General features: G+C 38.1%; 4 protein-coding genes and 1 non-coding gene across 6 annotated transcripts in view; 3 read left to right on the top strand and 2 right to left on the bottom strand.

The window, feature by feature from the left end:
* The window catches only part of crn (pre-mRNA splicing factor crn), a 10,918-nt gene extending 10,851 nt beyond the window's left edge, over positions 1-67 (top strand). The window contains exon 13 of the mRNA XM_071585179.1: positions 1-67. This exon is cut by the window's left edge and continues 179 nt beyond it. The gene's annotated coding sequence lies outside the window, so the exon portion shown is untranslated.
* Positions 68-4,201: 4,134 nt separating this feature from the next.
* On the top strand, positions 4,202-35,699 carry LOC139688396 (zinc finger matrin-type protein CG9776-like). 2 transcript variants are annotated; one of them, XM_071585948.1, is made up of 12 exons: positions 4,202-4,499; positions 10,676-11,837; positions 12,453-12,931; positions 13,262-13,396; positions 14,126-14,219; positions 19,985-20,050; positions 20,374-20,552; positions 23,238-23,366; positions 27,322-27,513; positions 27,894-27,990; positions 30,558-30,676; positions 32,855-35,699. In XM_071585948.1, exons 2-12 carry the CDS (start codon positions 10,679-10,681, stop codon positions 35,258-35,260), a joined length of 5,055 nt encoding a protein of 1,684 aa, XP_071442049.1. In that variant the 5' UTR covers positions 4,202-4,499; positions 10,676-10,678; the 3' UTR covers positions 35,261-35,699. The 2 variants fall into 2 exon arrangements, with proteins under 2 accessions (XP_071442049.1, XP_071442050.1); XM_071585949.1 differs by lacking the exons at positions 4,202-4,499; positions 10,676-11,837; positions 12,453-12,931; positions 13,262-13,396 and adding an exon at positions 13,627-13,870.
* A 2,273-nt stretch (positions 35,700-37,972) lies between these two features.
* On the bottom strand, positions 37,973-42,591 carry LOC139688209 (metalloendopeptidase OMA1, mitochondrial-like). Its single transcript, XM_071585639.1, has 4 exons — positions 42,564-42,591; positions 42,308-42,447; positions 39,382-39,489; positions 37,973-38,227 (listed from the first exon to the last, which is right to left on the bottom strand). Exons 1-4 carry the CDS (start codon positions 42,589-42,591, stop codon positions 37,973-37,975), a joined length of 531 nt encoding a protein of 176 aa, XP_071441740.1.
* A 4,240-nt stretch (positions 42,592-46,831) lies between these two features.
* LOC139687851 (probable methylthioribulose-1-phosphate dehydratase) lies at positions 46,832-50,604 on the bottom strand. Its single transcript, XM_071585180.1, has 6 exons — positions 50,344-50,604; positions 50,149-50,243; positions 49,873-50,033; positions 49,674-49,780; positions 47,225-47,427; positions 46,832-47,115 (listed from the first exon to the last, which is right to left on the bottom strand). The coding sequence occupies exons 1-6, from the start codon at positions 50,380-50,382 to the stop codon at positions 46,998-47,000; spliced, it is 723 nt and encodes a 240-aa protein (XP_071441281.1). The 5' UTR covers positions 50,383-50,604; the 3' UTR covers positions 46,832-46,997.
* Positions 50,605-50,726: 122 nt separating this feature from the next.
* On the top strand, positions 50,727-50,808 carry TRNAS-CGA (transfer RNA serine (anticodon CGA)). The gene has a single exon. It is a non-coding gene; the product is annotated as a tRNA-Ser (tRNA).
* The last annotated feature ends 21,281 nt before the right edge of the window (positions 50,809-72,089 follow it).

Consider the following 72,089-nt stretch of genomic DNA (forward strand, 5'->3'; position numbering starts at 1 on the left):
GGTTTTGATACATGTATATAAGGATTGTAAATATTTTATTTTTATATTAAAAATTGTTAATAATTGACTCTTATAAGTGTTTTAACTCGAAAAATAGTTTTTCTTTAGTAAGTCTTCCTATGGTGTAGAAAGCACAATTTGTTTTTGCACAATGTCTGAGTAACGACAAAAATATACCCAGATGTTTGTTATGCTTAAATGAAGTTATGGTTGCAGGATGGAAAGACATTGTTCAGTTGAAATGCTTTGAAGGACATCAACTGAAGAAGGTGTTAGTTGAAAATAACAATACTAAGTAAAGTAATATTCACTTGTGTATTTTGGTAGTACTTAGAGGTGTATTTTATGCAAAAGTAATTGCACCAGGCAATAAAATCATGGATTTTGCAAGTCCATTTGGACAAAGTGTCCCTGATCGTATTCACTTGAGTTCATTGACTATGTTGTGGGAGAATTGAATTGAACAATCATGAACTAATTGCCAACATAATAACCATGTTCATTTGAATTAATATGTTACACTAATGGTAGGGGTCAAGGAATAATGATTGATGTGGCATGGCAAAGGCTAATTGAATTGAATGATGACAGTTGAAATAGTACCATTATTAATTTATTCATTTTTACAATAAAGCATTAGTATTTAGTTTATTTTCAGTTTTAAATGATTATGCAAGACTACTAAAAATAATTTCTCAAAACAGCAAATTAAAAAGGTATTGGGTAAAAATGGAGCCATGAATAGACCAAGGAGGATGAAAATGTATAGGAGAGGAAATCTTTTGGCATTATCTTTAAATTTTTCGGGAAAGTAATTACAATGAGTTCATTGTAAATTACTTACTCATCATTATAATAAGCAAGTTGATATCACATATTGATTCATTGACTTGCAAATGTACAATATTGATACGTCTGAAATTAAACAAAAGCTTATTGAACTCAGCGCTACCAAAATCTTTACTCCTATATTTATGTTGTATTGATGGTGAGGAGTGATTATCTTTGTAGGAAAAATATTGAATGACGAAAGTATATTAAAATTTTATTTATTTCTGGACAGAGGAAAAAAAACCCCTTTCTATGTGTTTCAGTCTTTTTATTTTGTTCATATATATCAGTCACTGAAATAAATCCTAGGAAGTTGCAATATTTAAAATATTTTTAAAGATTTGATGAAAAGTATCTCATTCCTTAGAACATACTTGGAAAGGCATATTTCCTATGATGTCAGTATTTTTAACAGTACCTCCAAATCAACCAATAGCAATTATGAGGGTAAAAATAAACTTAACATTTCCAGCAGCAGCACCTGAAACTGTTATGTTTAGTACCAATTTTATTTTTTACATATGAACATGTCCCCTCATATTGACACTAACCTTGATGTGGTGGAAGGGCTTGTGCATTCTGATGACCCCTAAACCTGTGCTGGCGGGAGAAGTGATATTTGCTCCTGGTAGGGTCACCCATGCCAGATAGGTCGAAGGTTAGTAGCCAGACGATAGGTAGTCCATGCGGCATCTGTTCCTCAGGGAGGCGTCTTGACCCCAGTGGGGTGGCCATTGAGTGATGGTGTCACTTTAAAACCACTATTGAGGAAGACAAACCAAAACCACCTCAATTATCATTCCCAAGAGCATAATCATGGACAATATAGAGAGTATGAGTCCTGGCAACTATGGGACTCAGCCGTGTGGCATGCCCGGCAGCGGGACAGGTAAGGCTTCCATGGTTGTCATCTTCAAAAAACCTGGCAAAGCAAATCGACAGCGTAGAAGAAGAAGGTCAATTCAGTTAGAATAGGAGCTTGGAATGTTGAGGAAAGGTAAATTAAAGAAAATAAAGGGAGGAATGAAAAAGGGAAATATAGATGTTTTTAGGGCTATTGAGGTGGGATGGAAGGATAGCGGTAATTACTGGAGTGATAGTCATGGAGTAATACACTGCGGAGGGGATGAGAGCCAGCGAGGGGTTACCATAATATTAAATGAAGAGGTAGGAAGAACTGTAGTCAACATAGAACAGGTAATGGATTGAATATTACTAGTAGAGATAAAAGCATACCGACTAACTTTGTTATTATTCAGGTGTACATGCCACTGGGCAACCATAAGGAGGAAGAGGTCGATAGGATATACAATCAGTTAAGAGGACATCATTGCGTGTGTTCCTGCCGGGAAACATTTGATAGTGATGGGGGATTGGGATGCGACGGTAGGCGAAGGAAGAGATAGAAAGTCCTCCTTATTTTGGGGCGAGATTGAGACAATGGAGTCTCTCCTACTGCCTAGCCCATATGGTGATGAGGTGGGAGATTATAGTTTAGGAACAAGGAGTGACCGCAGGGAGAAACCTATTGAATTCTGCAAGAGACAGGGGTTAGTAATCACCAATACTTGGTTTGGACACCACAAAAAGCATAGGTGTACATGGAAAATGCCAGGTGACTCAGGCAGATATCAATTAGATTATATTATGGTTAGGCACAGATTTAGGAATAGCATGATGAACTCAGACAGCTTCCTGGGAGTGGATGGGGACTGTGATTGCAATTTAGTAGTCTTATCAAAGTGTAGCAACCAATTCAAAAAGATAAGGTAGGGGTGATGGAGTAGGACTTGGAATTTAGAAGCATTAATTGCATTGATGAGGATGAATTATCAGTAGGCTGTAGGAAAAATCATGAGTGAGGGAAAAGAGCTGAGTACTATTGAAGAAAAATGGACATATATCAAAAAGGGGTATTGAAAGCTGAAAGAGAAACTATAGGAACTGCTAGTAGGACAAGGAAACCATGGGTGGGATGATTAGAAAGATAGATGAGAGAAGAAAATATAAACACAGAGTTAGGCTGACGGAAGTGTGAAATTAGTGCACTATGCAAGAAAGTTAAAACTCTATTGAAAAGTAAGAAGGAAAGATCTATGTAAACAGTTAGACAATTCAGGTAAGACAATAGCTGTAACAGAAAAAATTACAGTGAGATGGAAGAAATAAATAGAAGATTTTAATGGTAAAGAATTCAGGCCAAGAAGCTTAAACAGAAAGAGAATATGACGTAGATGAAGGCAGCTTAGGTCCCAGTATACTCAACGATGAGAAAGAAAGGGCATTAAGGGAGCTGAAATCAAATAAGGCCGTGGGGGTAGACAACATTTATCTCGGAAGTGTTTTGGACCAAAATGGTGAAACTAGTTGCAGAAGAAAGGATGTTAAGAAAAAGCTAGTGAAAACTTTGTCATAGAGAGTAGTTATTTAGATTGAGCCAACATAATCACTGAAGCAGGATGATAGGCATAGATGGAGGCCTTTGAAATGTGGGTGTGGGAAAGGTGAAGTGGGCAGAAATGAAAACAAATACGAAGCGCTAGGTATAGCAGGTGAGGAGAGTTGATTGTTGGGATAAATCATAAGGCTGCAAGTAAAATGGACGAAAAGCATATTGATCAGCAGTGGTATATTGAAGACTGACAGAAGGGAGAATGTTGGGCAAACGAGGAACGGGAAGGAATAGGTGACAGGGATGTTGTATGGAATGAAGGGAGGAAGGAAGTATACGGAGATGAAGAAGGATTTGATGTAGAGTAGGATGTTGGGTTGTTTTTTGCTAGAAGAAAGAAAATAATTATTTGGCAGTTGTGTCCATCACAACCACCTACCTTCACCGATAGATTACCTGATAATAATATATGCACATCAATTTACATGCTTGTAAACATTGATTCGCCAATAATGCGATTTTTAAAGGAAATCTTTAATAAACGGATACATTTTGAATATTTACATTTTTATTTACATTTTATTTATAAATTTTTTTGTGTTCGGAACCTAACGTAACAAAATTAATATTTCACTTCATATTGGCCTGTATTTAACAATGAACGTGTGAATACCTATATAGAAATAAAGAATTCATGTAGCCCTACGACTTAAATAATCAATTAGAAAGAATATAAAAAGTTCATATTTTATATACAATCGCTATTGTTGACTATTCTTAGAACGTGAGTCAAATCATCTTTTACATTCACTGCATGTAATTCATATCCTCTTTTGTTCATTCTTTGCTGAAGGCATACAATTTTTTTTATTTATACTGATGTTGGTTATTGCTATCTCGGAGAAAGTAACGGCTTGTAATAGATTTTTTCGAGCATCTGACTAGGCGGCAAATTCACCCCGATACACTCAACAAGAAAGATGTCCTCCATGATGCATTCGCAGGAGAAAGATTAGGGAGAAATATAAGAGGATATTGTGCATTTTTTGGATCAGGGCGCCAAAAGTTTTCTTTTAATTTCATTAGAGTGAATTTAGAAATTGTCGTCGAGGTGGCGAGTTATTGTGGCTAAAAATGTTTTTGTAAACAGTTGGTTTTCACGCCTACCGAAAATTATTTTCAAGTTGGAGACTTTTTTAAGGATTACCGGTAGATTTACCCAAATTGTTGCTGAAGGAGTTGCTCCCACACGTGGTATTTCAAGAAACCGATTTTGGTAAGTGACACACATTACGTCTAAAGTTGTAGTTAATTTTTAGCGTCAAAGCCCCAGTCATGGAAGGCGGTGGTCTGGTTGTAGAAATATATAATCGTGACACACCTAAAAAATCTGGTGAAGTGGAAAATTTTCGTTTATTGTAACATTTCACGGAAATTGCGAGAATGACCTGTAAATTACAGGTTTTCGCTCGAATGTATTAATGACGTAGCCTGAAGTGCAGCAAATTTCACACCGCGGAAATGTAGTATGAGGATTGGGTGACTTACAGTTAATACATTTTAATCACCTCGTGTACGTTGGAAAGTATAGGACACTCGCAGCACAACCCCAAGTAGTTATCTTTTTTTATTTAGTCATTACATATGAAACTATTAAGCCTACATGAATAATGCAATTTGAAGAACCCTGCCCTTAACGAAACACGGTACTTTAATATTGCAATGGCATATCTTATGTTGGTTGGTGATACAAGCCTTAGCGGATTTAATATTACCTTCTCCTTTTAATTTCGTCACTAAATGTTTGAGTGCCTCTATTTTTCACCAATATCAAAAGTACTTAATGTAATAATATAATGGGTATTAATGTAAAATATGGAAAGCGGTGATGTATTTCATTAAACAAGTACAACAAATGAAAGCATACAAAAACGCAGTAAACAAGAAAAATATCTGTCATTCACATTGAGTAAATCCACAAACTTTCACCGCTAGCAATTGAGATGCCCATATCTTCTTTCTTCTGAAAATAAAACCAAAGCAGCATGGGAAATCATCAATAATAACTCTGTTAAATCACAGAGAAAATTTTCTATTGACTCTGTCTTCTGTGAAAAAGAACTGGTTTCTGAACCCAATGATATTGCCAACCATTTCAATCACCATTTTCTTAACTTCCTTGAAAAGTCATTGCCTCTAAATCTTGCTCCCCAACTATATAGAGGACAAAACTCCGTCATCTCAGTTTCAAGTAATATTTATTTTCGCCCAACATGTGAACAAGAAGTGAAACTAATCATAAAAAAAATTAGCAAAAAAGACTCAGCTGGATGGGATGAGGTTCCCTGCTCACTCCTTAAGGGGAAATGTAGCAATTATCTGTTAGCTCCCATTACTCACTTAGTAAATGCTTCTCTATCATCAGGTGTATTTCCTGACAAGCTGAAATTCTCAGTACTCATTCCGCTATACAAAAGTGGGAATCAGGAGGTAATGGACAATTACCGCCCGATAACAAAAGTTTCTGTGTTCTCAAAAATACTTGAATCTGTCATTGCAAACAGAATAATGGAATTCCTAATAAAAAACAGTATTTTATCAAAGTCCCAATTTGGCTTTATTAAAGGACTTTCTGCTGAGCTCGCTTTATACAAGTTTATTGACTATGTTCTTGATGGCATAGATAATAACGCCAAGACACTTTGTATATTTTATGATCTTAGAAAGGCTTTTGACTCTGTTGACCATGTAATTCTTCTGCATAAACTCCATTGCTATGGACTAAGAGGTATTGCAACCAAATTAATAAGGTCCTTCTTGACAAAGAGAATGCAATGTGTAACTATTTCCAGTGCAAATATGAAAAAATGGTCATCCTCCTACCAGGAGATTATTAGAGGGGTTCCCCAAGGATCCATTCTGGGGCCACTGCTATTTCTGTTATACATTAATGATCTGCCAAACTCATTAAATGGTGAGGTATTCATGTATGCAGACGATACCAATCATCTGTTAAAGCAGGCAGGAAATGTGGTGCTACCAGCTCAGGAAGCTGTCACAAACATGGAGAGTTGGTGTTCTAATAATAAGGTTCTAATAGATAAGAGTAAATCATCCTATATGCTGTTTCATACGCCACAGAAGAAAATTGACTGTAGTCCATACATTAAGTTTACAGACAACAGTCTAGGACGTACAACAGGTATTAAATTCCTTGGTTTGTTCTTAAATGAATGTCTTAGTTGGGATAGTCACATTGATAATCTTGCATCTCAAATTGCCTCTGGTTGTTATTTAATCAGAAGGATGAAAAAACTTACGAATACTGACACAGCCATAAGTCTATCTTATGCACATGTCTATAGCAGATTGAAATATGGCATAGTGGCATGGGGAAATTCCCCTCCATCTGAAAGAATTTTTAAACTCCAAAAGTGGGCAATAAGAACAATTAGTAATGCTAGTCAAAAAGAGAGCTGTAGAGGCCTATTTAAAAAGCTGAGGATTATGCCTCTATCCTGCATTTATATGTATGAATCCATATTATTTGTAAAAAATTTTGAAGGTAAATTTAACTTAAAAACAAATAAAAATGTGCATAACTATGATACCAGAAAAAAATCCAATTATGTAACAAGTTCTCATAAACTTTCTATGTTCAGCAATGGGCCTACGTGTATAGGTTGTAAATTATTTAAAAATTTGCCAATAGAAATAAAAAATAAGCAAAGACTGGTGTATTTTAAAATTAAATTAAAAAAATATTTACTTGACAATTGTTTTTACAATGTAAAAGAATTCTTGTTTAAATGATTGTTAATATTGCTGTATGATGTTTAAATCTTGTAATATGTACTACTATTTTAATGTATATTTGACAAGGCCTATATATGTACTAACATATCAACAGGACCAATAAATTTATTATTATTATTATTTGCCATGGTACCATAGACAGGACGTTTTTGCGCTGAAGAATGCCATGAGCTCAAGCAAGTCCAAGCCTGTACGCATTTTCCAATTCACCAACAATAATATCCATCTATTTCGCGCAAATGGCGACATTCACTCTTATTCAACTAGAAATCATCATAGCACGTGTGTTGTGATGATTAGCATAAATCAGCAATTTAATTTAAAAAGCCCAATGGCAATGGGTTTAATAATATCAACACACATTGAAAACGAGTCATGAATTATGCAGTTTCAAATTTGAACTTCTTTTAATGAACTTCTTATTAATGCTTTCTTAAATGACGAGCATTAAAAAAATGAATCTTGTGCTTATTACCCTTAAATGAAGACTCTCTTTTTTAAGTATGTTAATAGTGTCAAAAAATTACCTGTATTTTGTACTTCTCTTTGTATTTGATGACTCCAATACCTACGTAGTGGGTCGCGGTAGTCCAGGGGTAGACCGTTGGACTATTGAGCGGGTTCGATTCCCGGGCTGGTCTCTCTGGGCACCCTCAGCTATACCCTAGCTATGTGAACTTTCAAGTACCAGATCTTCCTGGGAAATCATAACTGGCACCGGGGAAGTAACTGGCCTCCATACCCTAATGTGTGATTTTCACACGTCTTCAGGTTTAGTACTAGGTGAACTCTACCATCATCTATCAAAGCGACCTTCGGGTTGATTACTGTGTTTATGGTTTAATCATACATGATATGTGTGGTCACTGGACAATAAAATATTATTATTATATTTTGCTAGTTACCAATACAATCAAGCAAAATGTTAAATGGTGAAAAGGTTTGTAAGGGTAAACAGAGTAGGCAGTGGAAACCAAGGGGAACTGTTGAAAGAGCATTAGTTTTGAACCAAGTTTAGGGTAATTACAATGCACAGTGAATAAAGGAAAAGAATGAGTTTTCAAAATTGATTTTTACTTCTCCCAATGAAGTCAGTTAGTAGGTGTATCTAGCTGATGTCATATTTGCAGTCATGAACCCAGAAGTTTATGTTGAAAATGTGAAAGATTCAATAACTAAGTCTCTGGTTATGATAATGATTAGTTGTGTGTGTTGATGTTGTCGACATTTGATCATTGCCTGTGATGCTGGTTGTAGTTCTCTTGCTCTTCAGTTCTCCATGCTAATTCCCTCTTCAATGGTTTAGTGACTCAGGAATAGGGGCACTGGCATGTAGGATTGATAGTGTGTCTGAGGGCAGATTTGAGAATAGAACGACATTCTTTGATTTGGTAGAACATTTTTGGCTGTCTCAAATGTCTGTTTCCTGGTGTGAATTACAATTTAGCCATTTTCCCTGCGAAATTCACTTGTTTTCTCTCTGAGCTAATTCCTTATTTCAAAGCTTACTCACCTACCTCACTTCCAGCTCTCCCCCACCCAATACCTTATTGGGAATAATGCGTTCTGTATTCCATTGACCTGGCCCATACACCTGTCATGTATTCTCAATGTTGTACACTCTGTCTGATGGTCAAGCAAATGTATTATATTGTTATTATATTATCACTATCAAGGGTTTACCTTCATGGGAACCCACAATCATTTCTGCAAGTCAATCGCATGCAATGTTACTCTTCCTCCCTGTTATTGCTAGCCGGTATGTAGACTTGAATGTAAACCATTTGGTTCACCTTTATCTAGACTAATAATGTTTTATCACTAACCTGATTTGAGTTTGCTACTCTTTTTTTCAACTTATTACGTAATATAACAATTACCATCTGTTGGCCCTCTTCCCCTCTGCTGTAAGTACAGTAATGGAACTCTGAGCTGTGATAGTGTTTGAATTGTATTTCATTGGATCTGTAACATTACAGAGTCAAGAGTCTTTGTCCTCTTCTTATCTATGGAGCTGTAATCAATGAAAGTGACCCACTCCATTCATGTGCTTAATGAACAGGATAGCAAAAAATGTCCATATTTTTAAAAAATGATTTGGTGTGGAAGATATCATACTTGCTCCCACTGAAATAACACGGCCTCTTATTATTGCACTGCCTTAAGAAGGCTCGGCTTTTTTTCTTCAGAAACTTTTAAGTATGGAACTTCACTGAACTTCTTCAGTCAGAAAACCATTTCAATTCAGTATTTCTTTTGAGAGCACTCACACATTTGTGTCCACTAAAATAAATGTATCCATCCACATGAGGTTTGAAATATGTAAAAGGCATTTCTCTATATCAAGCATACGTTGACACAGCCTCTGTATTAAAATCATCTACTTCTATGGCAAACCTTACCTGTTTAGCATGAAATAATATTAGCTTTTGTTGTTAGAAATGTGAAGGATGTTTTTGATCTATTATTTTGAAAGGAACACATTATGCTAGTCCTTTCAACTTTGGCTTAAATTTCTTTCCCAAATTATTTTATTTTGTCTTTTGCATGTAAGTGGTATGAATATACTGTGTCTAAATTATTTTAGGGAGTATTTTAAGTGGGTTGTGCTGTGAACAGAGGTAGCCGCCTAGTTTTGCTAAAGCACAAAAGATGATATATTTTTCAAAATTGCTTAACTCATGTGGGTTACTCGGTTTTTAACATTTCTATGGAAAAATATTGAAAGAGCTTGGTCGCAGTATATTGTTAATCAAGCCTTAAATATTAACACAAAGCAATTCAACTCTGGCCAAACCTGAATTGAATTGCATTGCGAAGAATTTTTTGCTAAGCGACCTAAAGGCTACACTTTCCTTTACTTAGGGTTTTAATTCTCTGAAAATATTCTTCACCCCTGGATGTTTCATATCACAAAAATTAATGCTGGTGTAATCAGAAACAAAAGCTGAAAATATTTTTGACAATATCAAGACTTAATAGTGTATATATGTTGTAAGATGGAACTGTTTTGGTGTTTTAATTAAGAGGTTTTAAACCTCGATTACTTTTTTAACCAATCTCCTTTTGTGTTTTAAGTACTGTATTAAAATCAGAAACATTCTCTTTGAACCATTATTGCCACTAAAGCCTGAATAAAAAAATTCTTGTAAACGCTTAATGGTCACATCAGCAGAATGGTGTCCTAGTATTTAATTTGCAATGCCCCATTTTTATTTTGTAGACAGCAGTTTCTTGGTGACACCAGAATCACAATTAAATTTAATTTAGCTGTATAATCCACAGTTTTATGAGGGACATTGCATTTTGTGACATCTGAGCACTGCCTCTGATTTACTACTTCCTGATGTGTTAATTTTAACGGCTTAACAAAAGATGCCCATAATAGTGACAGAATATTATAGTTTTTCTGTTTTTCCACAAAAATTTGCCTCCAAATTTTGTGCAGCTTTTAAGCTAGATAATTTTTAGTCTTTTTTTTTGGGCACCAACTGTAAAACACAAGTTGGAACCTTTTTGGAAAAATGCAGAATGAAATTAATACTGAAATTTGAAGTGTCACTGTTTATTACCCTCATTTAGCCCTGGTGAACTCTCACTTCATGTCATGTGAAATTTCTTTTTTAAACTTTTCAGCTGATGGAAGAGCCAAATGAAGAGAGAATTGTTCGTAGAACGAGTTCAAAGGAAAAGAGAGGAGATATAGGTTCTCGTGATGGAGAAAAGGGAAGCAGCAGTGCACATGATGAGCTGTACTTTGATCGAGAAGATGATTACGGTGATGAGGTAGAAGATAAGCACTTGCACTGGAAAGGGCAGAGGAGGGGAGCTGCGAGTAGATATAGAAGTCGGTGGCCTGGTCGCAGAATGAGTTCATATGGGCGGTCACGTATGGGTAATCGTGGAAGCCGTCGGGAAGAATTGGATGAAGGTGAAATATTTGAGCTTGCCGCAGATAACGTTGAGGGGAATGAAGTGTTAGATGAGTGGGTTGTTGATGGAACAGAATTTGCAAATGACGGATCCTTAATTGTGGAAGAATATGTCCTTGATGATGAAAGTTTGCAAGCCGGCCTTCAAAGGTACAACTCAAAGTATCTGAGAGGGAGGGGTGGGTTCCGTAGGACTGCCTCTGGCAGAGTACGAAAGTCATACGAAAGGCAGCGATCTTATGAGAAATATGAAATTATCGATGAGAAAACTTTTGGGAATTACGCATCCCGTACTAGAGCCAGAAGCCCTGTGTATCGTGATAATGACAATTATCGAGAGTCGTATGACTCCGAAACGGCCCCTCATGGTTCACGAGAGTGGAGCAAGAGAAATTGGAGCCGAGATGACAATCCAGGATACCGTAAAAAGAGTCACTCGCCTGATAATTCTGGGCAGATAGAAGATGAGAGATATCGTGAACCCACTAGGGGTGACACAGGTAAACAATATTATGATCCTAGGTACCATTCCTTGAGTAAAACATTGGAAGGGGAAGAGTCACCCGTCATCAGGAGAAAGGTTGTTGGTGCTGATCGGAGTCACGGAAAGAGGGAAGAAGAGAGCCCGATTGGTGACTTAGATGAGTACAGTCCCATTACTTCTCAGGGTCGAAAGCATGGTTGGACAAGAGAACAGAGTTCACCCAGTCAACATCATAGCCAAGAGCATTCTTGGCCTAAAAACAGAAGGGAATTGAGCCCGCCTGCCGCCTACAAATTGAGAAGCCAATCTCCGTCTGATAAGAGAAGAGCATACAGCCCAGATCTAAGCGATAAGAGGGAAAGTACACCAAAGCGTTTGAGAGGTATTAATAATATTTTGCCATATTTGCTACATTGATGAATGACCTGTAATATTTAGATTTAAATACCAAAACAACATTGCCACTTAATGAAAATTGATGTTATGAGTATTCCTTATCTGTTTTTAACATTTTACCTTATGTGATTAAATTTCAGTTTATAATTATTGTATTTTGAAGTCTCTTTTTTTTATTAATCAAACTAGTGTAGAAAGTATCTCTGTAGTCATTTTATAATCCAGTGTAAATTTTACTTATTTTTAACCTGAAATAATGGATTATTTTGCAGTAGGGAACAATTTGTTTGTGATTAAAGGTTAGTCCAGTGATAATTGCTTTTAATTTTGGCCTCCATAAAGAATTTGAAGATGTGTAAACCAACCAAAATATTAATGTTTGAGGTGCAAAGTCAGGAGAGGGAGAGAAAATGGAAAAAAAAGGATGTGGATCTGTAATAACATGTATTTTTATTTTCATGACAGAGGTGCCTATGAAAGAAAAACTTATTAAGTATAATTGATGGATGTATTTGTGAAGTGATTAATGGATCATGGGAGCATCGTGCACGGAACCATTTTAATTCCTGTGGTTGCCTTTTCTTTCCTCCTCGTGCGTCAGGCAAAGAGGTGGGCTCTCCCAAAAAGAGGGGCAGGAGTACCTCCCCTCACCAAAGGGGGAGCACGGCGTCCAGTGGGAAAGGGGGCCATTCTGTCTCACCAGTCGGGAGGAAGTCTGGAAAGGCTTCTCGGAAGAGGGAAAGGACTCCCCCTGCAGGGTCCAGGAAGAGGGGGCGAAGTTCATCGTCATCTTCGAGCCAGGGAGACGGAAGCAGTCGCTCTGATTCCAGGGACAGTCCAGAGAGAGGGGGTGATAGTAGGGAGGAGCACCCCGCATCTTATTCCTCCAGGGCAGGTCATTCGAGAGATCCTAGGCGAGCCGTTTCGAATGTGACGCACCCCGTGCAGCATGGTCAAGATGGATCGTGGAAGCAGCCAGTGGAGGCCACCCACGAATACGCTGCTGTGCACCAACAGCACCAGCAATTCGGGATGGAGTCTGGGGGAATGGCACCTGCTGCGGCGTCTTCTGTCTATCCGGTTAGATGCTATTGTCCATAATGATTGTGATTCTTGAGTTTATAATTACATGTGCTTTGTTCGGATAATGATCTCTCTAGCTTAAAATTCTTTACAGGATAGCTTATTCAATTGTGCTATTTTTATTCTTTGAATGCTTTCTTATAATCTTGGTCTGCATCATGGAATGGAAATTATAAGGGACCAATAATTCATGTTAGCATCTGACATCATGGAATTGCAATGGCTTTTCATTGTTTTCATTGGGTTTGTACCCTTTGTTTTATAGTGTAAAAATTGTTATGTGAAGGCATCACATTAAACGTTATTGGTGAATTTTAATGTATTCAGGGGACCTACTCTTCTTACGCTGCTCAACCTGACATGTCAGCATCGGCATATCATCAGGCAGGCCATGCAGGATATGATATGTACAACTATCAAAATTACTACCAGCAAAGTGCAATGCTGCTCTCATACGGTGGAGTAAGTATAATTTGAATGAGAAAATTTTAATAGCGGAAAGATTGCATAACGACTTTTCAAGTATTGATCAGTAAATAAAAAAGAGTTTTGAAAATTACTGAGGAAAACAATGCCGAGGAGAGACCTTTTCATTTTCAGTGAATTTCTTCTTCAGAATTATGACACTGCTGATCAGCATGTCCACAAGTCTGTTGACTGATTATTTGTAGCAACTCCAAGATAATGCTGGAATGGTGTCTTTCTGCCCGAGTGTGAGCCAACCACTGATTTTAATGTGTGCCTGTGATAAGATGCAGTGCAAAGAAATTAAAACTTTTATTATTGATATTGACACATTTAATTTTAGCTATACCTATCACTTCCTGATGCTTTTTGTTTCAATACTGCCACAAAAATGGTATAATTATATTTTGTAACTTAAAAAGGAATGACAAATGAGTCAGCATTAAAGTGGTTATGGCCCATATTCTCAAGGTAAGTTTTGGTCTTAAAACTTGTGTATATATTTTTAAAGAAGTGATGTAGCTTTGTTTTCTCTTCAATATATTGGATTTGGTTATGGCCATAATTTCTCACAAAAACAGTTGATTCTTGGAATTTTTTTTCTTAAATTCTCAGATCCATAAGAAAAAGTATGAGCAAGATCTTAGATGAAAAATTGTATACATACATAAGTATGCCATGTTCATGACCTTTGGGATATGAAGAAATTGGTGATTTGTATTTCAGGAGTTTGTCCCTCAGCAAGTTCCACCCGATTGGAGTGATGCTGGGCTTGTACCAGACATGGCACAGCCACTGCCATTGCAGCATCAGATGCCAGGTATTGTGGGATTTTTTTGTGACAGTTAATGCCACTGCTTATTCTCACGACTACACAAACTGCTATTTTTTGGCTATTTTGTAATGCCTTCAGTAGTAACTAGTTACAACTAGACCATACCTGAAGATGAGAATGCTTAATCATTAGCATTGTGTCATGACATTGCTTCTGCAAGGATCTATCTATCAGCTCATACTTTAGCCTGCGATGTTACAAGTTTAATATTCCTGCACTATACATGTGTTCGACAAAAGGCTTTCTCTAAAGCTTCACGACATGGAAGTATAGTGTACTTTGAGAGGACTTTATTTAAGTTTTTGTGCATGTACGTGTAAAATATTAATTTTCATATCAGTGAAGTACATCATATGTCTAACGTAGTGTATATGTACTTTCATGTACTCTATCCATTTGTAATTGTTAAAAAAATCCGTGGAAGGATGATCTTGATCAGTTGACAAGCACAAATAATAAGTGTTCATATTTGCCAACAGAAATAGATTTCTTATCAGGATTGTGCTGATCGATGGTGTCAGAGATCTATGCCATTGCTTGGATCTTTGGGGCTCCCAAAATGTTAATACGTAAATGCATTTAAAAGTTCTTGAGTATTATCCAGTAGAATTAAGAGTGAAAACCAATATTTATTTTATATGCTGATGTACTAACATAATAGAGCATAGGTACAGTATTTTTTTTCTTTTTTAGAATAACTGAATGAAACAGGTAGTTCTTTTTTCATCTTTAGGCCTTGTTTGGAAATGAAAATAATCTTCTGAGTTCCCAGCATGTTAACATTAGCCTGTTCTGTAACTCCCATGGTATTCCTTTTGTCATTTTAAAACTAGTTTGTGGGGTATGCAGCGGAATAACATATGCCATGGCATAACAAGCCACCCTATTGAGCCTAGAAGTAATTCTAATCGAAAGACCCATTCATTGTTTTTATTTTTAGACAGCCATTAAAAACATTTATTGAAAAGTTAAAATATTCCGAAAGATTAAGCTTAGTTTGTTGCTTATGCTCAAATTTTTGGATAACCTTCCACAGTTATTTATTTACTTTATATTCATTAGCTATTTGGAGAAGTGTTTAGTGGAGCTATCTAAACTACTTTGAAATAACAGCTATTAATAAAGCAATAATAAAAACTTGCTTGCATGGAACTCAGTTTTTATAACTTTACATTGTACCACAAAAATTCCTCCTCACAGAAACTATTAAATGGCATATTCTTTGGATGGGTAATTTGTGCAGCCTAACCTGGTGATTTGAAATGGAGAGTGGATATTACTCATGCTGAAAACCTTTTCATTGTTTTTTCTAATAATGCTATGTAGAGAATCTTCCATGTGCGATGGTTAAGAAAATTATAGTAATTGAGAGTGGAAAAGCGATGCACTCTTGGATAGTCGGCAACCAGCTCTCAAGAGACCTTGGTAGAATGGCAGAGAACAGTGTTGCTCCCCCTTCGTCACAATGTTCAGTGAATTCAGTTCAGCCTTCAATTAGGCAAAAACAAACTGTTCCCAATAGTTTATAAATCTGATAGAAGTCTTTGATAGTGGGTGCTGTTTTTATAGTTACATTTTACCAACCAATAGCTGTGTACGAGAGTATTTGGACATTGCAGGGAAATAGTGTTGGTAGTTGCAATATGGGTTAAAAAATCGGAGGTAACCTTATGCATGAGAGCATGATAAATTTCCATCAGCTAATTTCCATTGTTTTTTCAATGGAAAATGAGTTAATGTAAATTGACAGTTTAATTTTTTTTTTCTGAAGTCGGTGATTAATAATCAAAATGAAAGTATGCCTTCAAAATGAATTGATTGTTCAAAATCCCCTTGACAAATAAATGTTCAGGGCATGCTCTAGTCTGGTTACAAGGCCAGATTAAGATCATAATTGAAACCTAATTCAAAAACTGCACTGCCATCTTAGGAAAGGTTCATGAAAGTAGGTTCTTTTCCAGAGATATTTTTGCCGAATAAATACTTCAATTTTTCCTTTTCCATGTACATTAGATTGATATTTGGCTAACTAGTTGGATGCGCTATGTTTTAAAAACAAGTGTCTCTTTGGTCCCTTAGAAGATGATTGATAAGGTTGGAATTATTATTCATATAGTTTCTCGTGTCAAGTAGAATTTCTGCTTAATGTTTCCATTGAAACAACTACAGTGACCCAGCATATAAATAATAAAATATTTCTTCAGAGCATTACCATTCATGAAATAAATATGAATCACTTTATTTACAGACTATAGCTTTAGGTGATTCCTAATAATAATACATTTATTTGTCCGGAGATTTGTTGCATATTCATACATACACAAATATAGGACACGTCAGATATAAGGGGAACTCTTTGCAACTGACTATTGATTGAAATAGCTTGGGCAAATTAAATATTTATATGTAATATTTAACATAATGTTATGTGATATATTTACAATCGGTAATACCTGAGAATATAGAAGCAACTGAAAAGTATGTTACTTGTAGCTTCAGTGACCATCCAAGATTTAAACAGTCTGAGAAATGAGAATGACTGTTTCTATCTTTTTAAAATTCAGGGGATTACATTATAAACTTTTGATTTGATGTGCAAGAACACCTCTTGAAAGTTGTGAGTTAATGTGATATTTGTATGATTTAGTATTACTGGGTGTGATTTTTCATTCAAGGAGGGAATATTATCACTTACTATGCACCAGTCTGCTCTCTGTCTTGCAATTAGTCGGTGGCTTGCATGATCTTATTAAAGTTCAAAGGGCATGCAATTTTTCACAGTGAATTATCATAGTGCAAAGTAGGTAGTGGGCCATTAATTTCTCAGTGCGGTGGAAAAAATATTTCAGACAAGTTTTCTCTTAACTATTAGTTGTTTTAGGTGTCAAGCTAGTTTTTTAATAACTATTGACCTATGAACTATACAATTTGGTCTAACAGTTAATTGTGCATGTGTCCTTTGATCATTGTTGGTTGATCTCTAGCATTTGGAGATTATTAATGCATGGTTTTCTAAAGCTGCTGCTTCTCACCAAGTGACGGAAGTGCAAGTGTGATGAGAGTAAATTGTGCTGGTGTGGAAATGTGTGTTGGGACTCCTTTATTCCTCGACCCTTCGCAGTGAGCATTCCTTATCTAGCCTAAAATAAATGTTGAGCAGCCTTGCAAGGATGCAAATTCTTACTTTGTCGGCATGTTTTTTACAGTAGGGGAAGGTGAGGTACATAATGTTTCCTATCCAAACTAGGATCAATATTGACAATGTATTGGAGCATGCTAGTTGCATTATATGTGTAAGATTTTATTTTAATCTACCTTGCTCCTTTAATTCCTCTGCATCTATAGTGCATTTAATCCTTCGCTCTGTAATTGCTAAGCCAATATGGCCCAACTGACAAAATTGCTTAGATTGATATTCCCCATGGAAATAATATGTATCTATAAATGAAGTTTAATAATTTTTAATCTTTATGAAAAGTTGAAAAACCTGCTAAATCCAAGTTTCTTTAGGATATGCTATTTCTGTTAAATGTGATAATGTAAAGTGTACAGTGAACTTCCTTATTTTGACATTTCTTAATTTGAGAGTTTCTCATATCTAGTCGAGTCTTCAGTATTATTTGAGAAGTGGTATGTATTTGGCAATGCTTTATTCCACATGATTTGGGATCCTGGCAATAACAGGATATGAATGAGGCAGGAAAGTGCTAATGTATTCCCAGAGAATTAGTCTAATGATGTTGGGCTTATAAAAATATTTAAAAATGTATTTTGTCAAATGATGATGCCTAATGCAAAACCTATTTCTGATTAAATCTATGGTTGGATTTCCCTGTACTTTTGTCCTCCATCATGGAGTTCCTCCTCAGAGGGATTTACCTGTATTAGTTTGTAACATTCTCACAAATTGTAAAGGGCTGAGGAAAATGAAACCACCGTCTCAATTTCCAAAAAAATAAATTTTAGAGAAGGACAAAATGAAAAAAATTAAAGTAGCAATTCAAGAATTTTGGCAAAGGAAATTGTTTCGAACGGGAGAAACTTGTTCGGGTATCATTGACGCAGTTTATGGCTGTTCTCGTATTTAGAATGGAATGCTGCTTTTTGGGAGTTTTTGCCATGAACTGCATCATAAAATGAGATTTGGTTGTCCTTCATGCTTTATTTCAAGTAGATATATAAGCTTCTATAATTTTGATGATCATTCGGCAAAAAGAAATTGGCTGTGGCATTGAAAATAGGAGTTATCTTTTTGGTTTGTAAATTGGCAACATTTGCCTGCATTCACTAACCCATCCGGCCCCTTGATCCTGTTATGCTCAAATGGCTCTTCTCTTTTGCAAGTCATTGGACCAAAAAGCTTTCGTTCCCTATTTCTGAAGAGCTAATTTTCATTATTAGTTGTGTGGATCCACATTTCCTTGCAAATCTGTGTAAGGAGGGCATATTAGAGGCACCATATGACAAGTTAGGGAGGCTTAGTGAAAAATCAAATCAGCAATGCCTTATTTGTTTTTGTTGTGTCAAAGGATGTTGACTATTCGCTTTAAGATTATTTGCATGAACTTTGGCTGAATTGCAAGATACTCTATTGTCAAATTATATCAAGAAATAACATTTGAAATTTCAATCCTGCAATTGTTACTGATAGTTTAAAAAAATGATAATTGTGACTTCTTCAAATTGAACTTCCAAATGTGAATTAATATTGATGAAATTTCTTTAACTGATATTCTTGTCAACCATAAATGACTCTTACTATTAAGATTAGACATTTTTTTTAAATGACTACCTTTTTGGTGCTATGAAGTTTGAATTCAAATAATTAATGCATCGATACTTAGATGCCTGGGCTTCTTATTGCATCAGGAGATAGAAAGTCAAATGATAGTGGTCTAGCCTTGTGAAATGTGTCCACAATAAAGAAAGGAGCTTCATGCTTTCTCTTTAATTTTAATTTATACTACTAGTTTCAACCTCTAGGCTGTCATCAGGTGGTTTTGATTTATGATGAGAGCTTAACAATAGAAACTGTGTATATATATGTAAAAATGGTGAATGCAGAACATTTATTTTTTCAGCAGAGATGTGGTTGGAAAACATAATTGATTATATTGTGATGTACAATGATAAGCAGTTTCGATATTATTCAGTTACAAATGAATTATTGTAAATTTACCAATAGTTACATGGGATTATCAATCCATTAATATATTCTATCATGGCATGCAAAATGGGCTCTTCTTCATCTTCCCTCCCTTCATGAAAATTTCTTTGTTCCTCTATAACATTGTGGGCTTTTCATTTTTATTTTTAAATTGCAAGGGAACTCCAGCTGTTCAATTAATGGTAGTCTTCTAAGCTCTTAAGATTTTATATCCCTTGGGTTGTAGTTTTTTTACAACTTAAGTGTACAAACATCATGATTGGATTAAGATTTTTAATGTGGCAAGCCTATTTGTTTAAAGGTTAATTTGAACTAGAATTTTTCTTTGCTATAAACTCAAAATAATGAATGATTTTGTTAATGACTTCCAAGTAATGTAAATGTATTGATTCAGTTGAATTTTGTTTCTAACTTGCTACCAGTAGTCACTGCTAATCTCTTTGCATGACATATCTGTGGCATGGTGACTTCATCACCTTCGGTAATACCACATTTTATACTGCACCAAGTTGTAGTTTAGAGTAATAGTTTATGAATTATTCATCAGCCTTACATATTGTAATCACTCCACTTCTACATCCAGGGTCCCACGAAACTGATCCTGAGTCGAAGGCTGAAATGAAGAAAAGTGAGGAGGCTCGCAAGGAAGGTAGGATATATTATCCATTTCTTAAATATGCATTTGAATTTTAATGTAAAAAATTGTGATTTTCATTCAAATTAAAATATCATTTCAGTGTTGATATTTACCCCAGCCTTATGTAGCTATAGGTTTCCATAATAATATGTTTAAAAATGAATGGGAATTCGAATGCTCTTAAATTCCTTAGCTAAGAATATTACTTCTATGAAGCTTGTGAGTAATATTCATTCTTTCAGGTCAGTATGATTTAAAGGACGTTTTCCTGTGTAGTGTGTTAAATTGTTGTATTGGGAGTGGCTTTCACCATGGCCGTTGCTTTTTATTCACAGCTATAAAAAAGGAGCAGAAAGAACAAAAACTAACTCTCATAAAGCAGCGGGAGGAGTATTATAAGAAATCCAGTGTTTTGATGCGGGAGTTGGAGCTATTACGTGAACAAAAGGAGGAGTTGCTGAAAGAGAAGTCTTGTGACAATGACAGAATATTAAAGGAGAATGGAAAACTTCAGGTTATTATAATTTTTGTGTTTTTTTGTTTCAATCAGAGTTTAAAAAATTTGTGTGATTGGAAGTTCAATTATTTTCTCTGAATTATATGCCTCATTTTAAAGTCACCCTTTCCTTACTCCTAATTGTAATCATGGGCACCAAATGTTATTTAAGCCTATCATAAGAAAATTATATTTTTAAATTACATATAGCTTTTATCAAATGTTGAACAAGCATGCCAACCTTGCGTTCGTCCTGCAAAATTCAAAATAGCTTTACTGTTGTGTCATGTGCCTTAACATCATGTGAAGCTTTTGAAGAAATAAGGAAAGCTGAACCAGTGTGAAATTTTCTAAACTCCTGTTTTTTTTAGTATATTTCTAAGATCAGTTGTTGATTGCTATTATCCAGGAGCATCCGGAGTAGGTTTGAGTAAATAAAACAACATTATCTTCGTGTGATATTTTTTTGTATAGGAGTATTTATTTATTATATGATTGATGTGCTTGAATTTCTGTTAAAAAAATACATTTTCCTTTTGCTGTTTTGAATATGAGTGTCAATCATTCATAATTTCATTCAGCCCCTATATGTATATATACACGTAAATGCATTATTGTTATAACATAGGGAACTCCACAAATAATTGATCATCAAGGGGCCGAATGAAAAAAAAAAATATATATACACACACACACATATATATATATATACACACACACACATATATATATATATATATATATATATATATATACACACACACACATATATATATATATATACACACACACACACATATATATATACACACACACACATATATATATATATACACACACACACACACATATATATATATATATATATATTATATATATTTATTTATTTATAGTATACCTCAAATAATAATATTAATTAAATTAGCTTAATTTAATGCCTCCAAGATTAATGAAGGGGGTTGATGATGAAATTTGGGAATCTCTGCTTAATGTATATGTTTTTGATGCAGTGAAGTCCTGCTTTTAAACCCAGAATGAAAGCTTCCACTTTAACATGCTGCAGAATTCTTTGAACTTAGAAATGAGATGTACTGCTATCTCTTTATAGCTTTTCACCAGTTAATCTAAACATCTTCATCTTTTCAGGTTAATATTTTATTAAGAAAAGTATGGCCTCAGTTTAAGAAGTTGATTTCTTTCAGTGTGCATTTAGAAAAATTGGCATTTATGCAAAATTCTTTGCTTGAACTTCATTTTTTACCTTCTGTGATTTTTTTCTACCCTAGGAATTTTTACTTTCTTTATTCCAAGATTCTTATTCATTGGTTTCAAAAGCAAATGGCTGTCACTTTGTTTGTCACAAACGCTGGGGAAGAAGTACCAGTAGCAGTGGTTATTCTAAAGCAACATTTCTTGATGCAACAATTTCAAACTGTAGAAATCATTTGCCTTGACCGGAAATTGAACCGAGTGTAAAAGGAGCCTTGGTAGCTTAGCTGGCAGTAGTAGTAGTAGTTTTGAGGGGAGGCGACCGACAGCTAAGGTCATTTGCGCCATAGGGGAAGGACAGGAAAGGATGAAGGGTGGAGAGAAACCCGGCGTCGGCATTAGCCTACTCTTTACGAAAGGCGCCAAGGGGTCCGCGGCTTAACGTCCCATCCGACGGACGGCGTACTCACTCAAAGTGCCCTCCACAAAGCACCTCAAGTAGGGATCGAGATACCTCTGAAAAATATTCAACACCGCCGGGATTTGAACCCGCGCCCTCAGGGTGGGAAGCCAGTACGTTAGCCCCCGCACCATCTCGATCCCCAGCTTAGCTGGCTTATACACTTGGCCGGACATCAAGGAATCTGGGTTTGAATCCCAGTCATGGGGAATGAGTTTCACACTTTGAAATTGTTGCATTGTAATGTGCAATGGTGGATGACTCCATTAAAAGTTACTGTCCTGGCATCTCCCTAGTGTCTTTGAATTTGCAAAATGTCGTCATAATAATTCTACTGAAGTTACTGAAAGAATACTTGTTAAGTTACCAAAAATGTACCAAAATGAAAACTAGTAGGTATGTCTTTACCAGTTAATGCCCAATTCCAGGTTATAAGTTGTCATTTGTCCATCTATTATAAACCTTAATGTTCAAATTGAGTGGCTTCAGGCGTGATGTGGTGGAAGTCAAGCATAATTAATCATTGATCGTAGCACTTTTCCACCTAAAAAATGGAAAGTGGAAAAGTGCTTCAATCAGTTGTTCAACCTTAATGATATTATAGGAAGAAATGAAAATTGACCTTCATCTATGTACATAGTAGTATTTTGTTAACAATTTTTGAGGATGTTTCTCTGAAAACAGAAAATTTTGCATTCCTAATTCTTTCTAAGAGCCCTTTCATAACTTATTCTTTTTTCAAAAACATCTCGTTAACTACATGTGTGAGTGGAACAGTAGATTGGTGGAGAAGATAAGTCACTCTGTCGCTATTGTGGTGTTCATTTTTGTTTGAAATTAAAATGTGGTAAAATAATTTTCCAACCAATTGTAAAAAATCTTTTACTTTCTTAATTTGTTTTATGAATTGTTTTCTACGTGACAGGGATGTATTTCCATTGATACTTAAGCAAATAAGTCGTTTCTCACTTGAAAAAAAAACGATCCTAGTTTTACCCTTTGAATGTATCTGTAATAAACCTTTTTTTTTCCAGCTTGAAATTCAAAATAAGCTGAAGGCGATCAACAATGTGATTGATATGCTCACGGGCATAATTGGCGATAAAAAAGACAAAAAAGAAGAGAAAAGAAAATCCGCAAAGGAGGAAGGGAAGACAGAAAAAGTGAGTTTAATTTTCATTGAGATAATTACTTAATAATATACCCAATCCCAAAGGGAATCGTGCCTCACTCTCCATTGTCTCGGCAAAGCTAGGTTTATTTCTTAATTAACTGGTTCAATACCCCTTTTAAAATCAGTATTTAGGTACTAATTGCTAATCTTTGTGTGTGAAGTGAATGAGAATAAGTAATTCATTTTGAACTAGCAAAAGATTTTAAATGGCTCTCCTTGATGCATAGCCTGCCAAGTGAATAAGGTATTTGTATTCTTTTTACCTTTCATTTTATTATTACTGATGTTTCCAGAACTACCTTCCAGTCCTGTGGCTGTTATCAGTTTTAACTTTTTAATTATTTAGTGGACTTAATAAGTTAATCAATGTGGTGTACCCTGTCTTTTACTTATTTTTGTAGATTCTGCTCTCTGTAATTCTCCTGGTTGTTTTTTTAATATCCGACTTAAAAATTCTTAATATTGTTTGACTGAAATGCATGTTTATGTATTTCACTGGTATGCTGTTGGTATTGGTATTCAATTTAATATCTTAGCCCAATTGAGTGGTTTAGAAATTAAAAGCAACTTGGTAAATGGAAAGTATTTGGATCAGAAAGTAAAGTATTTTTAGGTTAACCTATTAAAAAGAAAATTGAAAATAAATTATTATAACAAAAACATTAGCAGCTACACACATATCAATGTTTATTCTTTGGTAGGATCCCAGAAATTCCTCACCATTGGGCCAAAATGCCCTTGTTTCCATGCCCTGAAGCATAATTCACAGCTACAAGTTTAAATGCAATATTATGAGGCTAAAAGCAACAGCATTTGCTCCAAAAAGATTATTTTTAATATTAAAATCTTTTCTGTGGAAATGCCAAGTTCGCTTAGTTAAAATGCTGTTTCTTTTACCCTCATAATGAAGGAATTCCACAAAATTAAACCTGAAACTGTTATGTTTTATGCAATAATTTAATTTCTATGCCTTTGTGACATTCCTCGTATACTTCTAATGGTTGAATACTTGTAGACTCCGGAGTTAATGGGAAGAGATACAATAATGTATGTATTAGCCCAATGAGGGGTGGCATTCCAGTTAACCCAATACATATTTAGCCCAATGCAAGTTTAGTAGCAGCACCTAGTTTAAGTTGAAGCTCAATGAGCGTGCTACTTGGTATAAATTTACAATTTATTCAGGAATTTTCTCAGGAAGTGCTTTCTACGAAATATTAAAACTCCGCTGCTAACTACTGACTCGAAAGTGTTATCGTAAAATTAGTGATCAAAGCAACCATTTTCTATGCCTGATTTGGGAAAATTTACTATAGCTTTTGTCATGCATTCAGAACTTCTTTCACCCTTTCTTATATTTGTTTGTTTTATCGTCCACGAGTTTATTTCTGACTTCTTTACACCATAACAACATTCCTATTCCCTTCTTTCAAATGTTTTCCTCCTATTTCCTTGTAATTAAATTATAGGAGTTCTAGATTTGTGCTGACAAAACACATAACCCTTTAAATCTTAATCACAGCTCTCATGGCATAGCAAAGTAATGGACAGAGATTTGACAGCACAAAAGATCAGAGAGCAAACTGAAATGAGATGTCAATGCCTTAATATTTTATGACTACTTTTCATCTGGTAGCTTTTATATTATCCCTAAAATCTCAACAGATAACATTTTCATGGACATGTATGTGTACACTTTATTTTGAATTTCAAGCACCCAATGAGTCTAAAAAGGAAATGAACGCAACTGTAGTATGAATTTTGACATCTAAGTAGGTACACGGTGTGAATTGTTCCCTTTATCCTATTTGATTACAAATAAATGAAAGGACTAACTTTGTAGTTCCACACGAAACGTGTGGAACGTGTTTTGTGTGGAACTACAAAGTTAGTCCTTTCATTTATTTACAATGAATCAGTTCCATAAAGTTACGCCAGAAACCATTAACTATTTGATTACCTTAAATTACATAGTGGTTGATGAAAAGGCTAAATTAATTATGCATTTACCACTGACATTAAGTGGTTGGTAATGCTACATCAGTTGAAGATAATGCCTTGCCATTGTGTCTATGAAATCAAGAAGCATTTGAAGATTAATTTACACTGACTGTCCAATTGAAAAAATTGGTGTTAGAGAAAATTCAAGCTAAATTTTCATGATATTAAGTTCAGGTGGGGTGGCACAAATTGGAATTTTATGGAAAATCTGGCAGTTGTATACTCCTATTTATTTGATTTGCGAGGGAAAAGTCTATTTGAGACAGAGTAGAATTATCTTCAAACACTTGAGTTGCATTTTATCCAAACTTAGGGATCAAAGATGTCTTGATGTCTTTGGATCACCTCTGTTTGAAGACCTCTTCCCTCTTATATCAAAAGTCTCAAAAATGTTATTTATTCCATTTGGAAAGGAAATTTATCATGGGTAATAATGGATGACAGTCTCTTATGTATTGTGGGAATAGTGGTTTGTGTAGATAATTCATTGTTCTGCGCCATGACAGTACGAGGATTAGGTGAAAAGTTCTCTGCCTGACTCTGAGAGACTGATTTTCAGTTAAAAAATAATTCTATTTTTCTACATAATCTCCCTTGGCTTCAACACACGTGGTCCAACATCAGGATTCCTTCCCGGAATTGAGAGTCTGGAAGGCTGTGAAAATATCCATCAATGGCCCTGTCAACTTCGTCTTTTGACGCAAAGCGCTTCCTAGAAACAAATGCCTTCAAGTTAAGGAGCAGATGGAAGTCTGAGGGTGCTAAATCAAGAGAATAGGGAGGATGGCCGAGCAAATCGTACCCCAAATCCTGTAGTTTTCCCATTGCCAACGCACCTTTGTGAGCTGGTGTTATGTCCTGGTGAAAGAGATTTTTTTCTTCCCAAAGCCAGGCCTCTCCTCCTGAATTTTGCCATCCAGCTGGTTAAGATGGTTGGAGTAATATTCGCCTCTAAATGTTCTGCCTTCTTTGAGGTAATCAATCCACAGGATCCCTTCTGCATCCCAAAACACACTGGCCATAACCTTTACCCCACATATGCGATCAAATTTGCTTTCTTTTGCTCTGAACCACCGGTTTCCACCCCCTGCTTCGACTGCTGTTTTGTGTCTGGCGTGTAGTGGTGGACCCATGTCTCATTGATGGTGACAAATTGCTGCACAAAATCGGTTGGTTCCCTCTTTGAATCGGTCCGATTATTGCAAAAAGAAATTGTGCAGATGTTTTGATGGGCATTTAGCAAATGCAGCACCCACATAGTGCAGAGCTTTTGCATCCCTATTCTTTTGTGTAAGATGTTTCGTACCCTTTCTTCCGATATCCCCATGGCCTTAGCTATCTGATTCGCCTATTGTCCAATGCGTTATGGTGCACCTTTTCGATGGTTTCCGGTGTAGTTTGGGTTTTTGGCCATCCTTCATGTGGGTCATCTTCGAGGAATGTGCGACCTCATTTAAATTCAGCTGCCCACTTTTTAACGGTTGACATTGAAGGAGCAGAGTCCCCGTACACTTTTTTCAACTTCTGATGAATTTTCTTACGGGGTAATCCATCCAAAACGAAGAATTTTATGTCCGAACAAAGTTCAAGTTTTTCCATTCTAACGAAAAACACTAAAGATGTCTACTGCAACAATAGGTGTAAACAAACTACTGTTCAAGAGAACTAGTTGAGACTTGTCTCACGAACTAACTCGTGTACCCAGGCAGGAATGATGAATTTTCGCTGATTTGAATGCCATCTCTGTGTCAGACCGAGAACTCTTCACTTTACCCTCATAATCCACTTATCATAAATATAATGATGTTGAAGGTTGGATACATCCCTCAGTGAATGAGTGGTGCAGTAATTCAAAAAACACAAGCTTAAGGGTATATTTCATTTAATTATCTCAATGTCATGATGTTTTTTTAAATGGCTGGAATTTGTTTTCATCACCGCAGCACAAATCGGTGGAATCCAAATTAAAAGTAGCTGTGCATGAAGATGACGAAGAGGAAAGCGAGGATCCTGTGTACAATTACGTCTACTATGATCCTGAAGTGCATTGGTGCAGGGTGTGTGACGTCTTCCCAAAGACTGCCAAGGAGTATCTTCATCATCTGCATTGCTCAGAGCACAAGGAACTCACAGGGGTATGGCTTGGCTTTTTTATCATGTTTTATTGGCTCGGAAACATATTTTCAATGCTGGAGAATATCTTTGTATCCACATGAACTGTCATAAATATTCGGAGCAGTAAAGAACATTATTTTCTATTAATAATTCCTCCATTAATATATATGTTTGGCTCCACTTAAAAGAGCAAATGTATGCCTACTAAATACTTTTATACGAATTTAATTTTAATGCCTTATTAAAATAATGAGGTAGTTAATCGTGCATATTGATACTTCAGTTAAAGAGTAGTCATTTTGACTACCATTCGGTCACAAAATTTCCTAGTTACTAAAACCAAAAAATCAACTGTTAATGAATGTATTATGAAGTTAATTCCAATATTATGCTGTTATAGAAAAAGAAAATGGTGGACAAGCCGTGGCATAAAAGCAAGGCTGAACCAGAGGTCCCTTATTACAAAGGTGCCCCTACCAAAAGAACTTCTATCAAAGGTAAATTTATTACATTTAGTATGTATTTGAAGATGGTGAAATGTGCACAATTGTATTTCCGCTTCAGCTGTAGCAATAATGTCATTATTTAATTAATGTTTTTTGATAATTTGGAAAAAAAAGGATAAACCAAATTAGTTGTCGATAAATTTTAATCATTATCAGAGTTAATAATCAGCATTCTGTGCCAATGCATTGTTATAAATTTAGATAAAATTAAATAAAAAATAGAATTATGGTAATACAATTGCAAGTGAATTAGCACCCGAGTTCAGTAGTGCTTGTGTGCAGAACTCTATTAGTGTTATTATTCTTATTGTAGTAGAATGTAAATCAAGTTATTTCTTGCTCTTTTAGGCTAATGAAAAGATTGAATTTCTGTTCAATTTCTGTTCAAGTCAACGTTTTTGGTGACGTTTTAATAATTTGATCATTCTGTTGATTGCTAGGAAGAAAATGTTTCCTCATACTCATGTTGGTGGTACCAACTAGGAAGCGAGATCAGAATTTCCAAGTGACAGTTCTTTGTTGTGGCTATAAGTTAATTGTAGAAATAGTGGTGCTGGAGATGTTTAGATTAAGTGGAAGCTCTTGTGGGAAATTAATAGTTAACCCTCTCTCCTGCATCTTGTAATTATCAAATGATCATATTTTTAATACTACATTTTAACTCTAATGGCCTGAATTTAAAATGGCCCCAAAAATTATTCACTTTGGGTATTTTGCTCTCATTATAGCAGGAGAATTTTTGAAACCCAGGAATTTTCTCAGAAGATTCAGTGTATTTTATATCAACATTGCAACATTTATTGAGATAAATATGTTTTCATCAAAATTACACATTCATCCAATACTAAGACTTGACATTAAGTTGATTGATGTACGAATAGTTCTCAATTGATAATAAATACTAATAACCATATGAGATGAATCACAGTAAGTTTTGCGGTGATAATGCATTTCACCTTCAAGTCCCATTACACTCTCAAACCGTTTTAAATTCATGTTTGTGTTCCAATCGTGAGCCTGATTTCTCAAAGAAACCCTTATTTCACCTTCTATTCCTATTCTTACATGCACAATGCATGCCCAATGAACATCATCCTCGGTGACTGTTGCATTGTTCCAACGTTCCAAGACCTTCCATGGTCAACTGATGCCGTGGGTGGCAGTGAATGCTATGCATCAGTCTCTCCACTTTCTCCATATAGGAGAAAGTATTGCTCACATGAAACTTGTGAATTTTTAAGAGAAATACACGTTTTGAGGATCCCTGGACACGTTTGGACCCTTCTCCAAGTGATGTCTGTGTGTGTATATAATTGGTTTTTTTTTCAGGACAATAATTTAAAAACTATCCCTGGGTAAAACATTAAAATTTGGTTTTTAACATCTTTATTACGAGTGAATGACTTGATCAGATTATGGCAGTGGAATCCATCCATAGGACATGAGCATCTCACCATAAATGTTCCCTTTGCATTACAAGTACCCTTGAGGGTTCATTAACCTTTCTCTTGCTTGCTCTTTTCATGACTCAGGGTTAACCCTCCACTGGTGATAAAAGTTCCACCATCCAGGTGTCAAGCTTGCATTAATGTAATGTTTTTAGTTATTATTATGTTGGGATAAAATTGGTATGGATTAAGTGATCATGCAGAATAAGTAGTTGCAAGTCAAACTTGTGCCTATGCGGGTTGGGTCGTGTGATGTTACTGGGGTCTCGAAAAAACTGTTTGTTATTTTTGAGTTGTCGCAAGTAGAAAAAGAATGCACGTCCAATGTTTAGGGCAAGTCTGGCACTAACATACCCTACATATCATTCCCTTATTGCTCAGACAAAGTTGAATAAACCTCATTTTAAGACGCATAGTGTTAATTATGTATATTTCTCTAAATGACACAGCATTTTCAGTTACTAACTTTGAAACTTGTTTTAAATTTGAGATGGTGGTTCTTGTGTACTAAATATTGGAAAGTATTTGAATTTCGTGGGTTGCGGTAGTCCAGGTGTCGGACTGCTGACCGGTGGGCCCGGGTTCGATTCCCGGTAAAGCTTCTCCGGACACCTGCAGCTCCTTCCAAGCTATGTGATTTTTCGGGTACCAGATCTTCCTGGGAAACCATAACCGGCCCTGGGTATTAAGGAACTGGCCCCCCTACCCTGGTGTTTCACTCACCGTATAGGGCTTAGTGCTGGGTGAACTCTACCATCACCTACCTAAGCGACCTCCGGGTTGATTACTGTGTTTATGGTTTTTTATTCATTTGCATTTCATGGCATTTCATTTAACAGAGGGAAAGTGATTTACTATTGAGTACTTATTATTGCCCCAGTGCCAAGTTCTATTGTGTGTGCTGTGCAATCGTCCTTCCATGTCATGCCACCTTTGATTGTGTAACTGGTGTGGACATCCCTTGAATCTAAGACAATTATAACTCTATGTATATCAAGGGTGTTATTGAGGGTTACCTGACTAAGTATGAGGCCCACCTCATAATCTTTGTCTTTTGTATTATGCTCCTGGATCAGTGCACCAATTTATCAATAAATGATTATATTTCAGGTCTCCAGTTCCTTATTTCTGTTTCATCGTGGTATTGTAAATTGTGCGATACATGGATTGGAGATCTTCATTGTGTCTCTCTGCATTTGAAATCGAAATTGCATCTGGAGAACTACAAAGTGAGTGTGAATATTCATTTTAATGATTGCACCTGATTCATATTAAATATGAAATACATCGTGTGGTTTGCCTTCGGGTATTGTTCTGAATTGGCTAGTGCCTGTTGTTAGTTTGTGTTTCTGAAATGGGATTTCATGTATCTTTTTTTCTTCCCCTTTGTGTCTCCTTAATCCCTTTAGTTTCTCATTATTATGCAATGATGGCAGTTTAGAATTACTATCTTTGACCCTAACATATTGCCTAATGTCCCATCAGAGTCTTTTCAAGTACAAAGCTCATATTTTCAATTTATTACATCTTATTTTCCGAAACCAATTGTAAGAATGACTGGCTGTTTAAAAATTATTTATTTATGCGGGAAACATTGCATCAAACCAATGGCAATTAACGAAGCTTATGCCTAAGTAAATTCACATTAGCGAGAACAAAATTTGAACTAGCTTTTTTACTTCATAAACCTTGACAGATGCTGTTGTAGGTATGAGTTAATTGTATCAAAAAATTACCTTGAAATGTGGAAGTTAGAAAAAATGGATTTCTTTGTAATGGAAGGCAGGCATCTGACCCGAATGGTTGTTTTAAATTTAAAGAGGCCAGAGAGGAATGAGGACAGTCCATCCAAAATGAATTTGGGTAAAAAGGCTCTTCTAGAAGATATATTCTTTCAACAAACTTATGTCCAGGGCCCAAAACTTGACAATTACAGCATTATCTTTTACAGATTATACCTTATGTTAGTATAAATCATTGCCACTTGTAATATTTGATCAAGGTCAAATGAATATCTGAAAATGCAATGAAAGATTAACTAAATGATATCATTATTGAAAGTAATGACTTCACACCTGTTACAAAAGAGATATATTGTGCTGTATTTAGAATTCATGAAATAGTAACGCTCTGCACATATGTGTCAAAGAAAAACAAAGCAGTAGTTCTGTGATCAATAATGGATGCAAATATGGCTGTTAACAATGATGCTCAAGGGAAACCGCCTACAATAACGTTATAATAAATATAAGCTGGTGTTGATACTGTGGACCAGGTGATTACCACACAATGTCACTCATAGAGATGGCCGGTAGTCAAGTTTTTCAATATGCTCGATATTAGATGTTAGGCTTCATGCATTATTTATAATGGAAATAATAAAATACTACCTAGGAAAACCAAACAGCGACTTTAAATGTATGCGGCTGCCGTGGGAAAACCTGGCATTGGGAACATCTCAAAATGTGTAAGTGGCACACCACTAAAATTGCAGTAATAAGGGTAATCCGGAGGGGAGATAGATCATTACTCAAGCGGATTTGAGCCGTCCAAATTCCTCGGGTGCATCTGGTAGGATCAAACAAAGTTGCTGGCTTCTGTTACATTTGTTCAAACTTAGCAATCAGAAAAAGAAGGAAAACTAGGAAAAGTTGCAGCCAATGTGCACATCTGGTTTGCGATTACGCTGTAAATTTCTTAAATTTCAGCTGGGTATTCATTAATGAATGTTTAATTAATAACAATTGTTGGTGTATGTCGTTGTTGAGTATCACCTCCCACTTATTTCAATCAATAACAGAAATTATGACAAATTTTGAATTCTTTGAATGGTGGGTACCCACCTGGTTTTGGCTTGGATGTTTAAAACATTTCAAAATTTATAATTTCAAGAAAAAAAAATTTTAAAAATTGTTCTGGGCATTTTCATCCTTCATTAAGGGATGAATAGCGATGAATCAGAGGCACAGGGTGGAATATTGCAATGTTTTTATCACAAATCTACTGTTTTGAGTACTTAGGATACCAGGTTTTGAACGAAAGGGTTAAGGAACTCATTATAAGCCTGTAAATGAAACTAAAGCCCATAGTTTCCAATGCCATCATTGCAATGAGGGTTTTCCACTGCTTAATGGAACTTCTGATAAATATTATTGAACTAGTGAGTAAATATTAATCACTAATCATTTCCATCCATGAAATTTCAGAATACCGGATGTGAAACCATTAAAATCAATTTTTCATACATGTGATCATAAGTTCATCCGTTGCATATTGAGAAACAGATGTGGGTACTAGTATTTCCCAATTGAAACCCCTTATCTGATCAATTGTTAGAGAATTAGTATTTAGTTATGTGCCCCTTTTTTCTTCAAAATTTCAATTTTTCTTATTTTTCATTTCCTTAGGAGTTCACTAACAAGAATCCAAAATGGGAGCTGGAGTGGCTTGCAGAAAGGGAGCAAGCTTTTCAGCGAAAGAATGAAGAGAAGCTACACTTACGAGATGGACAAAGTAAAGGTCATTTGCCTTTGGATTTTGATTCCAAAGTGAAGGAGGAGAATGATTCCGAGGACGAAAGGGGAGCCACGGTGGCTTCCAAGATGGCAATCAAAGAAAAGGCCAAGACGTCCGGGGGAACATGGGCTGAAGTTGTGGCAGCACCTGCTCGCACCACTAGGATACCTACGACAACCGCTTTAGGTGGTGTGGCACATCGAACCAAACCCAGAACTGTGTTAGGTGGAGACGATAGTTCTGAGAGCGAGGAGGGAGAAGTGAAGACCAGCCGGAGCATCCGAGTTTCAATGTGGAACAAGTCCAAGGCAACTGCACAAGGCACGACGGCTGACCCTGGCCGCAATTTTTGGACCACGCTGGAGAAGGAAGGGAAGGGAGCGACGAAGGCGAAAGGTGGGGTTGGTGAATTGGAGGAAGATGGCGAGGGGCAGAGAAATGCGTCTTCTCGCCGAGAGGAGAAGAGCTTCCAGGAATGGATGCCTAAAGCACCTGCAGCCATTTCGGATGATGATAGACAGTTGCTCAGCAATATCAAAGATCGTCTGAAGCAGAAGCAGGAGGCGGAGAAGGAGAAGGATGAGGAGAGAGAGAAGATAGAAGAGAAGGAGAAGAAAAGCGAACGTGAGAAATATGAACCCAAGAAGCCAGATGAAAAGAGCAAGGCCGAACATGACAAATACGATAGGGGTCGAAGTTGGGAATGGGAGAGGAGTCCTGAAAAGGAATGGTATCGAGACAGAGAGCGAAGGGATCGGAGCAGAGATAGGAGTCGTGAGTGGAAGAGGGGTCGCTCGAAGCGATACGGCTCGATATCACCCAGGAGGAGGTCTCCTGAGAGAAGAAGTTGGCATGACAAAAAGCATGACTCCTACAAGGATAGGAGAAGAGATAGGGGTGACTTCAGGTTAGATTCGAGAAATGAACGGGATGCGAGGGAGGAGAAGGTATATCCAGCTAAAGTTGAGGAAATCGAGAAAAAGTTTGATCCATTCAGCAAGAAAGAGAAGAAGCCCGAACCCAAGCCGCCGAAGCCACCCAAAAAACCACCACCAGATCCCAACTGTCCCAAGACAAAGTTACCGTTCATTGGGAGGATGCCCCTCTTGAAGCACATAGCGAAGAAGAAGGTGCCCGGTAGTGGTGGGAAAGGTGAGGACGGGAAAGACGATGGAGACGGAGAGGGCGGTGCATTGGGTGTTTCACCATCCCATGAAGGTGGCAAGGATGCAAGTATGGAGGAGGGGAAAATCGAGGGTGTTCAGGATATGGATATTGATGATGATAATTCAGATGGAGAGCTACCCATGAGTCAAGAAAAAGATAGTGCATATGCTCAAGAAGAGAACATGAATGCCTCCAAGGATTGCATGAAGCAGGATATTGTGACCTCGGCCGCGCCTGGCACCGAAATGAGTCCCCAGTTACTCATGGCTGCGTCTGAAGTTGCTACCACTGGTGCCCCCACTGTTACCAAAGTTTCTAGGTTTGGGCCATTAATGGAGATGAGTTCTGGACCAAAATTGATCACTAGTTTTGACCAACCAACAGGCGTGCAGATACAGTTGTGCAATCCGATAAGACTCTCAGCGGTTCAGCCCGGTACAGTCCTGATGCCCCCAGGTACCGTTGCGGAGGCTGGGCCCTCTGCTGGGGAAATAAGTGAGACCAAGCCCAAAAAGGTTGTCGATGAAATTCCCTTGCCCAAAGATTTCCAGGATGCCCTCAACATCTTGTTCCCCGAGAAATCTGCCATGGGTGACCAGAATCCCCTCGCTCCCCCTGGGGTGTCGACGCCACCTGGCGTGGGTGGCGATTTGGGTGACCAGGAGGGAGGCCCAGAATCCCAAGCCATGATGCAGCAGCACATGGGAATGCCCATGCCCCATGGAATCCCACACGGAATGCATGCCATGGACCCATCCGGTCACCATCACGTGTATTCTGCTCCGCCCATGCACCTCCCCCCACCAATGCACCAAATGCAGATGGGGGCACCGCCTGGTGTTCTGATGACCGGGCCCATGATGGCCATGGATCAGCAGATGTCGCAGCAGATGGCAGGGTCTATGGAGCAGCAAATGGTATCTATGGTTCAAGAGGAGGACGAGAATGTGGATATGTCAGTTCCTATGCTAGCGGATGCTCCTGAGGAACCAGAAGTGCCCGAGGTGGCACCTGAAAAGGTGACGAAGAAAAAATACATGGAGATGGGAGAAGATGAGTTGGCTATGCTTGGCATTGACCCAGAGGATATGGCTGCACAAACGTTTGCCCCAAAAAGACCATATCCATGAGCCAGCTTATTTTTTCAATGCTGATTGACTTTAAGAAAAAGTGAAATAATCATGTCTTCTCTTTTTCCCTCTGTCTGTGACTATTAGTTTATTTCATTCTTGAGTGAATACATTTTTTTATTAATAAGTCATCTGCATAGCTGTAGTGCAAACTTTATTTTAAGTGTACTCATCAGTCTGGAGCACAGTTTGACAAATCCCCTTTCAGATGATTATTGAAAATACTGTTTTGTTATTTGACTCAAATTTTATACTTTTAATCATTGAATTTCTGGAACTAGGTATTATGATTTATAAAACTAGGAAGAGCTCTGAATGTGTTATCCTATGTATATTTAGGATGCTCACATCATTGTCAGCATACAGAACTGTGGTATATTGGTACATATTTAAATGAAATAAATATGTTGTCTCCTCACTGAATCTAGAGTCAACTTAAGAGTGACTTTCATTCGTAGATAGTGGAAGAATCTAATTTATAACTTAAAATTGATCTCATATGCTACTGGAAAAGAGTTGGGTGTGGTATTAAGGCATTTGTGGCATTTGCTCGTTGTTGCTGTGAAACCCAGGTTTTCTTACACTCCCAGTGAAAGATGGTTTTTGTGCCCCCTGTGTCTCTTGGGGCAGAGATCAGCATTTCCACACTCTTGTAGACATTCTTTTGGCACCTTTATCTGTCATCATTGATCATTTTAAGCATTGGTACTTCCTCAGCTGGGGCTTATCTAAGTTGCCTCTCCTAGATGATGCTGGCCTCTGGCTTAATAATTTGTCAACCCAGTACCCATTTAAAATGGGTCACTTTACAAGTTATAGTGGCCTGCTTGCAGCAAGCAAGCTATTCAAGCCTAGAAAATATGAAATACCACACTGATTTATCACAGTGTCTCCATAGACCGCTGGACTTGTCACTTCAAAAGTTGGCATGAAGGTTAAGCTTAGGTTCTAGGTACCTACTAAGAAATATTTTAGTTAATCCAACTCCCTAGGAGTAGAAATATGGACTGAACTTATGTTGTTAAATCAGGCTCATGGCCTGGTTTGGATCTTAATAACCCTCAATTTTGTCTTACAATCACAGGAAATCCCTTTTTATGCAAATGGAAGTAAGGTTTGTGTATTAAATAAGTCTTTGAGTGTACTATACAGGAAAATTGTGAAATATATTTAAAAGTTTGTCAAATGCATGGGTATTGGGTTTGTCAAGCTTAGGTATTTTGCTGCCATATATGGAGCATATTACTATTGTGAGATACATTGGACTTGGTTTTCACAATAGCTCTCGTAGACATCCTCCCCTCAAATCATTTAGTGTGAAATATTGGACTCTCCTCGTCTATTGGGATTAGCGATAAGTTGATTTGGTTCCCAGATTGTGAGACCAGAATGGAAATGAAAACATCAGTTCCAGAAACTGTATAAAGGTTTGTACTGAGTTGGTCATTGCCCATAAAACCTGATAAATATCTACCGCACTGAAGCAAATATCCCGTTAAACATTTTAGCAATGGATTACATTCAATTGACCTTTATTTATGTTTTGGAACCAATTGGAAAATTGATGTTCCTGGTCCAAGTCCTGGTTGGTTACAACCTGTGAGATAGTTTAATATTTGTATAAGGAAGTAATAGTACTGCTGCTTATGCCGCGGTTGTTTTAGTGAAGTCTTGTGATGATAAGAAATGTCATGTTAAAAGTTGGAGATGTTTTCTAATGAATGGAGGTTTTAAGTTCATGTGCTGCGGAACTCAAGTTGAAATTTTGTGGGATCTACAAAACTTATTCATTTCATTTTGTCGGATTAGGAACTGGCACGGCACATTTCTCCTCTCCAAACTTTTGAGCATGTAATATGTATTACAAATTTGCATTATTTCTACTTCAATTGATAATAGTGCTGTAAAAGTGTGGGACATTAGCCATTCTTGTAAAAGCTGTAATGAAAATTTCCTGGGGTGCAGCTCAGGTGTATCTTCAAAATTTTTTAGACGTGTATAGTTCTAGAAACTGTAATTCTCGAGTGAAAACAGCTTCTCCATTATTTAAGCTGGAGAATTGTTTCAATACACTTACCAGCTTCTTTATTGGCTCTTGTGATGGTATTCGTTCCCAATGACTATTTTTTATTGCTCTTTAATAGAATTCGTTGTTCCGTGAAAGAAAAACGAACTAAGTTTTGGTAAACATGTCCTATTGCAATGGTTTTATTTTAATTTATTAGAAATTTGGTACATAGTTAAACAAACTTATTTCTCATGATTTGAGTGAATAAACCTGAGCATTTTTCCAAAGCCTGCTATTTGTAATTCTTTGCCAAGATAAAAGACTATTTTCTCCACGTTAGCTAGGTGACAGTCACTTATTACTCTTGTTGTCTGTCAAAGGAGAGCACTGGGGAAAAAACAAGATTTAATTATTGTGGTACTACCGATGACATTCGTGCTTTGGAAAAGGATTTAATGTCTTACCTTACAAAATTCCCTCAGCTTAATAGCATCGGGCATTATTTTATTTAAAAAATTTTCCCTCTTATTGTAATTAGGGTGGGTAGAAAGCCATTCAATTGGCTGTGTGGAGTAGTCCTTCGTTTTTTGCTCGAGCATATCATGCCAAAATTTACTGGCTTCTCGAACATCAAAGCAAGCCTGTTAAGAAATGTAATACTTGGTTATGAATTTGTTTGAATCGGAATGGATAATTGTATAAATTCAAGAACCACAGAGAAGATCATTCATGGGGTCAGATAATTCAGGCAAACCAACCTTGGCTATGAGTTGTAATGCAACATAGTCTGCTTCTATTTCAGAACTTCTGCAAAATGGTAATGTAATCATGATGTGATTCATTCTGTTTGTTATCCAGTGAGATATTACAGCAACTTCTCCTGGCATTGTAGCCCAGAACAACAGAATTGGAATGAGCACCAGCATCTCCATGAAATAGCTCCTTGAAATGTGCTCCTCCTTGCAGGAAATAAGTTCAGTTTTTAAGCATCTAAACCGTGAGGGTAGTTTTTGTTGAAGGAAACCCTATTGTAATGAGTGTTTTCTGTGCAGATGGTGGCGTGTTTAAGTCAATGCAGTATAAGACCTATTATGCAGAGGGGGAGGGTTATTGTTCCTTTATGTCTTGGAGAATTATCAATTTTTTTCGTTTCTCAGAATTTTGCTTTGTTTTATGCATGAGTAAGTTTTGCTTGATGGACTATTCTTGACAGTAATAATTCTGGCTAAATGACCATGAAATGAGTGCTTATAGTGTTAAATATTTTTGTATCCAAACTGTTAGAAAAAGATAACAACTTATTCTTTCCAACTTCCCATTAGGTTCATATTAATTCGTGACCTCAAGGCACCCTCTGCATGATTGATGTCATGGGAATTATTTACATTCTTTGGAAGGATAAATAGTGTCTTATGTTATGAAAATTCTAGAAGACACTAATTTTCTGAATCCGGTATTAATAAGTGACTTTTCATGGATGGTGCTGGTGGATGTAATCAAACAGTGTAATTAATGTGGACTTAAAGTGGGAAGGGTTGAATCACTAAATGAACAGCCTGGAATTAATGAAATTATTCACCAAGGTAATATTGCTTTTGACAGAAGTATTATTTTTTGCCAATCGAAAGTTACTGTGTTGACCTCAAATTCACCTCTGAAGATAGTTGCATATTATTCTCTATTTTTACATGATTTTTGTTCATGAGTGATCAGTGATTCTTTTCAAGTGATAATTATTTTTTGCTTATGTAAAAGAATCATCGAAGTATCAAAAGGTAATTCTGTTCTTCAGTAATACTAAAGTATCAAGTGTGTCAATACATATGAATGTTGTTGGCGTAAAGAATTTTTCTTCTGAAGCCTACTGATTATATACCTCGAAATAGTAACATGAAATCATTGCATGATAGAATATTTGGAGTAAGAATGAAATGAAATAAGGGATACATTTTCCTTTTTCTCAATAACTCCATTATAAAATTGTTTCATTTTATAAAGAGTAAAAGAAAATACAAATGTGGCAGCTGATGGTTAACTCTTATGTTAACTTTTGAGAGACTTCATGATTTTCAGATAAAACCATCAAAATTTTAATAAAGAAATAAAAACTCACCACATGTGACATTATAACATGTGCTATTTCATGAGCCAAAACAAAGGCCAGTTGGTCATCATTTTTGCAAATGTCTGAGAGGCCCGTGAAAACATAGATGCTTCCATCCTGTAAGTTAAAAAGCAAAACAAATATGCATATTTAATTCACATCAACTGCAGTTTAATGACATTATCTCCTGTTCTTAGAATATCTTTGTAATTTGAAACGGGTATGGATTGAATGTAAAAACATGAAATTACAAATAATTAATATTTTTAAGACCAAATAGTGGACGGTAGGTAGAAGTAAGCAATTTTTACGGCTCCCTTATCTGTAAGTTTCCATGTAGGCTTTCCCCACCCAGCACACGGTGTGACAAATATAGGAGATTCTCTGCAAGAATTGGGGCTAATGTATGTGAACACAGCATATCCTTAGGTATTTGAAAGAAGTGGGGATAAATTGTGAATTACTTTGTATTAGTACTATACTCGCATTGAACTCTCTGCCCCTGAATACACTATGTGTTTTATAGAACATAGGGGAACCCAGCTGAGAAATATATAAATGTGCTTCGAGCATAGATATGCATTCAAAATTTAGAATATGGTGGAGTATGTGGGATCATCATGTAGATGGTTCAATTGCTAAATTGGATCGCATGCAGCATAGAGTAGTTAGAATTGTGAAATGCTGTTATGACAAACTGAGTAGCATATCAAAATAATCAGAGGGTCTATGCTGGGAATCACTCTTGGAGGAAAGGCTAAATTACAGATTACATCTATTGCATAAATTGGAAGGATGTCTCTTTAGCAATAATGTTGAAAATGTATTATTAGCCAATTTCTGCAATAATCGGCAGTTACACCACACTTGCTGTCAATGAATAATTTGAGGGGAAGTGAAAAAAAACTTGAGTCCGACATCATGAAACATATAATTCCAAAGGTCATCTAATTTTTGAAGGTACATATGGCTGCAAAAGGTAAATGCAAGCAAGCCTGAAGGTTAAACCCTTGCCAATAAGCCCATGGGTGCCAAACCTATCCTATGTCCCAAAAGTGACTGCTGCAGCCGAATCATTGCACATGGTATTGTCTCAACATAATAACAACTAAGTTGGTTTCACAAATCCAAGTTAAGTTTTCTCAATTAGTGTAATGTAAGGCTGCCTAAATGTTTTAAAAACATTTTATATAAAATGTTCATAAGATTGAGCAATAAATGGAGAGGAAATATATTCATTAAACTTATCATCTGATATTTATGTGAGTGAAGGCTATGCACACACTACATATGGGCTTTGCGAAAAACATAGTTTTTGAATTGCTGATCCAAAAAACATTTATGAATAAATGTGCTAAATGATTCTAGCTGGGGATTATCCAAGTTAGCAGGGAAAAAGAGTAAGTTAACACTCAATATTTGTCTATGAGGTTTCCGTCATGATAAGCAAATGTGTATGTGGACAGAATAGATTATGAGAAAACACTTTGTTTGGATTAATATCCCTTTTTTGATGCTACAAGTAATTAATGACTATTAAGAAAACAATGCCTCCATGATAAACTTTAATTGTGAGCTTGTTTTCTCGGAATATCTGATCATGCATGTACTGAAATAATAATTTCATGCATGAAGCAAGAACTGGAAAATCTATTACAAAAAGTGTAGTCAATGTAATTAATTCGTGCCTCTCTCCTTAGTCGCTTTTGAGTAATCACGATTTACTTTTTTCACATGTTATTTAATTTGTTTGAAAAGTGTGAAACACATGCAACACCATTTTGCATCAAGTATACTTACTGGAAGGACAAAAATATTTTTTTGAAATGAGTCGTTGATCACATATACAGACCAGGGAACATTTTTGATTTCTGGTATGTCCTGGTTTTTATCTAAAATTTGCGTAACTATTTTAACTATTCTCTTGTGCAGGAGACTGGAGGCAGGAAGAATATTCTTGCCGTGTATTTTATGTAGCTGTAAAAATAGAATAGTTGAAATTAAAAAATAAACTGAAGTAAACATCCCTTTAAAAAGGGCAGTGAGAAATAATTCGTGAAACAACACTCAATTTCCTCTTGTAATTTCATTTTCTATGACCATGGTTTTCTTGTGATTCCACATCATCAGTTGCAGGCTGATGATGTTACATTGGTAAAAAACGATGGTGTTAGAAGATAAAATTGCAGGGTTATTTCGCTATCTTTTTAAGTTGGGAATGTTCCTCCATGTTCTACTCTGGCAGTTCTTTCCTTTCCTTTGAATACCGACTGCTACCTTTGTAAAAAATATTACTTATGTTCTGGAATGTGTACATTTTCACCTCTCATGCCCTTCTCACCAAAAACATTCATTAAATGCTCGAATGGATTCTGGAAACTTCCTCTGCAAGAATATCCCCAAGTGCCAGCATTTGTATGGATAGCATTTTGTTGATTTCATGAGTTACATAATTTATAATATTATTGTTGAACTTTTACATTTTCAAATGAATACTTGCGAGTATCAATGGAAAAATATAAATGAATGATTTCTACCTATGACTTTTGCTATTTTAAAGAGAAAACAATAGTCTGTATTGAATGAGGAATTTTTCCAATAAATGGCATGATTAGAGCCCATACATGCCTGTTCCATTCAGATGTAAATTTGGAAGGTATGGTGTCAAACGTTCTTTCTACTATGAATCATTAACTCATAACTTTTACCTGCAATTTCATATTGGTATTTTGAAACTCGCCTCTAAACCTCAGACATTCACCAATAGAAAAACTCATTGATATTGAGGGCATTAGAATTCCATTAAGATTGAAAACCTTTGGTTTATGTTGACAAATGAATTACGATTGTATAGGTAGCTACACTCTAGATGATATTTTTCAAAATAAATTCAATACTTTCTTACAAACAGAAGGTGTAGCTTACACTCACTCACAAGATTGTTTTGCATCTCAGAGATTTGAAGCAGCTTCTTTTTTGAAAACACAATGAATCTTTTCCTTTTAGTTATTGGAGCTTCAGTGACATGGATCAAGTAGAAACCATAGCACCCAACAGCCAAAACAGTGGATCCAACTGAGACAAAAGAATATAATTCATGGTCATTTGACTAATCAATTCCTTCTACAGAAGATGTAATCACTACTGATTCATCACAATCACACTGGTACACTTAGCTATGGGTCACCAACCGAAAATAACTTGAGAATGAGATTTCATGTTATCTGCAATTTCTTTTTTCCTATTTGGCGGTAAAGAGTTCCACCATGATTTAAATCTGCGTCCAACGATGATCCCAAAAATATTAAGCAATGGTTTGAATAGCGCATATACAAAAGGTCCAATGGATTTACAAGGTCTTGTTGAGTGAAAATTGGCTCCCAAGAAGTTCGCAACCCTGAGGCCATTATCATCAAATGAGCGTATATTTTTGAACCTGGGAGTTGTTAAACTATGTTTTTGGGACTGAAATATAATACCTCTTGAGAAAACACTGTTCAAATTTTTGCAGTAACCGATATCTAATAGGGAATGCACACCATGAGAAAATTGCAGTGCCTTATTTATGTCACGGAATTGTAATGGAGATTTACTAAACATTATTTTAATTGAAAAAAGTTTATTTACATCGTTGAAACGTTAGTAACGTTAAATCATCGTTTGCCGTGGTCCAACCGTGAAAGGATGCCACCTCTCCGCCGTTGAACACTCACCGACTTCTTTAATCCCGAAATGTATTAAACTGGCTGGATTTAAAAGCGATTGATAAAGTGCGAAGCAATCGATGAAATTTCAACAGGAGACAAATGAAGACTGCTTAAAATAAAACCTGTCTTCACAGTGAATGCGTTTATTAAATGATTCGCGCCCTTTGGAAACGGAAATCTCACACTTGCGCCCGTTATGAAAGCTGAGATTTTAATGAGAAATATTGAATCTATGGAATAAAGAACGATTTAAGTGTTCCTGTGTAAAAATTAGGCGAAACAATACGTATCGTAATAAGAACGTCGAATTATATACATTGATTTAAGCAGGAGAATTAAGCAACCAAAGTTAGTTATCTTTTAGCTAATGCCGCGAATTTTGAAGCTTATATTTATTTATTTATATTTGATTTGTTTACGGGAATAACACTTTTACACAAAGAGAGGCAAAAACATTTATCAGTTCCACAATTATTTAAAAAAACTTTTACAAACGGGTACAAATCACTTGAAGTTACATACTCGTTATTGAGAATTAACATATAAGTTAGAATTAATGAAGAATTTTGATTTGCAAAGTATGAAGACATTTTCAGATGGTATAGAGGTAGGCAAATATACCTAGTTAGGCTAATTAACGCAAATAAATTATCAACATCATATAATATTCCAAATGAAAAAATGGAGTATTAGAAATATAGTATTTGTTACAGGCCAGATGATGGTACAAAAGGTTAGAAGTGGTTATTAACTGGACCTTGTAGCATCAAATAGGAAAATTTTCCCAGTGGGCATTAGGAACAACTAATTGGCATGTACAGATATCCATACAGCAATAATTAGTATTATAAAATTCTTCGGGAATTTTTAATAACATTTTTTTAAGGGATCCTGGTGAGATATAAAATCGGTCAATATCATCACAACTGTTGGCATCTCACATAATCTGGCTCCTAGGCGAATAGTAAGTGTAATTTTGTGCATGATATCTAATTTCAAAGAGTGCTTCATACCTTGTGTTATGTGAAGGTACTTGGAAAGATATTGTCCTTTGGAGGTCTAAGTTATCAATCTTGTAATGCAGTAATTCATAAAGAAAAGTTATGTTATTAATTTTTCTACGTTAACCCAAGGAGGGAAGATTAAGTAGAGGTAACATTTCATGACAAAAATTAAGATCTTTGTGAAGATTGAATTTGAATGTAATTTTGTGCATGAAGTTTCATTGAACACATTAGATTGTATGAATATGGAGTTAGTAGTGAGGTGATCAAACAGTAGAGCAGTATTCACAGAGTGACCAAACTAATGAGATGAACAGAAATTTATATGGCTCTATATGTTTTTAGTCTTTACAGTATCGGAAGATAATCCAAGCGATTTGTATGCTTTAGATTGAAAATAATTATAATGTTGATTGAAATTAAATGAAGAATACAATGTATCTTTCCACTGCCTTTATTCATATACAACCAGTTTCAACGCTCAAGCGTCGTCATCAGGTACCTGATGATGATGCTGGAGCGTTGAAATTGGTTGTTGTACGTGAATAAAGGACAGTGGAAAGATACATTGTATTCTTCATTTAATTAAAATGAATTTCCACAAAGTTGAGCTGGGAACAATCGAATATGTTGATTGAATGTTAACTGTGAGTCAAATATAACTCTGAGGTCAGTTATATTTGTTGATCGGGCCAGAAGTAGGATAATTGCTTAGTCTATATTCATATTGCTGTGAACTCCTTTTCTGGCTGAATATTACAGAATAACATTTTTTTGAATTGAAAGTTGGATAGCCATGCTCACACCAGCTTTGAAGCCTATAAAGGCAGTTTTGCTGAGTTAGGTGATCATCAATTGATTGAACTGTTAATAAAATTTTTAAGTCATAAGCGTGCAAAAGAAAAGGAATTGGGTCTAATGCCGTTTTAATATCATTTATAAATAAGTTAAATAATAGTGGACCCAGATGGGATCCTTGGGGAATGCCTGATGATGGATAGAAGCATTTACTTTTAGATGCATTAATTGTTACTACAACTTCTCCGTCAGTCAAATAACTTTCCATTCGGTCAAGTAAGGTACCAGTCATTCCCAATTCGTCCAACTTTCTAACAAGAAGCTCATGACTAACAATATTAAAAGCCTAATTGAAGTCAGTGTATGTGACATCTGTTTGTAAGCTTTTTCCTAAGAAAAACCAAAAGATTAGAGACTGTTGATCTTCCTATAGTGAAACCATGCTGCTAAGGGATAATGATACCATTAAAGATAGGGATTAGCTTATCTACAACCAATGATTCTTAGACTTTTGCTATGATTGAGAGCTCTGCAATTGGACGATATTTAGTTACAATATTCCTGTTAACCTGCCTATGTATTGGTACTATATATATGAATTTAAGTGCGTTAGGAAAAATTCCAGTAATGAGGGATTTATTAAACAGTATATACTAAGTAATGACAAAAGACTCCCACTCAAAGTAGGACTGGGATTTCATCAGAAGACATCATAAAAATATCAGCCATTTAAAAATATAATAATAGCTATTGATGCTATTAAAACAATAAAAAAGCCATAATTACAGTAATCAACCTGACGGTCAGTTTGGTAGTTAGGTGATGGTAGAATTTACCCAGTAATAGGCCCGATGGCGTGTGAAATTCACACATCAGGGTAGTGGCACCAGTTCCTTTCCCTGTGCCGGTTATGGTTTCCCAGGAAGATCTGGTATCTGAAAAATCACATAGCTTGGGTGGAGGTGCCCAGAGTGGCTTGCCCGGGAATCAAACCCGGGACCCTCTGGTCAGTAGACCAACACTTTACCCCCGGGATTATAGTGACCCACACTATTTCAAAAATTAAATACATAAGTATTGAAAAAGAATTCACTTGATACTGGGATTAGGGGAACATTTAAAGAAATAACTATTGGAACACCTGGATGTTGAAAAGACAGCACTCCCATCTTCACAAAAATTATTTTTCCTTAATTAGTATCATTATTTCCTATCCCCATGAATACCCTTCAAACCACCTAATGTTGTCTGGTATACCATATTAATGCATAGGTATTACATATTTATTTATTTTATTTAGTAAAAATTGTGCACATACAGCAGGATTGCCAATTTACAGTGACACGTATAACAGCAACATGTAAGGACACAAACATACAAACATCAACAAGACTATACTACTGAGGGAGGTGTGAGAGATGTGTCAGAGAAAGGTTTATAAATGTGTTGGCTGGGAGTGAGAGGGGGTCAATACTTTCGGGAAAGAAGGGAATTCAGTAAAGCGGGGAGACGGAAGAAAAGGGACCGTTTGGTGAGGGACAATCTGGGAACGGGTTGGTGGAATAAAGAGTGATCGCGGGTAACTCGGGGGGGAACTCTGAAATTGATAAGGGAAATTAGTTCAGGACAGTTATTAATGGAGTTAAGGGTGTTATGCATGAGTTTTAAATCGGATTTTAGACGTAGAGTGGAGAGATTACAAATCGAGAGCGAGGAAAGAAGTGATTCAGTGGGCGAGTCCCGAAGATGGGGGACTCTGTACTTGACAATTTTACTGAAAAAATTAGTTATCGTGTTAAGGGTATTAAGGTTAGATAGGGCAGACATTGACCATATAGGGGAGCAGTAGGTAATTAATAAGTTATTAAATAATATTAAATAGAATGGTGCATATTTTACATAAGGCAGGTCAATTTTTAAAAGGATATACCATTGAAAATAACTGTAAAGTTAAAGATTTCAATATTTTTATTTGCTGCCTAAAATCTGTGCTCAGACATGACAATATTGAAGATAAAATTGTTCGTACAAAATAAATTGATCATCACACATGAATTTCGTAAAAAGAGGGCAGTGCCACTGCAGTGTCACATGTGACCACATTAGTTTGATTGCATTACAATCCTTCCTTTTTTTGTATCTTCAGCTCATAATCTTCAGGGCAACAGCAAGGATCCAGCCCATGGCTCTTCAACTGCACTGCCAAGTCAAAAAGGTAATCATAGCATTCAGCCCTTGGAAAAAAAAGAATTCCACATGAAAAATTAATTTGAAAGCTTCAGGAAAGTCACACCAAAAATTATTCAAAAGAATCAAAAAAGTAGGCAATAATCAGAAGCTTACATAGTTTTGGTTTGTTGCCAAGTATCTCCCCAAACATACACCCCATGGCGTCTTACTAATATGGCAGATGTTTCTGGGTATTCCTCAATTGTTTTTGCCATCCTATCTTTCAAATCCTCTTCCCATGGAGTATTTTCAATGATTGGTACCACTAAGTCTTCATCATACCTATAATTTCTTCCAAGTTTTGGGTTCCTTATCCCCTGCAATCAAAAAAGTTTGTTTTAGCCCGAGAAAACATTAATCCACATTTTTCATGACTTGGGCCCATGTTGTATACACATTCGAATGATGAGCAAAAAGGAGTTCAGAGTGTAAAAGTGCAGGTAGCTGGTAACTGGGTAAAGCAGTCGGCCAGATATTGAGGAATCCAGGTTTGAATCCTGGTGAAGGTGAATGATTTTTACGCTTTGAAAGTGTTGCATTCTAAGAGATGATAAATTGACCAAGCGGACAACGCATTGCTGCCTTTTGTTGAGAATCTTTATTGGTTCATAACACTTTGATTTCTCATTGAGTTACATGTACTGATGTGCACTGAGTAGGGCAGTCATTACTTGGTGAGAGCAAAGGATTTTACTTTAATACAAAAGGCAGAAATTAAACGATTTAACCAACTTTAAAAGTGTATTAATTCTCTTTCTATAAGTGGTATAAGATGTCATTAGGCCATTCAGCAAAGGATTGAGTCTGTGTAGATAACCTGGAGAGAAAGTGTAAATGAAAGGGCTCACTTAAGTCTCAGTGACTTATATACAACCGCCATAGAACAGTTATTGCCCATCCATAAACAAAGATCCTTTCATTATATTTCAATTTGTCTAAATATAGCTTTATATTCAACATTTATTTTCCTGTGACTCAACTATGCTACTTGCAGGACAAAAAGGTATGAATAAAATGAGTAAGTATCGAAGGCCTCCAAATAACAATGCAAATATTTTCTAACACTCCTTGTGCTAGCTTCTGAGTGCTAAGTTTAAAGAAATATATTCATAATTTTAAATTATGGGTATTAAGAACATTGATTTACAAAAATTAAGAAGCTGTGGTCTAAAGCCAATTTAACGGCAATATGCCAGCTGTCTCTGAAGGAGAAAATTTCCAGTGTTTAAACATAACAGTTTTAGGCTTAACTTTTTTGAGGAATTCCTTCATGATTAGGAACACAGGTGTGAAGTATTAAATCTTTACGTGGAAGTGCGAAGTTTCTTTTTCAACCCTTCCAGTGCTTATTTCAAAATCCATAGGAAATACCTATCTCTAGTAGATTTGTCATCGTCTCGAGTATTTTTTACCATGTAGCCCAATCTAATATCATATTTAAAACTTTTTCATTTAATACTACTCACCTATTCTGATTACATTCTATCCTAGATAGCAGACAAAATTCGCATGAAAATTCAAGGATGCATTCTATTCGGAGTAAATTTTATGCATGGGCATTAGAAGCTCCTACTGAATAAACATTCAGTGGACATTCTTGGAACTTTTGGGGAATGCTCTCAGAATGCACAAGGAATCTGGGCAGTAATAGAACACTCCACCCTGCACTCTGCTGGCACTAACAGTCTGGTTAGAAGGTTCCAGATTGATGTACTTGAATTTATTACTGAACATCACCTTGATCATAAAGCAGTTAACCGAATGGCCCACATGATCTACATTGGGACAATAAATGTGATTACTGAACTAACTGACTGTTAATTAAATGCATAAATTGATCACAATCCATTTGCAATGACTATAAAAGTCTTTGAATTATTTAAATAACATCTTATCTTATTTGCCTGCAAAGCTTTAGGTTACTGGTGACCTAATAAAATCTTAAATAATACTTCCTAAACTGTACAAGGTTTTTTGTTCAGATAGGAACCCAATCTTCCCCACTCTTATGAGTGATTCCACATGCCACAGGCTCAGTGTACCCTTACCTATCAAACCAACCTTCGCAGAGATTATTTCTTCTAGGTTGAGAGAAGTCAAGCAGTAGTTTTTCCACCCTTTCCAAGTTATTCTTTGAAGTTCTCCATTAATATGTTTCCTGAACAATGTTACTTTATTTAGAGTTTCATACACATTACACACCAAAGAGGGGAACATATTTTAGAAAGTGAATCAGCGTAAACGTTGTTGAGACTTTTAGAGGTGCAAACGGAATTACCGTTATGTATGTAATGATTCCAAAAACTTCGTTTCCCCTAAAAAGTTTTTAAAAACAGACACTGACCTCATAATGAAAATAAGTAGCTTTATAATAGATAGGTACCATCCATTCATTGAAGTAAAAAACATCCACTTGATTAGTGGGTTTGGCTATTTTGCTATAAAGTAAAAATCCGAAAATATACGCTAAAGCAAGTCCATCCTCGAGTTCTAAGCCATTTAGCTTATGAAAATAATAATATCAATTCAACTTCCACCTGTTGAACTAACAGGCACAACTTACTTTAATCATCTCCAAGTGTGATACTTTAAACTCCTTCCCAGGGTATAGCATTGTTGCCATCAACGCGGATTTAGAATGGGAATGGATAACAGCTCCAGCATTCCTGGCTGTAAAATAATCGGTACTCTGATCAATCTGATTAACAAGTTCAGCCTCTCTTAGGCAGACCTTGGTGGCTTTAGACTCGAAAGTAGCTTACCAGTGAATGCACACATGAAAAGAGGCGTGCACTGGCTCTTTTTAAGTTTTTTGTGTGGTGGAGGTAGTTCTAAATCACATCCATTAATATCTTGCACAAAAAGATCATCAGGGGCAAGACGCTCCTTTTGAACTCCAGAAGGTGCTATGTAAATCTGATCCCTTAGGAGAAACTCAACAGAATTATAAAACTTTAGCTAAGATTAACACCCTGCCACAATAAAAAATTGCATGAACCAAGAACATTACATAACTTCTGCAATTATTCTTTACGTACCCTTCTCTAATGCTTATTCCACCTCCGGTCCCAGTAACCCAACCTAAATGATAGAACTGGTGACATAGCTGGGGAATTAGATTTCTAGGATGTTCCTGCAACCGAAATCAGTACAGATTCATTCTGATAAACATGCCCAACGAATTGACACAAAATCCTTGACGGTTTAGTTGCTCTATGTAAATGCAAGCGTACCTCAGATAAGTTAGCATCGCGTTTTGGGCAGTCACTCATGCCTCCTAGATTGAATATTGCCGTCAGTAAATATAATAAAATCCTGAATTCAGGGCACAAAATTCCGAAAACTAAGGCTTAATAACCACGTAAGATTGACTAGTACTACTTAAGCCCGCAATAACAAGAAACCAGCCGGACCGCTAGCTCCCTGCGATACCTTAAATATCACCAGCATTTATAAAATCAGCTGGCGATATACTAGTGGAAACAAAATTAATGTATTCCCCTAATTGTGTAAGTGGTAGTAGCAGAAAAGTATTACCCAAAAAAAGTAAAATTAAAAAAAAAACTATTTCGCAGCAATGATAATAAATCACCAAAAATCTCCCATTTATTGCAGAGCTGTGGTGTCCGAGTGGTTAAGGAGTTGGACTCGAAATCCAATGGGCTTTGCCCGCACAGGTTCGAATCCTGTCCACAGCGGTTTTTTTACATCGCATTTGTTGGATTTTGTTGATTCCTGACAGTTGGCACTTTCGCAAATTTTCCCCTCTTGCCAAGTAAACTTTTATTTCGAACGTAATTTAAGATTTCAATGAATTACAATTTAACTTAAAGTTGAATATGTATCTTTTCGTATTACGGTGTTCTTTTTTTATAAAAAAAAAACCTGCTGAGTGGCGTTACATCGTTTGTCTGCTGAAAAATCATAAGCAACACTTTGCTCCATAAATCCACGAAAAGACTTCCTCAGTCGAAATATTCCGACCAAGATGGCTGTAATCTTGTTGATGGCTACATTACGGAGAGAATTTCTCCATTTTTTTCGGTAACGACATTTGCATTAAGTTTCATTCCACCAGTGCGACAGTATGTATTTTGGAAGTTTTTCACAAGCTATCATGAAACCAAAGCCATATTTGGGAATTTCTTTCGCCGCAATTTACCGTTTCGCGATAACTGCCCACGGAAGCGCTATCACTGAATGAAGCTACCTCTTTTGGTGCTTCAATCGCTAGCACAATGTTTATCACCGGATCTGACGTTATTCTTTAGCTATCCAACAGGATTTACATCAATTCTGATTCTCGTCTCAAAAGTGGAAGGCTAGGTTTTAGGCGAAAAAAATCACGAACCTGTAGACCACGCTCAAGACGTATGGAAAACACCAAAATTCGCCAGTGTCATTTCGTGCAGGAAAAGTATTGTTGGTATTACGGGAACAAGTTTCACAAGTATTACAAATATTTTACACAATCATTGGCGTTTTAGATCATTGGAGTACGTTCTATCACGCGGCCTCGAACAATAAATAGCGCACATTTCTGAGTCGAAGAAATCATTTATTTTCGGGTGACCAATTGCGTTTTGATTCTTCCAAAGTAAATCATCATTCACCAGCAGACCATGTGGTATTGGTTTCGTCGAACCAGAAAATACATATATCTATGTAAAACAATAGAAACACGAGGATATAATTCAAGCTGAATACAGACACATTCATTGATTATGAGACTAATGAGTTATTAATCCACACTTAGCATTAATAAAACATTCTTTCAAATGAAAAATATCTTAATTTACTCTTAAGGATACTGAACACACATTAGATTTCAGAAAAGGAGGACGTTTATCATACAAAATAAGTCCCATGTTCCCTTAGGGCCCTCGGTAGGTACATCTTGTGCGCACACAATTGACGTGTGCATAGACTGTTTATATTTGGCGGGCACTGTGATTGTGAGCGTCAATATTGGCAGAGAAAGAAAGGTTCATTCTTGTGTACATATACTACAGCAAATAAAAATATAAATACACGAAAGATGTAAAAGTTTAAACTGGCTAAATTGTGGAAGACTAAGGGCATCAAATCTAACATTATCTATCAATCGTACACAGAACTTTTTTTTGGAATTTAAAAATGGATATGGCCTGTGGGGATGAACCCCAGAAAATAGAATTTATATAGAATAAGAACAGAATTTATCAAGGAAAAAATAGTTACATATTTATTGAGTATTCATGTACATAGTTGGGTTCCTATCATCTTCACCTCCCAGGAAAACTATCCATGCTTGAAAACTCATTCTCATTGCTCTTAAAATGTCTGTCGCTTCGGCAATCCTATAGGCGATGGAATATCGCAATGGTCTCTTTCGCTCCAAAATGAAATCAGAGGTTTCAATTTCCCGAAATTCCATGCCTTTGATAACATTTTCTTAAAGCAAGAATGCGGACGATGAATTTATATCCATGATCGACGGAGCATGTGTCCACCCTGAAGCAGTAACTGGGAGTGGAGTTTAGCTTGGGTAGAGTAGAAAATATTTCATTGCGATGGACAAGTTTCGTTTATCATCCACGGGAAATGTGCCACGAAAGCAAGATTGTCCCGACTCTCCAACCGCCACGCTTAATTGCTTTTGTAGTATGATTCACACTTGGCTACAAATCACCAAATGTCCATCCGTTCAGTTCACCGCTCTATTTTCAATTACTTTCATTGCTTACGCCTAGCCTACTCCATTTTCTAGAAACCCGCGAAACAAATGCAATTTTGCTGCTGTGTGAACTCACTTCCGTCATGGCGTCTTGTTCCACTCCCTTTGTTATTCATTGATTTATTTTTCCCAGCACTTTTTAAGCATTGCTTGGCAATCGGCGATCACCCAAACTAATGACAGCGGGCCGCAAACTATTGTCACCGTCGAAAATGCACCCTTTCCAGTGTGTGGAATAATTTTCGAATTGTGGTTTTGATGCACAGAACGTAATGCGAAATGGATTTAAAACATTTGAAAATCCGACTTAGCTCGTATTGCCTTCGTTTTTGCGTTTCTCTCTACCACTGAGTATCAAATGTATATGGTATTTTATTAATTTATTCCTTTAACGATAGTCCGAAAACAGCACTTTTTGGCTTTTTACGTCGGTTTATTGACAGTGATATCAATGGACACGATTACGAACACCCGAGCCCTAGGTAGAGAAATCCAAGGATCGCGAGTCTAATTCCCCTAGGCGGGAATCGGACTGATTGATTCCCCTAGGCGGGAATCAAACCCGCGACCCTTGGATTGGCAGAAGAGGATGCTACCCCGCCGCCACCGGGGCCGGCAGAAACTGAAAATATGCATCTTGATGCATCTGAGAGTTGTGAAACATACTATTAAATCTAATGGTATCGTTGTTATTATACCAAACTCCGATATTAAAGAACTGTCTCCATCACGCAACTGCCGCGAAACCTCCGTTTCTCTCTTATTTATTTTAAGGAGAGGATTGCATGAATTGAAGCGCGTTTAACTTAGCTCAGGAAAGGGCTTGTTTATACCTAACTTTATTTATTGAAATCCTCAAATAGACAACTTGCCAACCCAATTGAAGTGTATCTTAAATGTATAGTTCCTTGGCATGGGACGTTAGCATCGACATTACCAAAGTGTGACCTTCATTAAATTGTCTTCATTGTGGAATTTTTTAATAATATTTCTACTCAAAATTATGGCGCAAACAAAATTAGGAATATTATCGAAGGTAATATATTGTGTATAATTAATTCCAGCACTCATTTGCGGGCTCTTTCCATTATTTTAAGCTGTTAATGGCTTTCGATTTAAAGTATATGTTCAATGTCTATCAGCGCATGTGTATTTTTAATAATAATAATAATAATATTAAACAAAAAAGTGGAAATATTTCTCATGCTTACATACGTATATTTCTTTATTGTCTTTCTTCAATGTAAATTAATATCAAGTTCCGTGGAAAGAAAAGAAAAAAATGCTGATTATATTGATAGGTGAGGTATGAAATGACGGTCAACTTTGTAGCTTTATTTTCGCCTAAGAGGCTCTTGTCGACCTCGTTCATTTCAATCTCATCCCTTTCATGCATCAATTTATATTGTATTAAACATCATTAACATATTAATAATTCTCTTTAGCATCTGTAATCGTGACGCACGCAGACACAACTAATTTTGCGCAGTTTAGTCGTGATTTGTTGGGATTGAAATATAGCTAGTGGAAATGCCTATCTTCACTATCTAGAGGAAATAGTGTTGTCATTTGGTACAACCAATTTCATTTCTTATATTTCTCTTGCACTAAATTGGAAGATGCCAATGATTTTATCCTTGCATGGTGTGTAGGGTAACCTTGTAAGAATATGATGTATCTTACGCGCCGTCGCTGAATTCCGTCTTTCGTGAGGTTTGAGCGCGGGATTTGATTTTTTTCAACGTACACGCGCATTCAATGTCATGCAGGGCAAAGTACAGATATTGGGATGGAGTGCTTAGAACCCACAACTTGGTTTCAGAGTTTTCAGAGACTGTTACGAACCTCTCTGTGTTGTCGGTACACGCTGGGGTGAATTCCGAGTCGGTTGTGCTGCATCGACACGCTCTCGAAGAGGGTGGTGCGTGGGAGGGACTCATTCGAAATATGGATCCGGAGACTGTGCGAGGAAATACTTCGAGAATGAATAGAGAGTCAAAACAATAATCTTTGGAAAATCACATTCCTGATCTCGCTCAAAGTTTAGCAAATCGGTGTACTTTTGCCTCGAGTGCGCATTCCGATTGAGCTATTTCTTTCTTGCATAGTTTTCCCACAAATGACGACGGGAAAATTACTAGCTATCCGCGAAAACAAACGTCACCGGGATTGCTTCAGAATTATACATTTTAGGATTCCCTGGACACCTTTCGAGCGCCTCCTACGTCAAATCTACCCACCTGCGCATGCGCGTGTCATTGTATTGCCGTGGGCATGCTTTCAAAACAAATTATTTATCTCAGGAACGTGTAATCGCGAAATTATCATTCGCATGCGGATAAAGAGGACAGATTGAATTTTGGTTGATATGGCCCGTTGAAGAAGCGACTCTTCACATCTTCGTCTAGATTACACTTCACCAAGTTTACTACACTACACTTCGTAGTTCTACACTATGCTTCACTTCGCAATTTTATCGGTTTTTAAAACTACTAGTAGCATTAAATCTAACGATATGAGCTAGGGATGTGCAATGCTTTTCGCCATTTTATCTGTTATTAATTAAAGTACCATTTAATCTAAAATCTCGTATTTCTCGGGTATGTATAATACTTTTCTGTCCTTACTGAATAACTCCATAAAACTAATTTCGCAATAAGTGCCTGAATTATTTTCACCTTTATCATGCATCGCTTCCATCGTTCAATCAAATGATGCTTTTGGATAACATTTTTATTGAAAATACACTTTTGGAGGCTTTAGGATCGACCTAATTTTTGTAAACCCTTTGAGGAATGCGAGGCCAAAGCCAGTGCAAGGCCAAATCCCGTACACAGGCTGGCTGTGAAACTTGTGCAAGGAAAAAATACAACGGGTCATACTGTACTCATTATCTTGAGGAAAGGCAGAAGAGTGGTTTTTCACTACATTTACGTAATACATTTAGATGTCACGCCCTGATAATTCATTCCGATTGTATCAGGATCTCAGAGAACACATACGGTCTCTCTCGTTGACATTTGAATCATACAGAATAAAGATATATTACAGTAATAACCCGTATTCAAAATTACTGTACACACTTTTGCAAGACAATATCAAATTTCGTAACCCAAGAAATGGATTTTCGAAGTCGAAGGCCAAGGGTTGCATGTTGAAGAAACATGTTGAAGAATACCTGTAATACATTTTCAACATTATTGCTAAAGAGGCGCTCTGCCGATTTATGCAAGAGCTTCAATTTGTAATTAATTTAACCTTCGCTCCGTGAGTGATTCCCAGCCTAGCTCTTCTAATATTTTGGATACGCTACTCAGTTTATCATAACAACGTTTTACGAATCTAGCTCCTCTATGCTGCACGCGATCCAATTCGGCAATCAATTCAACTTCGTGAGGATCTCATGTACTTACAGCATATTCTAAATGAGGCCTAACCAACAACAGATAACTTTTCTCTCTGACCTTTTCATCACCTTTACCCAGTATTCTTCTTATGAATCCTAATTTTTTGTTAGCTTGTCCACATATTCCCCGTATGTGTTTCACCCAGGAGAGATCGTGAGTGAGGGTAACGCCCAAGTACTTAATCGAGTCTGCACATTCCATATCGGTGTTCCCGATGCAGTAGGCGTTCGGGTGGGAATCGCTCTTTTTCCAAAAATTCATCGCTACGCACTTTTTAAAGCTTAATTCTAATTGCCAAGTGTCGCACCGGCGTTATATAGTATAAACCTAAGGTCATCTGACAAAGCTGCCGCGTCCTCAGGATCACGGATACCACGGTAAACCCCTGCATCGTCGGAAAATAAGTGGAAATTACTATTGACTACGGAGTCCATATTGTTAACTTAAAGTAGGAATAATAAAGGAAAAATCATTGTAACGTGATTTTCATTGATAAAGTATATTTTAGCACGTATATTTTTAAATAAATAATTAATAATGTACAATATCATCATCAATTTTAGATGTTTTTATTTGTTCTGTTTTTTCCATTCACTTAATGTTTCAAAATTTGATAAAGAGATTTTAAAAAAGTAGTTGTGAAAGATGAAACATTTTGTGGATTTCATTAAAACCATGTCGCTTCCACCCTTGTTTACTTGCTTAGTGTCGGTTTCCCGAACTCAAGTTTGTCACGCTTCTAAGTGAAAGGAAAAATAATTTATGGTCATAAGATGGGCATTTACAAAGGTATTAATTTATTATTGTAGGATGGAATCAAGAGAAGAGAATCTTTTGCCGAAGGAATTAGATTTGTGGTCAGTCAGAGGAGAGAGATGATGTTATTAACTCGGTGATTTTGCTCCAAAGAATTGGCAGTATGTATTCGGCGGCAGATTAGCGGAAAAAATAGTTGTTGATCCATTAACATTTTCTTTATCAAAATAATATAATACGTACATACTTTTGAATTAATTGTTTAATATAAATTGTCACTAATTTTTATATTTAAAAAATATATCACGAATATGGCTGGGAAAAAACAGCTCCTTTATTTATTTTGGTTCATGGTAATCTTTCCTTAATATATTCTTAAAATACAGCAATGATGAGCTTAGCTTAGTATTTTTACTAAGCTATTTACTCGTGATCTGTATTTTATCCTGTGTAATACTCCATGCTTTTATTTTGCCATTTCCTGATTTTCTAATACGTGTAAAGTTAGTCAAATAAATCAATTATCTATCAAATTGAAAGCATTAAATGTTTTCAAAAAATCTGTTAATATTGTGTTGAAAGGCTAGATGAACATTGGGAAAAATATGCGACAGTAGATGTGGATAACTTCTGATGGAATAATTGTCGGCTCTTGAAATCCGTCACGTGAAGGGAAGGAGTAATGAGGGATGGGAAAAGAAACGCGAATGAAATAGAATCGTTTATAATGTGAGGGGTTCTATTTAAATTTTGAATAAAACACATTTTGAATCCTTGCAGATAATTTTTTCGGCTCGTTTTGCTTTAACAGAAAAATATGCTGGGATAATTTGCGTGCCCCAATTGTCACTCCAGAGTAAATTATTCCATTTGTATGGAAGATTTAAATGGCAAAAATATGAATGAAGAAAGAACAAAACTTTAATTTATGATGAGGGGAAAAGGAAACTGAACACTTCCACAATAAAGATTCAAATTTTTCACGACCATGATTTCGATACTTCGCATCATCATTAGGTAACATGCTGATTGACTGACCACAAATAGGTTGCTGCACCTGCACTCAACTTACCCCCTCTCCCTTACTCCCCCTACCTGGCCCCCTCTCCTCTCCCTTACTCCCCTCTTGCAGCCAGACTGTATAAGTTGAAGAAATGTTGACGTGCGTTACCTGATAATGATGCGCAGCTTCGAAACCATGGTCGTAAAATATTAAATCTTTATTGTGGAAGTACAAAGTTTCTTTCTCACCCTCATAATGAAGGAATTCCACAAAGTCAAACCTGAAACTGTTACGTTGAATTTATGAATTATCTAATAATCAGGAAATTTCGAAAGGGGTACAAGCTCGCGGCTCAAGAAATTCTTCAAGAAATTTTCTAAAAAACAGAGCGATGATATTATTCAAACATCGGCTCCGTGTCAGTTATTCTTTTTTGTGCGATAATAACGTTGTTTTATGTGTTGGACTTGGACCATTTCGCAGTATACGATATGTAATACCAATGAATAAAAACATTACACGGCGTCTGTACATGCGGTCGGAGGAATCCGGAGCGCTCTTCATTGCTCTTTTCATTCGAGGGCGAGAGAGCGAGCGGTGTTTGTGGTTGAAATTCGGAAGCAACGCACATTTTTTCTAACTTAGGAGAAAAAAACACAATTTTATCTTTGCTTTTCTACAGAATAGACTTTACTCGTCGACTAGTTTCGTTTACACAATAAACATCATCAGGACTAGTGGTACAATATACATTTTTCTGAGTTATATACTCTTCCGGGTGGCGGATGGGAAGTGAAAGGGAAGGGAAGGGGGATGGGAAGTGAGGGAGTGTAATTAAGGAAAGGGTAGGTATGGGGAGGGGGGGAGGGGACAGGGTTGGTAAAGGAGCGTGGGTCTGCGTCATGGGGATTTTTTGGGGTGTAGAATAGGAATGTCCAGGAGGGGTGAGTGGAAAGGGAAGAGGTGGTCATTGGTTATCCTTTCCTTCTTCTTAACCATTTTTACAATTTCCAACTGCTCCCGGATATCCATCTGCGTCCCTTTCTTCACTCCGTGCAGTAATTGGGGGGTGAAATCCGCTTGGTGGCCTTCCTTCGAGAGATGGGTTGCGAATTGGGACATTCCAGTGTTCTTCATGAAGTCCCTCCGGTGTTCTTCCGCTCGAACCTTTATGCTCCTTCCTGTCTGACCAATGTACTTAGCGTCACAGTCGCCACATTGTAATTGGTAAACCCCGCTCTGGAGAGTTGGTTTCATGGGGTCTTTGCCTGCAGGTAGCAAACTCCTTAGGTTTTTGTTATTGTAAAAGGCAGGTTTAATGCTCAAATCCTTTAGTACACCGCCTATTTTAATGGAGGGTTTTCCTACATATTTGATGCGTCGCCACGAAGCTAGGTCTCTGGGTGGGGGACAGTAAATTTCTCTGAATAAAAGTTTTTTCTTTTTGTTATCTAGCAAATCATCAATCAATTTCTCTGTGTATCCATTGGCCAGAGCAATTTTTTTAATATTGGTTATTTCCAATGTGAAGGCTGAGGGGTCTAAAGGGATAGCTAATGCCCTGTGTAGCATGCTGTGAAAGGCTGCAAGTTTATGGTGAAATGCATGTTTCGAGGATGCATGGATTCGAGGATGCACATTTTTTCTCTCTGTACCCATCGATCGAAAAGCTCCTTCGTATCAGGCGCCTCTCTCTCTCCCTCTCTCCCCTTCTTGTAGTACGTTCCTCGAGGAAAGTCGTGCGCCACCGAACTCAGGATATCCTTCCAACTATTGCGATCAGCCAAATCCGGAGCTGAATGTCAAAATCACGCATCGGGATAGGTGGGGTTCGCGAGGAAAGTTCGTTTCCTTTGCCAGTGCCTTTGCCTACGACCTTCCCAATTAATATTATGAATCCAAGCAATCGCAGAGCTAGGAGGAGAACAGAACAAAACCCGTACCTTGACGCTATCGATCCGTAGGCGAAATCCCTACTCCATTCGCTCACTCTCTGTATTTAGGCTTAAAAAATGTTTATGCACAGCATGCAATTTTGAAAACGTAAGATATTTTCCTCTGAAGTGCGGCAAGATCTCATGTGCGTTGCAAATTTGTGGGTTGATGGTTTTTAATGAATCGGATCCCGTCAGTTTCCAGTGATCCCGGTTGACGTTAAATTGGTGGACTTAAAATTAGTCTCATCTTCGCCTCAAGTAAACTCCGAGTCTCCTCCCTCATAAATCACATCGTCTCCTTCACGCATTCCTCCCGATTGTGAAGCTTCCCGATGCCAACGAATGAAAGGGAGAGCGTAGCATTCCACACAATTCATTTGTTTTGGCACGACGAGTTTCACCGCGATACGGCATCATCATTTGTGATAGGACACACGTGATGCATATACGATAGGCAGAGATACTTACAAGTGTGTGTGATGAGTGGGGGGGGGTAAGTTGGATTCCAGACGGAAATGGTTATTTCATAGGAACCAGTGACTAGTACGAGACACAATTGTGGCGATTCTGAAGAAAGGGGGGGATGATGACAAGAAAGCAGGGGGGGGGTGGTAAAATGTGGGGAAGGGGCTTATGGTCAATGAGGGGCAATAGGATAATGAGACGATTGGCGATTACGGAGAAGGGGTGGAGGACGTGGTTGTTTGTCGTGTTCAAATGTGCAGAGAGTAATGGGGGAGGGGGTGGGGGCGGAAAGTTGTTCCTTGCAGAATGTTGCGTACATTGTGCACTTGAATTGAATGAATCTCATGAGCATCAGTTCGAGGAGGCTCACTTTTGAGTCTAGAAGTCACTTTTGTGATTGATTTTGTGGTCTTTTAAATGCTTAGCGAAGAGGTAAGTTGGGTCGGAATTTTTAAAACAACCGAGGTGTTCTCAAGTCCGTTGATTGGTAACCACAACTTCCACGAAGTGAAGCCTTAACCTTTGAGGTTTATTCCAAAATTTATTATTTATTTATTTTAGAATTTATCTCGTTGTAATTAGGCAATTGTCCTGGTGGCAACGGCCAAGTCTGGTGAACGGTCACTCTTACAATGCAATACATACGTACACTAGAAGAATAGATAGGAGGCAAAATGCTCTTATAGACAATGACACTTTAAGATTACCAACTGCACCTTCAACATCACACAAGGGCTAGGCTCACAGCATACCTACAACGCTCCGTCCATCGCCGCACTCCGTCCATAATCACCCACTCTTCAATTTCATATACCGTTCCAAATCACGCACCGTTTACATATCATTCACTTTTGCAATACAATCCGCTTTACACTCATTCTTAAAACTCCTAAAATTGGATGGAAAGGGCTCAAACAAACCCCCAGGCAGCTGGTTCCATCAAAAAATTGTTCTATTTAAAAAAGAGTATTTTTTCTTATTTGTTTTTTGCGTTCCTATTTTTATTTCAGAACTGTGGTCGTTTTTTGCCTTAAAATTTGGTATTTCTATCTCTTTCCATAAATCTTCCAACACTTTGTCATTTTTAACAATGCTATGCCTAACCTACTCCTTTTCCTTCTATTTTTCAAACTCTTCCATTTCAGTATATCAAACATTTCTGTGACACTATCTGTTCTTTTGTACACTCCGAGTACATATCTTGCTGCCTTTCTTTGAACTTTTTCCATCTTTTCAATAATGATGATGATGCCGCGAATGGCGGTGCTCTCAGCCTTCGGCAGGAGGGTGTGCACCGAGCGGCGGCGTCCGTGAGCGATGGGAGACGACGGGCGATGCCAGGCGAGCACCAGCACCCCGCAGAACAGCACCCCTCGGCGCAGAGGGGGGGAGTGAGCAGCGACCGAGCCGGAGGATGAGATGGTCTTCGGTGCGTGGCGGTCTTGGTCGTCGGGAGAAGGGGGACGGAGTACCACAGGGTGGCGGCGGGAACGGGGACTTGGAGAGAGCAGGTCTGCCCCGTGTGTCGTGGCCGGGAGAGGGTGTGGAGGGAGAGTGGCGGAGGGGGGAGGTGGTTGGGAGAGAGTGGAATCGAAAGGCGGGAGGAGGGGAAGGTTTTGAGATGAGGGGTCGGCGGGGGAGGAGGCGGCGGAGGGGGGGAGGAGGAGGAGGAAGGGGGTGGGGGCAGACCCGCTGCCGGCGCGAAAGTATGTTTGTGTGCGAGGGTGGGAGGGAGGGAGGGAAGTGGTTGGTTGGTGGCGGCGGCCTTTCCCACCGCCTCGACCGCCGCCGTTTTAGTGATTCGAGTGCTCCCCGTGAAGGAGGAAGGTGCGTGCCTCGGACGAACCTGCAGTCGACACCTCCTGCATCGAACGCCGTGAGAGTGTTTTGTGTGTGCGTGAGTGTGTGTGTGTTTTGTTTAATCTACGATACAATTTTTAAAAACATTCATCTCGCTCTCGAGTTTCACCTCACCCTAGTGTTCGGGTGCTGAGGAGAGAGAGAGAAGAGAAACGTGAGAGTCGTATTTCTTCTCGATTTGTCCACGCGTCCGGCCGATGAGCGAGTTTGCCCACAGCCCTCCTCCCAATCCCTCCCCCAAGTCGCTCCCGAGGCTCATCGGGAGACATCCGCCCGAGTCGGCTCTCCCCTCCGGCCGCCACTCCCCCGAGCCAGGAATGAGAATCAATGGCCGGAATGGCACAGGCGGAGGAGTAGACGCCCATCCAACCGCCGCCGGTCCGTTCGCCGTCACAGGTGAGTGTGAAATTCCTTTCCCCGTACACCCGCATCGCTCCCTTCATTAGGTGGCCGCGGGAAGGTTGCGCCGGGGAGGGGCGAGGGACCGAGGCAGACCCAACTGTTGCCACGGTAAAAGGGAGAACGAAGTCGACCGCCCGATTAATGGGGTGGCGAGCGATCCGTGCCACACAGCATCGGCCCAGCCTCCGCTGCTGCAGCAACGGAGCGACAAGATGTCCGTGTCCGTAAACCTTTCGCATTTACTCAATAACCTACACTCCTTGTGGAGATATGGCGAGATTAATACGTATCCACGCACTGGTTGAACCAACTTATTTCCTCTCTCGTCACACCGATTCAAGAGTATGGTGGTACTGGTTTCCCAGATCGGGATGGCGAGGGTTTTTCGCATTCCTGGGCGCACGTGAGGAGAGACGATTTCTTACTGTGTACAAACAACGGAGACCTCGAGCTTCGGTGGGCTAGCGTAGTGGAAGTTCGCCGCTGCGACTAGCGACAGCGTTTCACCTCGCCGTTCTCAATTTGTTTACCTGCTACGTAACTCCTGCCTCCCCCGCGTGCCTCCAACCTTGTCGAAATCTCGCTATTTTTTCTGTTCGTGTGCAAAGGACGACGACCGTTGAAATTTAGTTCGTTTCCTTACCGAGAGTGGGGTTTTCGAATGGGGAAAGTCCTTAATGTCCTCTCTGGTGATCGAACTTTTTGTGTTTGGTATTAAATCGCGCCAGACACTCGATTGGGGCCCTTATAATTCCGTTGGTATTTTTTCACCGGCGAGGGTTTTTATGTTTGTTTTATTCCGTTATTTCGGTCGACGTAATCCTCTTTCAAAGGCGTTGATGTCTCTCACACCTTGGCAAATTTTCCCGAGAGAGAGAGAGAGTTTAGTGACTTGATCAAAATTAGGATATTTCGAGCTCCACTCTTCTAGATTGGCCAAATCAAGAAATTATTTTAATCATCACGGTTTTAGGCCTGCAGATTGAGTTATTTTTTATTTTGTCATCAATATCTGAGTTGAGTTTTTAATGTCGCGATCATTTGCTAAGGTATTAATTCGGAAGCAGATCGTTGGGAACGATGGACGAAATATACCTTGCAGCACGAATACGCTGACGAAAGCATCTCCTTTCATATTTCCAGTGATGACGTGACATTTTTTTCTCGCTGATGTGTGTACAAGTCGATTGATGTTATCATGGCTTTCGCATTCACATCTCATTGACGTTCCTCAGAATCTATCTGCTTTGTCGTTGCACGATTAATTAACGAAGGGTAATCTTCGTCGTCTCTGGGTGAGGTCACCGCTAAATATTGTGTGTGTCCGGTGTTTAACCCAAGCGGAGAGGGAGAGTCTGTCAGAGGAAATCAAACCCTCACCTCGAAAGTGAAAATGTGTGTGCAGGCACGACGTGATGGCTCTCGAACGCAGGCATAGCCGTCGGGGATGTGTATGGAACCGGATTTTCAAAGACTTTCGTCAGATCCAGCCCATTTCAGTCAGTTGCTTAGCATTAAGCTTCATGGAATCATTGTTTAATCAACTACTTAGCTTTGGATCAAACGTTTAAGTGTCGTTTAGTAGTATCCCTATCTCCGAGTTCAATATTTGGCGAAATATTCCTAGGAATGTCTTGGCAGTCGATGGAAGGTTTCCCCTGCGCGATTGTGTCAGCTGGCTCGCATATGTTGTCTGGTTGGCCCTAGGATTGGTCTTGAGCAAAATGGTTTGTCAAGTCGATTCGGCATTCGAAGAATAGCGGGAACCAGTTGTTTACGTGCATGTCAGCGGTTTGACGCCTCTTAAGGAAGCTCCAAGGATCTCCACATGTGAAAATAGGTGAAAATGAGGCCAGTTTTAAATGTCACATTGATGGATAATAAAAAGAATGGAGAGGTAAATGCTTTCCAAACATGGTGTGTGAGGTGAGAGGATTTTTTTGCCTGGGATAATGTAGGGATGTGGAAAGGATGGACCAAAAGTAGGCGGACAAAGAAGTGTCAGATCCAGTTAGTGAAGGGGGGAAGTCGTCGTGAGAAATTCGGAAAAGGCAGAAAAATAGATGGAATGTTATGTTCAGATATCGTGTGTGATGCTGACGTCTGCGATGGGGTGAAAAATGGTGGAAGGGTGGAGAAGAAAGGGAACCATGTGTCTCATTGTGGGCTAGAGAGGCTGAAAAGGGTCGCACTTTTGAAAAAGTTGTCTTTGCATTTCACGCAAAAATTTCAGGTGTTTACTAGGATATGTGATAGTTTTGGGGGACCAAGTAAAACCTACTTTTTCCCTACTTGTAAAAATACACCTCATAGGAAACTAGGGTTGTATGTTTTCCCTCGCTCGCTCCTGGTCTTGCAAACTTATTGACCGTGCAGATCCGTAACGTGGGGACATAGTAAAAATATGGCCGGGTAACCAAAACCTCAGTTATCAACCCGAAGGTCGGTTTGCTCGGTGAGGGCAGAGCTGGCCTAGTATTAAACCAAAAGGGGTGTGCTATTCACACGTAAGGGGAATCTATATTCAAGACGCAAGACGGGAATCTTGGTGCATGCTGCTGCTTGGGGGTCGCTTGAAAGGAGAAAGCGGAATTTCTCGGCTCTACCCATCACGATAACAAAGCTTCAGAGAAAACAACCAATATACGAAAATGTTTTTCCGATCCAGTTTGTGGAGTGTGAGGAATTGGCAAGGGGAAACAGAGATGCTTTGATACTGGCGACCAGAGAATTTATAAAATATACAAAATCCATCAGTCGTAAAGAGAACTTTATGGTAATAAGGCTCAATAGTTATTGCTTTCGCACTATCAGTAATAGTTTGGCTGCTTTCATGCTAACATATTCATTACTTCTGGAAAGTCAATTGCGGTGCGCTGGTAGAGTTTACATTTTATGTAAGTCGAGGAAAGACAAAAATTTAATTAAATTTAGCACAGGAAGGAAACTTTTCCATGCGCACAGCGCATAAATGGCGGCATAATCGTACTACGCCATTCATCCCGTTTGAAAGCATCGATCATTTTATGATCTAATTTTCTCGCAGGCCATCTCGCGACGTTTACTTTATTGATCAAAATAGTCGAGATAAGACATCTCAGCTGCTGACACCGTTTCATTTAACACCTATCTGTAAAAAAAATGGTTAACGAAGCACTCCGAACGTCGAGGCATAATCAAGCTCGGAGATAACCGCCGCTCATATCAACGCACGTTGACGCAGAAAACTTCCTAGTTTGATGTTTGCTTCTCGGGTTCATTCTCTTCCGATGCTTAAGTATTTTGCAATTTTTTACGGCTGCCCCAATTAAATATGATCAATCTGCAAATTGTTTTTTCAGACGCCGTCTTACAAAACCACGCAAAATATTAAGATATGATGCTCTCTTTGGAAACTCGTTTACGGAATCGATTGGTGCTTCCAAAAATGTCTTCGGCCAGCTCTTGATGTCGCGAGTATAAAACTTTTTGATGAGCTAAGAGCCGAAAATGTACAGATTTGCAGAGACAGATCTTTTGAGTCAGTGATGGATCAAGTCTTTAGAAATGTAGGACAAGGGGAGGAATTCGGTCCAGAAAAGAGGATATCGTACGCACAAATATGTATGTATCTGCTATTACTTTGCTCTGAATGATTAAATTTCCACTAAGGAAGGCCATCACTAGAAATTAACTTAAGACTCATTTGCCGTTAGATAAAGAGTCCCTTTTTACCCCTCCGTCCAATGGAGTTGAGGTTCTTCTTTATCAAGTTTATCATTTCAAAACTGTTTCAATGACAGGCTCAAATCGTTCGCGTGAGTCAGGTGCTTTCATCCATAAATTTACTTTTAATGAAATTAGATGCACGAGGTTTCGTTGCCCAACTGGAAAATTAGACGATTGGCTTGCTCGCTTCTCTGCCAACAACAAATCGGTGTTTCGCCACTCCTCCTATCCGGGCACTTTTTCAACGCCCCTTCGTTGTCCCGGAGGGCAAACCGTTATGTGCCTCATGTCTTTGATGAATGAAAGCCGATATTGAATCAAAATAAGTAATAGAAAACGAAATTTTTTGATAATTTTATCTGGACGCACTTTAAACGCATAAATGTAATTAGTCAATTAAATTTGTGGGATTGAAATAAATGCGGGCGTAGTCGCAATGAAAAGTGTTCGTTTACTTAGTGTACATGTATCGTACGTGGTTCGATTTTTTAAATAAAAAACCATGTACAGTACATTTTAAAATTTTACGTGGAATATAATATTAAAAAATATGTAAATTTAAATAAAAAAATAATTATAAAAGTATGATTTCATGTGGAATGTAAAAGTATTTTCCATTTCCAAAATTATTAATGATTTCCACGACGAGACGCCTTTAGACCTTCCAAAGTATTAATCCGATTTATTGTGAAAAGTACGTTTTCCATATAAGAGGAAAGAAAAAAATGGGGGGAAAAACCGACTCATTTCCTAGCCATGGTTGGAACTGAAAAAATTGGAAAGGTCTACTTTAATTCGAGAAATGATGCTGTTTAGAGATTATTGGGTAGAGAAGCGCGGGATAACACAGGCTAACTGAAGCAGACGTGGCCAACGGGATGTCGTGGACCAGTGGAAGGAGGGCCCCGGGAAAATAATGTTATTCATCTGTGGAAACTTTTCAAACAAACTGCTGAAAATATTAAACTAATAAATTTGTTAGAATCAAAACAGCTGTGAAATTAGGTCATGATTGAAAAAGTGTAACTTACATTTAAATTCTTAGTCCAATGGAACTTTTAAGGTCATTATATTAGATTTCGAAACCTTTTTAAAATAATTCATGAATCAAAATTGTCAGTTAATTGGTACATTAGGCCTTAATGATTTGCCGACGGCAGATTTAAATCATGTTGCTCAAGGGTTCCCAGCCTTATCTTTGTTTACTCTAGGGAGCTTTGAAGAATTCACCTTTTGTGAAATTTGAAGTATTTCCTTGACTATACAGTCAATATGCTTTTGCGCCATCTTACAATAGTGACTACGAAGGCCTTAACTGCCTCGAGTAGTCTTCCAGTATAATCTGATCCATATCATCTCGGGATTTTATTATTTGACAATGACTCATGCTTAATAATTACACCATCAAACGGCTTGTCATTTCAATTTCATTGTCAAGAGTTTTCATTTAATCTCACTTACTGCTGTCAACCATATTGGCATATCATGGAATCCAACCTCCCTCTTTTATCCACATTCCTTTTGCCATGCTTTTTTAGATGGCTATTACTCAGAAACCCGGTTGTATTTAAGTAATTGTAAGCAATTTTCTCGGATTTTTCTCTCCGGAGAATCGTGAAACAGCCACAGCGACGCATATTTGTCTTCGCTGTGGTCGTACGAGGGGTTTATTGTTCGGCTACGTGGAGCTCAACATGCATTTGACCGATATTTACAAAATACAAGCATGGAAACATTCCGACGACCCACACTGTCTCTAAATTGGCCATTCATATTATTTCCTGCCCACCCCTAACGCCCGGAATCGGTTCCTCGCATGCATTGGCGTAGACCTCCGTGTGGTTAAAATAAAGTTAAGGTGGATCAATTCCGGAATGGCACTCCTCGGATCCGATTTTCAAATCTAAAAATCCACAAGGGTATCTAAAATAAGTTGGGAACGTGTTGTAATATAACTCATTGAAAATAACATTCTGTGAAATGAGTCTAAGAGATACGTGTTTTGTGTCATATTCATTCTGTTGGGAACTTTCCTCTGTCAGAGCAAACTTCAAGGGTTTTGGCAAACTGCTTCGCGAGATGAATCAATGGGAATATATTACGGAACTTTTCGTTAGATACGTGTCAAGCACGTGTGGCAGGGGGTGATTACATATCAGACATGTGTCGCTACAGAAGAATGATAAAAATAAAATTGATTGACGGTGCAACGAATTTCACACGAGGGCAGGCGAATAGAGAATCCTGCGGTGGGCGCCTAAAAGAAGAAGCGGAAAACAAGCGATGCACGCAATGGGACACGATACGTAGTTCTCTGTGGATGGGTAGTTGAAGGAAACAAAAGAGGGTAAGTATTGCCGAGGAAGGGTGACATGTGAGGAGTCGGTGGTGGCAGGAACTACGAAAGGAATGGGAAGATTGGCGGGCGATCGAATATCTCGGAGGACCCCGCTCCGACAAACCAATTCTCGGATTGATAATCCGCGATGAAGATGACTCCTGCGGAATGTTGGGAGGTAGAAAGGGAACGATCGAGGGAGAAATCGATCTCCTTTGGTGGTGTTGGTGGTGCAGGGAGGGTGGGGTGGGGAACCCGTTTCTCTCCTAGTTCAGTGTCACTCATCTCCCGGTATGGGTCGGACGGGTCTAGTCGACGCGGGCTAATATGGCCGCGGCGCGCGCCCGTCTCTCGGTCACCCGAGGACACCACCGTGCCTCCCTCCCTGCTCCCCTCCCCCTATGCACAACATGCCCAATTTCGGCCGCCGTTTTCCATTTCCACCTCGTGTGCTGCCCCCCCTTCCCGCAACCTGCTCCCTCGGATCCGAGGCCCATTTCGCGCTCATCCTCGAACCCAGGGGAAGGTCGAAACGGAGGCGTTCTTTCGCTCATTTGTCGGCTCCGAAATGTCTTCGAGGAGTTCTTCAAATTCTTCGAGAAAGTATCCTCGCGGAAATTGTGTGGGGTTTTTTTTAAAAGGATGTTTGGCCATCATTCGTCTAGGTTGCTTCTATGATGGTATTCTTCTCATATTCCGTGGATTTTTCTCGTCCGTCCACTGACAATAGACTAGACCCTTTCCCATTCCCGATGTCCGCGTACATCTGGACGGCGGTGTCGGCGAACATAAAACCTAGATTTTAAGGAAATCGGAAGCTGTGTATGAACGAGAGTGGTGTATTCCGAAGATGGAAAATGCAGTGTGTGTGTTAAGAGTCGGTGACGATTTGGAACAGCTTCAGGTAGTAGCATTGAGCGTGTTTCTGTGTGCCCAATCCAGTGGCAGAGGTAACGCCAATAACTCAACTACGGAAAGAAACCATTGCATGGAAAAAACATCCTCCCTGTGCGAGGAGGTGGCAGTCTGACTTTCTGGGGAGGCTTTCTGATTGAAAACGTGCCGCGTGCCGTTAACCACCGCGTGCCGGTTACTTTCACGTATGAAAATGACAGGCGGTGACGGCTTCTCCGAGGAAGGACGTAAGTGGAGACATGACACTAGATGGTGAAGTTGTTGGCGAAGTGATTGGGGGGGGGGTGCTGCATCGTGGTATTGTTGCGGTGGTCCCTAGCGTAAGATGCACTGTTGGTGCGGGCAGTGAAAGGCAGTGGCAGCACTGAAGTGACAGTGCCACCGGAGAGCGAAACGTGCTCATTTCGTATCGGTTTCGATAGAATGTTGCGGATTTATTTTGTTGTGGAAAGAAGTCTGGTACCGTAGCCCTCATTGGAAAGGAGGGAAGGAACTCATTATTTTCCGCTTCATCTGGAACACGCATTTCACAAAAACCTTTCTTGTTATCCGTTGCCAAGCACCACTTTCGTTTAGGAAATTTTCACGCGACTACCGTGTTTTTCTTCGTGGGCGAAATTATTAAATTGCTAAAAAAGACCGAAATGATAAAATGGAAACGTATCCTCGGGCGAAACCTTCATTTGGTAGTAATTCAAAGGAGTAATGTTTTGTGAGTTCGTAGTTTAATAAACGAGATCTTTATGACATCGAAAAAAATGGATGAAATACAAATTTGACGATGATTGTTCGCCATGGCCCACTCTCCTCTCCGCTTTCCAATGGCACTGGGAGATAATGGCGACCTCCACTTTCACCCTCGCCTTTACGGCCCAAGCACTTAGTCTCCGCAAAACACCGTGGAGACGCAGAATAAGGGCCCACGGCGATGAAATTTCACCATGTTTGGCCACTCGGGAAAATGGGATTAATTGAATTGACTACATGTTAATTTGGGTGACTTGGGTAGTAGCGTAGTGGCTAGAGCGTTAGGCTACTGTCTGCTTATCACTCAGTGAAACCACTTCTGAAATCCAAACGGTACGATTTTCTGGTAACCAGGATTTCGTTGGAAACCGAGTGGTGGCACTGGGAAAGTGAATGCGTTCTCCCCTTCCATGCCAATGCGTGAATCTTACACTCCTCAGGGCTGAGCTTGCGGTGAGCACTGACCTTTCACCTGTTGAACCCAATGACTAGTACTGTGACATAATTTCAATCATTTGAACGGAATCTCCTTCCCTTTCTCCAAATTACGGAAAAGGGGAAGCATTAATATGCGTATTAGGCATTTATAGAGGAGACGACAGTAAAAGTAAGTCAATGCCTTTTTTTTAATCACCTTATTACCTGTTATAACTTTTCTTAAAGCAATATAAAATCCAACCTAAGGTCGGTTTGATAGGTGAGGGTAGAACTCACCTGGTACAAATCTCAACTGCGGGTGAAATTCACACATTAGAAGATAGGGGGCGGGCAGTTGCTTTCCCTGTGCCGCCTCTGGTATACCAGGAAGATCCGGAACCAGAGGATGTCCAGAGGCGTGTCCGGGAATCGAACTCAGGCCCTCTTGTCAGCAGTCCAACACACTATTCACTGGATTACCTCGTCCTCAAAGCGATATATAGTTTCATTTAAAGTTCAACCTTCAATATTCAAATTATCCTGATGATATGTAGCCCAACCGCCTGATGGCCCAGAGACTCTGGAGTTCGTCCTCCTAGGAACGTGCTGTTTGGAAAACCTTTTGTTGTCCGACACGTGAGAAACCAGATGGCCGGACGAAAGTGACTAATCAGAATCCGAGTTGCTCAAGCTGATAAGAGGGCCTGGAAAAAATACCAAGGCAAGAATCGGATATAGCAACCTTTAAAGTAACAAGAGTACCCAAAACTCTCATCACTTAAGGGTATCGAGATGGTGCGGGGGCTAACGTACTGGCTTCCCACCCAGAGGGTTCAAATCCCGGCGGTGTTGAATATTTTTCAGAGGTATCTCGATCCCTACTTGAGGTGCTTTGTGGAGGGCACTTTGAGTGAGTACGCCGTCCGTCGGATGGGACGTTAATCCGCGTACCCCTTGGCGCCTTTCGTAAAGAGTAGGCTGATGCCGACGCCGGGTTTCTTTCCACCCTTCATCCTTTCCCGTCCATCCCCTATGGCGCAAATGATCTCAGCTGTCGGTCGCCTCCCCTAAATACTACTACTACTATCATTACTTAACATAGCATAGGGAAGGAATAAAATGGGGCATCAAAGGGATTTCTTTGAAACAATAACTTTATTTAGATTAGGGATTATACTGGAGGGAAAGTTCTCGGGTTTCTCACCCGATGGCACCGACGTTTAGTGGGCCGAGCCTGCTATCTTTGTCAGGGCGGATGAACCATCATTTTCACCTTCCTGGACCATCGCCTTAAAGGTAGATAGCAGG

The sequence above is a fragment of the Hetaerina americana genome, unplaced genomic scaffold, assembly GCF_022747635.1.
Source record: "Hetaerina americana unplaced genomic scaffold, ioHetAmer1.1.p SCAF_2, whole genome shotgun sequence".
NCBI classification, from domain to species: domain Eukaryota; kingdom Metazoa; phylum Arthropoda; class Insecta; order Odonata; family Calopterygidae; genus Hetaerina; species Hetaerina americana.

Coding starts and splice junctions, on each gene's coding strand:
- LOC139687851 (XM_071585180.1), bottom strand. CDS start 50,382: ATGAGTGACTGCCCAAAACGCGATGCTAACTTATCTGAG. Junction 50,034..50,148: donor GGAATAAGCATTAGAGAAGG/GTACGTAAAGAA, acceptor GTTTCTCCTAAG/GGATCAGATTTACATAGCAC. Junction 47,428..49,673: donor CACACTTGGAGATGATTAAA/GTAAGTTGTGCC, acceptor TTTTGATTGCAG/GGGATAAGGAACCCAAAACT.
- LOC139688396 (XM_071585948.1), top strand. CDS start 10,679: ATGGAAGAGCCAAATGAAGAGAGAATTGTTCGTAGAACGAGTTCAAAG. Junction 27,514..27,893: donor AGCACAAGGAACTCACAGGG/GTATGGCTTGGC, acceptor ATGCTGTTATAG/AAAAAGAAAATGGTGGACAA. Junction 30,677..32,854: donor TGCATCTGGAGAACTACAAA/GTGAGTGTGAAT, acceptor TCATTTCCTTAG/GAGTTCACTAACAAGAATCC.
- LOC139688209 (XM_071585639.1), bottom strand. CDS start 42,591: ATGAAATCTCATTCTCAAGTTATTTTCG. Junction 39,490..42,307: donor CTGAGATGCAAAACAATCTT/GTGAGTGAGTGT, acceptor TTTAACTTACAG/GATGGAAGCATCTATGTTTT. Junction 38,228..39,381: donor ATGTTATAATGTCACATGTG/GTGAGTTTTTAT, acceptor ATTTCCTGCAAG/GAGGAGCACATTTCAAGGAG.